The sequence below is a fragment of the Notamacropus eugenii genome, chromosome 5 (genome assembly GCF_028372415.1).
Source record: "Notamacropus eugenii isolate mMacEug1 chromosome 5, mMacEug1.pri_v2, whole genome shotgun sequence".
In the NCBI taxonomy this organism is placed as follows: domain Eukaryota; kingdom Metazoa; phylum Chordata; class Mammalia; order Diprotodontia; family Macropodidae; genus Notamacropus; species Notamacropus eugenii.
The window spans coordinates 354,864,909-354,933,675 of NC_092876.1; the positions used below are offsets into that span (position 1 = coordinate 354,864,909).

The 68,767-nt window shown below is 37.4% G+C and overlaps 1 protein-coding gene, 1 long non-coding RNA gene and 1 pseudogene across 2 annotated transcripts; 1 reads left to right on the plus strand and 2 right to left on the minus strand.

Annotated features, from left to right (window-relative positions):
- The first annotated feature begins 18,981 nt into the window (after positions 1–18,981).
- Positions 18,982–59,517, plus strand: CD200R1 (CD200 receptor 1). The gene is made up of 7 exons (XM_072613999.1): positions 18,982–19,276; positions 46,074–46,157; positions 46,894–47,211; positions 47,299–47,547; positions 56,382–56,487; positions 57,246–57,294; positions 58,490–59,517. The coding sequence occupies exons 1-7, from the start codon at positions 19,204–19,206 to the stop codon at positions 58,577–58,579; spliced, it is 969 nt and encodes a 322-aa protein (XP_072470100.1). The 5' UTR covers positions 18,982–19,203; the 3' UTR covers positions 58,580–59,517.
- Positions 31,819–34,103, minus strand: LOC140506636 (uncharacterized). The gene is made up of 3 exons (XR_011968020.1): positions 33,986–34,103; positions 33,354–33,406; positions 31,819–31,930 (listed from the first exon to the last, which is right to left on the minus strand). It is a non-coding gene; the product is annotated as an uncharacterized lncRNA (long non-coding RNA).
- Positions 51,309–51,848, minus strand: LOC140506638 (rho-related GTP-binding protein RhoC pseudogene; annotated as a pseudogene).
- Positions 59,518–68,767: the final 9,250 nt, after the last annotated feature.

Sequence of the window (68,767 nt, forward strand, 5' to 3'; positions counted from 1 at the left end):
GGGGATGAAAGAAGGGGCCTTCAGAGAATCAAGGTGTTATCAATTTCTTCTGCTTCCAGATAGAGGTTTTGGGATTATTGAGCATTTATTTAGTTAAAGGGCAATTAAGTGGCACGGTAGATTTAATGCAGGGCCTATTTAATGTAAGACTATTCAAATCTGGCCTCAGGCACTTAAGTTGTGTGCCTCTGTTGTGTGACTGAGCAAATCACTTAATCCTGTTTGGCTCAGTCTACTCATCTGTAAAATGAGATGGAGAAGGAAATGGCAAATCAGTTCAGTATCTTTGCCAAGAAAACCACAAAAGGGATGATGAAGAGTTGGATTCAGCTGAAAAATAACTGACCAACAACTTATTTGAAAGGATAAAAGAGTGAGAAGGAGAAATAGGGAGAGAATATGACTCAGTCTATGCCTGACTTTGGGCCTATTCTCATAGAATTAGGAATCTACTCTTCGTATCTTCGTAGTATTGACTGGACTTCTAAGAAACGCTTCCTTGATAGGTGATCATAGGCTCATACTAAGAAAGAAGTCACTAAAGTTAGTTCATGGCTTGAATTTCTGATTTAACTCTTAATTCTCCTGACTCTGGATTCTAGAGAAGTTCATTACTTGGGATCCATGGATAGATTTCAAGGGGTGTATGAATTTGAGTTGAAAAAAAAATAATTCATCTCTATTTTCACCAACTTCTGACATTAACTTTAAGTTAACATTTCCTTTTATTATGAATATAGGCAAGAAATATCATTCTGAGAAGAGGTTCATAGGTTTTACCAAACTATAAAGGGGTCTGCTTGTCCTTCATTCTGGAAGATGACCATGATATTAGGGAGGTGATGCCATGACATGCAAGTGAATTGGATTTAAGCGAAGAAAGGCCGTTTCACTCTCTCCTGTGGAGCCATCTGGGTCCATTGGGCCAGATGTAGATCAGAACAACTGGAGATGAACCTCACTGAAGGGGTCTATGACACTAACAATAGTCTGGGAACACTTGTTCTAGAGCAGGGGTAGGGAAGCTGTGGCCTCGAGGTCACATGTGTTCCTCTAGATCTTTAAGTGTGGCCCTATGACTGAATCCAAATTTCACAGAATAGTCAGTCAAAGTGGCTTTGAGGCCACAGGTTCCCCACTTCTGCTCTAGAGCATTCTGTAAGTATAGTGAATATGTTAACTTTACTCAGGTACCTTTTGTTCAGTACTTTGTATATTGGGGTGTCTTGCATCTATAAGCCAGGTCAACAGACAATTGCCCAGGGCTAGAAAAGGCTCTAATAAACATCTACTCTTACTCAGGACTCTTTTGCTTTGATGCCATTTTTCTATTCAAACTGCCTGGCTCTAATATACTTTTCTAGCTTTCACACTTCCCTCCTTCACATTCTCTGTGTTACATCCAGACTGGAACATTATAGCCCCGCCTTTACTAATATGTCTCCTGTGTTTGGGATATACTTCCCCATCTCTGTCTGTTGAAATGTAATTCTATGATTCTGTGAAGTCCTTCCCTTTTCAAGGCTCACTTCAAATGCAATATGTTCATGAAGGTTACCTTCTATCCTGACCTCCAAGCTGAAAGTTTTCCTCCTCTTTCAGATTTTTTCATAGCCCTTTGTCTGGACCTTTCTTTCGCATACATACCACTTTGCCTTGTGTATAGTTACTAGGGTTCATTTCATTGCTTCATTTCTTTCAATCACTCTTGAAGTGCTTGTGGCTGAGCCATTCCTTCCTCTGAGGTTGTACTTGTACCTCTGAGATTGCCTTTTGGAAATCTCTTACCTCATAGCATTTCATCATTATACTTTGCTTCTGCTTGCTCGTATCTCACCCTTAGGATTTGAATTGGGACTTTGTACAAGGGTGAGTCTCTGGCCCTTCCTACATTCTTATTTAGGGTGAACAAACCCTATTGGGTCCCGATCCTTTGTAATCTGAATGTTGCTGCTGCAGTTCTGGATGGGGTGGCTTGGACTATATCCCACCTTCTACTGCAATCCCTGACTTCCAATGCATTTCCTAGTGGTCCAAGCAGTGTGCTGACTATCTCTATCTCCTTCTCATTACCCTATCTCCAACCAGAAGTTGGTTTCATCCTCTCTTGAGTCCCTGAAATGCCCCAGTTGGATATTAGCAATCATGCTGAGCAGCTAGGTGACACAGCAGATAGAGCATTGGTCTGGGAATCAGGAAGTCTCATCCTCCTGAATTAAAATCCAGCCTTAGACACTTACCAGCTGTGTGACCCTAGGCCAGTCACTTAACTCTTTTTGCCTCAGTTTCTTCATCTGTAAAATGACCTGGAAAAGGAAATAGCAAACCAGTCTAGTATTTTTGCCAAAAAAGTCTCAAATGCGGTCACAAAGAGTCTCATATGACTGAAAACAACAAAACCAACAATAAACAATCATGCTAAATTCAAACTTCCTGCAAGGACCCCTGGCATGTGTACCCAATCATTGAGTTTTGACATTGTCCTGCCTTGTCATCTTCCTTTCCCCTCTCTCCTCACTGCTGCTCTTTTAGTCTAAGATCTTGATCCCATTAACTTCAGGACCCAATTCCTAGAGCTCACTCTAGCTTCTGTATCCTTGAGTGTTTCCTATACATTTCAAGTCCTGTGAGATCAGGCCAGGTTCCGATCCCCTCAGCATTTCCCTACACATAGTACTCAGAGGTTCCAGGCTTTCCACTGCAGCTCATTCTGACTTCCAGCCATCCCTTCTGCCTTTTTTTTTTTGCAGGACTGTACAGTATGCTTTTGCATACATACCACTTTACCTTGTGTGTAGTTGCTAGTGTTCATTTCATTGCTTCATTTCTTTCAGCCTCTCTTGAAATCCTTGTGACTGAGCCATTTCTTCCTCTGAGATTTTTATTGTACCTCTGAGGTTACCTTTTGGACATCTCTTACCTCATAGTATTTCTTCATCAAATTTTGCTTCTGCAAAGTTTCTCTTTGGTATTCTTGATTATTACATCATCATCTGGTGCTTGATTAGATCTTTGCCAGTATCTATGTGAGAGACATAGGATCCTTCATAACTTTCTGCATTGCCATTTTAACCAGAAGTCCCACAGAGTGGAATGTTAAGTTCCTTCAGAGCAGAATGTATGATATATATATATAAAAATATATATATTCTTAAATACAAATAGATGTTGATATGCAATCAAAATAGTACTGATATGAGTGGGATTACGGTATCATAAACTGAGAACTAGAGGAAATTTAAGCCCACCTAGTCCAACTCCATCAGTTTATTAATAAGGAAACTCAGAACTAGAGTGCTAAGTGACTTTTCCAAGTTCAAACATGTAGTAACTGGCAGAACCCAGATTAAATCCCAGGTTTGCCAACTCCAAATATAGAGTCTTTTCAAGTGGAACATGTTACCTGACTAGTCACTGACATGGTGTCTAGAATTTTGCTGAGCCCAATATAAAACATGCAACTTCAGATTACTGTTTTACCATGTAATGAGAGAAAGCACAAACCAAGAATGCTTGCCAGAGGTGTCAGCATTTAATCAAAGTTAAACATATATTTCACTCTCACATGTATATAGTGACATATAAATTACCTGGGACTAGCAGTAATTTTGATATGGGCTTATTTTGTGACAGGAAGCTAGGTTTCGTGGTGGATAGAGTGCCAAACTTGGAGCCAGGAAAATTCATCTTCCAGAGTTTAAATATGGCCTCAGATAATTGCTAGCTGTGTGATCTTGGGCAAGTCACTTAATCCCATTTGCCTTATTTTCCTCATCTGTAAAATGAGCTGGAGAAGAAAATGGCAAACCACTCCAAGAAAATGCCAAATGTCAAGAAACCTCAAATAAGGTCATAAAGAGTTGGATGTCACTGAGCAACAATAGTTTGTGACAGAAAGAGCTGGTAGTGTGTGTGTGTGTGTGTGTTTATATGAACGCTAGACTAACTTAGAACATCTGACCTGATAAGATGAAACTAGATTGAAAATTTTTCCCTACCTTAAGACAGTTGAGTACTGGATTTTATGCCATGCACATGTTTCCTTGCTTTTGTTTTTTTTTTTTTAATTCTGTGTTTTTTTTAAACAAATGTATATTACTCCAGTTAAACATGAAAAGGGTGTGGCTGCTAAAGAGTGTACTTCAGTGACTGCTGGTTTGTAAAATTCAAATGGTTCAAGGACTTTGCCAATTCATAATGAACAGTGATCAATGAAACCTAAGGGTTGATGAAAAAGTACAACAATGCCACGAACCGGCAAACTATTGTTGCCTAATGAGTCTTCAGATTAATCTTCAAATGAAGACCTTCAGAGGAATCTGGCAGCTGGAGGAATTGTTATTGGTTTCCTTACAGTGAGGCATACAGTTCTTGAAATTAGAACAACCGAAAGACCAGTAACGAAATAGCTGGTAACCATTGCTATGAAGAGGGGGAAAAAGGTTCTCAAGGGCAAAATGACAAAAAAGTTGGAATATTGAAGTTTGGAAAAAGATAGTCTTTAACTAATGAAACTCATTTTTTAAGAGGTTTTATCAAAATTGTTGTCAGAACAAGTCCGAGTGAGATCTGGGTATTTTTATCAGATTATAAAATATCAACCCTAAAACATTTTGTAGGCTTGGTTTTTGGTTTTTTTTTTTTGGCCTACACATCATCATTAAGAGAATGATGAACTCAGATATGCAGATATTCTGAGAATCATAATTTTTGTGCAATTACTGACCTCCTCAAGCAAAGAAGGAATATTGTAGTACAACCTTGCACCAGGCCATACTGCATAAAAGGTTAAGGAATGTCCCCAGTGATGGAGATAAAAAGTTGCTTTAGTAGTCTAAGAAGTCACCTGATTTGAACTCCATGGAAAACCTATTATTAAAAAGAAAGCTAGCTGGAAAAATGGATATTTCCTCAAAGATGAGCTGAATAACAAGTGTGATTTGGTTTAATGAAGAAGAATTAAAGAATATGTGACAAAATCTTGTGATTTTGCCAATGGCAAGTTATGTAAAATAAGTTATTGAAACAAAAAGAGGACATATTGCTGTTAAAAGTTCTTTAAGGAAGAAAAAATTGGAAGGTTTATTGTATGATAATAAATTTAATTAATTTACTTTGTCCCAGTTAATCTGCATACCAGTGTATTTAGAACTATTTTAAAAATCACTCATTGGTACAAATAAATCTTAAAATTAAATTACTGAATAATGAATAGCCCTTACTTGATATAAATGTTATGCCTTTCTAGGGAAGGTTGTTATGTATGCAAAATAATCTTAGCCAGACGAATGTTCACCGGAAGTGAGTCATTTTTCAGAGAAGATTCATGTGTACCAGTGCAATGAGATGATTTAGAGAACTGAAATCTTCTTAAATGTGTAAGCCTCTTGAAAATTTAGAGCCATCACACAGAAATCTTTCTGGGGGTTGATTTGAAAAAAGCTGAGGAGAGGAGAGAAGATGAATCACAGGATCGTGACCAGGAAGTAGAGACAAGGGGATGGAACCATTGTAGTGTCACCTTCCTGTTATCATATTCCCAATGAATGTTATATCCACTGGAGTTCAAATCTGATGACTTCTGTGTGTGTGTGTGTGTCTGTTAAGTAACTAGGCTCATGTAGTGTCACTGGTGAATTCAAGTTCCTAAACAATTGAAAGAATTGACTTGCTCCAGAGGAATGCAAGGACTCAACTTATTACTATGGGGAACTTTGAGTTTTCGACTGTTCTCTGCATTAGTGGGCATTTGCTATTCTGTTTCTGGGATAGGTGTCTCACAACAGCTTAGGTGAGAACAGGATGGTTTTGACTAGAAAGGACCAAAATTGGGAGAGGGAGTTAGCATATCACGTAAGTTGGATGGGCCAGAACTCAAGGATAAAAAGCAAGCTGGTCCAGATGTGCAAAGGGATGATTCCTTTCAATTCAGTTCAATAAATGTTGATCAAGTCCAAATAAGAAACTCTAAGCAAGATATACTTCCAGTACATTGAAATATCAAGTCCAAGATGAATCAAGGAAGGGAGGTGGGTATTGTAAGTCTAGGTAACTTCCCTAGAAAGGCATAGTATTTATACCAAATAAGGGCTAATTATTATTTAGCAATTTAATTTTAAGACTTATTTGTACCAATGAGTGATTTTTAAAATAGTTCTAAATACAACGGTATGCAATTAGCTGGGACAAAATAAATTAATTAAATTTACTATCATATAAAAAACCTTGCAATTTTTTCATCCTTAAAGAACTTTTAGCAGGTCCTCTTTCAGCTTGGGAACTCAGGTGAGCAGATTAAAGACCTGGGACATTGTCTCACCCCTCAGTTCATGTCTCATCATCTCTCCCTGGGGGTGTTGTAATAGCCTTCTAATTGTTCTCATATTCAACTACACTCTGTCCTACCCAGGGATGTCAAAATGATTTTCCTTTAGCAAATGATAATGTTACTCCTCTACTCAATAAAAATTTTCAATGGAACCTCATTGCGTCTAGCACAAAATATACATTTCTCTGTTTGGCATTGGAAGTCCTTCACTACTTAGGATGATTTCAGAAAAACCTAGAAAGACTTATATGACCAGATGCAAAGTGAAATGAGTAGAGTCAGGAGAATGTTGTATACCGTGACAGCAATGTTGTATGGTGAAATATTATGAATGACTTAGCTACTCTCATCAACAAATGATCCGAGACAATCCCAAAGGACTCATGATGAATTATCTTATCTGCCTCCAGAGAAAGAACTGCTACTGTCTGAAGGCAGACTGAAGCATGCTATTTTTTACTGTCTTTCATTCTTTTTTGTTTTATTTGAGTTATCTTGTACAAAATGACTAATATGGAAATGTTTTACATGATTGCACATGGATAAACTATATCAGATTGTTTACCATCTCAAAGAAAAGGGAAGGGAAGAAAAAATGAAAGGATAGAATTTGGAACTCTAAACTTAAAAAAGTGATAAAAATTGTTTTAACATGGGGGATAACTAAATATTATATATTAAAAAAGAAAGTCCATCACAAATAGACCCCAATCTACATTTCTTAGCCTCCATTATATATTATTCATCTCCTTATACCCTATGGTCCAGGCACAGTTCCCTTCTTTCACAAATTGCGCTGTAGTTTACTTACATTTCATCCCTCGTATCCAAGACTTTGCTCTGGTTGTCCCTCATGCCTGTAATGTATTATCTTTATTTCCATCTCTTAGAATCTCTTGCTCCTTCCAAGATTCAGCTCTATCTCTACCTTCTACAAGAAGCCTTTGGGAATCCCCTCAGCTAGGGGACTCTCTCTCCAAACTATCTTGCATTTATTCTGCATGTGTTCTGAATATGCTAATGTATATATCTATATATGTGTTCTAAATATACTAATGTATATATCTATTGCCTCCTTGGGAATAGAGACTGTTTTCCCTTTGCCTTTATACCCCTATTGTCTACTCAGGATTGTGCCTGGAACTTCATAGGCAATTAGTAAATACTTGTCAATTGACTGGGAAATCAGAATCTAGGTAGAGGGTCTTGGCAATAGGCACCAAGCCCCAGCACCAAGAATCAAGACTGAAATACTGAATCAGAGGCTTTGTGACCCAGAGGTAACTTCTATACTTCCTCATTAATTTTGGAATGTGAATGAGCCTGAGTATATATCTGATAGGAGTGGAGGAGTAAAGAGGCATTTTATGTTGGAATAATAATGATTTCACTCTGAAATGGGCTCTAGACAAAGAGTGAGACGTCTCCAAATTCAAGTCATTATTGTACTAGATATCTTGGATGTTCCATGCCTCCCTCTTCATTAGTATGGATAATCAAGCAAATTCCTATAAATAAATTCCATTCTGAGCTGTAATTAGCAATTTTGGTTACTGTGGCAAGCTTCACAAAACACACTTGAGGCAAACAGAATGAAACACAGCCTCCTATTAAGTGTTCAGACAAATTCAGTTGAAGTCAGAGAAACCCTGGGATATTATCCCATGGAGTGGAGAAAGAGAATTCAGGAGATTATGAGAGACCACTATTGGAAAGACTTTCAACTGGGTAGGGAAAACAGGGCTGAGTTGGGAAGGAGCTTACCTAGTGAGCAGCTGCCTGGAAGGAGAACTCAGTCAATCAACAAGTGTTTATTATGTGCTAACTATGTGCAAATACATACTCAGTGTTGTTGTAGGGGTGATACTCTCCTTACACACCACTGTAGATCTTAGACCTCCCACTGGTGTGATTTTCATTTATATCAAACCAGTCACTCATAAAAATGAGAATTTTAATTCTTAAACATAACAATTTATGGGTGGAGCCAAGATGGCAGAGTAGAAGCAGAGACTTACTAGAGCTCTTACCACAAGCCCAGCCAAATACCTGTAAAAAATGACTCTAAACAAACTCTGGAGCTGCAGAACCCATAGAATGATAGAGTGAAGCAAATCTCTAGCCCAAGACAGCCTGGAAGGTCCACAGAAGAGTCTATTGGGCTGTACTGGGAGCAGAGCACAGTCCAGCATGGGCCATGCCAGCACAGACCAGACCTGAACAGACCTCAGGGGAACTGAATCTCTGGCACCTGTGGTGATTTCCAGACTTCACAACCCCAAAATGCCAAAGATAAATTGAAAGATCAGTGGAAAAAAGCTGTTGGACCACTGCGAGAGAGGAGAGTGGTCTGACCTAGTCCCAGGGCAGCAGAGGGAGTGGAGGAGTCCACATCCAACAGAGGCAAAGGCAGTAGCTGTTTCTGGAGCTCTAGGCCCCACAGATTGTGGGGGGATCTAGTGACTAACAGTATACCCCTGCACCCTACTGGAAACAGAGAATTACCTTGACAAAGAGCTCAAAAGTCAAGTAAATGACTGGAGAAATGAGCAAAAACTGGAAAAAAGAATCAGACTATAGAATCTTACTTTGGTGACAAGGAAGACCAAAATATACAAACAGAAGACAACAAAGTCAAAGCCCCTACATCCAAAGCCTCCAAGAAAAATATGAATTGGTCTCAGGCCATGGAAGAGCTCAAAAAGGATTTTGAAAATCAAATAAGAGAAGTAGAGCAAAAATTGGGAAGAGAAATGAGAGTGATGCAAGAAAATCATGAAAAATGAGGCAACCGCTTGCTAAAGGAGACCCCCAAAAAATGCTGAAGAAAATAACACTTTAAAAAATAGACTAACTCAAATGGCAAAAGAGATCCAAAAAGCCAATGAGGAGAAGAATGTCTTAAAAAGCAGAATTGTCCAGATGGAAAAAGAAGTCCAAAAGCTCTGAAGAAAATAATTCCTTAAAGATTAGAATGGAGCAGATGGAAGCTAATGACTTTATAAAAAAAAACAAGAAATTATAAAACAAAAGCAAAGAAATGAAAAAATAGCAGACAATGTGAAATATCTCTCTGGAAAAACAACTGACCTGCAAAACAGATCCAGGAGAGACAATTTAAAAATTAGGGGACTACCTGAAAGCTATGATCAAAAAAAGAGCCTAGACATCATCTTTGATGAAATTATCAAGGAAAACTGCCCTGATAGTCTAGAATCAGAGGGCAAAATAAATATTGAAAGAATTCATCAATAGCCTCCTGAAAAAGACCTCAAAAGAAAAACTCCTAGGAATATTGTAGCCAAATTCTAGGGCTCCCAGATCAGGGAGAAAAGTTTGCAAGCAGCCAAAAAGAAGCAATTTGAGTATTGTGGAAACACAATCAGGATAACATAAAATTAGCAGCTTCTACGTTAAGGGATCAGAGGGCTTGGAATATGATATTCCAGAGTTCAAATGAGCTAGGATTAAAACAAAGAATCACCTACCCAGAAAAACTGAGTATAATCCTTCAAGGGAAAAAATGAAAATTCAATGAAATGGAAGACTTTCAAGCATTCTTGATAAAAAGACTAGAGCTGAATAGAAAATTTGACTTTCAAACACAAGAATCAAGAAAAGCATGAAAAGGTAAACAGGAAAGAGAAATCCTAAGGGACTTACTAAAGTTGAATTGTTTACATTCCTACATGGAAAGATCATATTTGTAACTCTTGAGACTTTTCTCAGTATTAGGGTAGTTGGAGGGGTTATTTACATGTAAACAGAGTTTACATGTGAGTTGAATATGAAGGGATGATATCTTAAAAAATAAAATTAAGGAGTGAGAGAGGAATATATTGGGAGGAGAAAGGGAGAAATAGAATGGGGTAAATTATCTCACATAAAAGAGGCAAGAAAAAGCTTTTTCAATGGAGGGGAAGAGGGAGTAGGTGAGAGGGAAAGAGTGAACCTTACTCTCATCACATTTGACTTAAGGAGGGAATAACATACACTCTATATGGTATGAAAATCTATCTTACACTCCAGGAAAGTAGGAGGGAAGGGGATAAGCAGGGACCTGAGTGGGGTGATAGAAGGAAGGGCAAGTGGGAGGAGAGGGTAATTAGAAGGAAATATTTTTGAGGAGGGACAAGGTCAAAAGAGAATAGAATCAACAGGGGGCAGGATAGGATGGAGGGAAATATAGTCTTTCACATCATGATTGTTATGGAAGTGTTTTCCATGACTGCACATGTATAACCGATATCAAATTGCATGCTTTCTCAATGGGGATGAGTGGGGAGGGAGGAAGTGAGAGAATTTGAAACTCAAATGTTAGAAATTATTTTTACATGCAACTGAGAAATAAGACACACAGGCACTAGGGTATAGTAATCTATCTTGCCTTACAAGAAAATAGAGAGAAAGGGGATGAGAAAAAGGAGAGGTGTGATAGAAGGGAGTGAAGAATAGAAGGTAATCAGAATGCATGGTATCTTGGGATGGGTAGAACAGAGATAACGGGAGGAAATTTGGAACTCAAAATCTTGTGGAAGTGAATGTTCAAAACTAAAAATAAATAAATAAATTAAAATAAAAAACCATTTACTTAACTTAATACATAAAAACAATAATAATCAACACATCACAGATACTTCATATACAGCAAATGCAAGAATAAGAAATGTCTCATAGACCACACATAAACCTGGGTCACACTTTCTCACCTTTAAACTCATTATCTGGGGGAGCAGTGGATATATGCTTAAAGATAAATGGCATGGAATTACATGAATGAAGGAAATCCATGTACTTGGGGTAACTCATAATTCTAGATTTTAGTCTTTGATGTCATTGAGCTATTTTAGAACATCTGCAACACATTAAGTCAGTTCTCTGCCAACTGTTCTCCTTTATGTTCTCACTGCTCTCCTACTGGCTTCTTCCTTTAAAATTTATTTTTTTAACATTCCTTTCTTTTTAAATTGATTTCCAAATTTTCTCCCTTCCTAGAACCCCTCCCATACCACTGATAAGGTAAGCAAAATATCTATTATATATGTGAAATCATACAAAACTTATTTCTACATTAGCCACATTGCAAAAAACTAACCCCAAAACAACCAAAAATAAAGAAAGTGAGAAAAATATACTTCCATTTGTACTCAGAGTTTGTCAGTCCTCTCTCTGGAGGTGGATAGCATTTTTTCATCATAAGTCCTTCAGAATTGTCTTGGAGCATTGTATTGATCAGAGTGACCAAGTCTTTCATAGTTAATCATCATTATAACTTAGCTATTTCTGTGCACAATGATCTCTCAGTTCTCACTTCACTTTGCTTCAGTTGATACAGGTTGTGTCATGTTTTTATTTTTTTCTGAAACTACCCCCATTATCATTTCCATTACAATTATATGCCACAAGTTGTTCAGCCATTCCCCAAGTGGCAAACATCCCCTGAAACTCTAGTTGTGGTATTGTTGGATCAAAGGGTATGCACAATTTTCATAACCTTTCAGATATAGTTCCAAATTGTTTTGCAGAATGGTCAGACCAATGTACAGTTCTACCAATAGTTTATTAGTGGACCTATTTTTCCTTATCCTCTCCAGCATTTGTCATGTCTGAGAGGTGTGAGGTGGTACCTCATAGTTGTTTTAATTTTCATTTCTCCAATCAATAGTGATTTAGAGCATTTTATCGTATGACTACAGATACTTTTGTTTCTTCTTCTGAAAACTGCCTGTTCATATCCTTTGACCATTTATCAATTGGAGAGTGGCTCTTTTCTAAAAAATAACTTTGACTCAGTTTCCTTTATATTTGAGAAATGAGGCCCTTAACAGAGAATCTTGCTGTATAAATTTTTGATATTACTTCATTGCCCATGACACCTTTTAACAAAATATAGTTTCCCTGACTCTTTTAATTAGGTCTATTTTTCTTTCACTTTGTCTAATATCATCATTGCTACCTCTATCTTTTCTATTTCAGTTGAATCATAATTGATTCTACTGCAGTCCTTTATTTTTAACTCTGTGTTTTTCCTTGTGCTGTAAACAATATATTGTTGGATTCTGGTTTCTAATTCATTCTGCTATCTGCTTCCATTTTATGGATGAGTCCTTCCCATTCATATTCACAGTTATGGTTACTGATTATATATTTCCTTTTATCCTATTTTTTTCTGTTCATCCTCTCTTTTTATCCTTTCTCTTCTCAGGTCTGTTTAGCTTCCAACTCCTGCCTCCTTTAATCTGCCTTCCCTTTTATCATCCTTCCCTCCTATCTTATTTTCCTTTTCCCTCTTCTTTCCCTATTGGGTAAGATAGATTTCTGATGGCTCAGGAGGAGAAAGTGAGGCTGGTGACCTTACACAGCCTTCCCTCACTCAAAAGTCAAGTGGAAGTCATGTCATCATTTCTTAATGTCATGGTCCTCTTTGAAAATGAAGGACCACCACAACATGTGAGTAGACTGAGTGCCTTGCCTTGCCTTGCCTTACCTTTCTTGCCCTTCCCAATTTTATCCTGCTCTTCCCTTCCCTATCCTTCCCTCCTATTCCCTATCCTTCCCTTCCCTATCCTTCCCTTCTCTTCCTTCTTTCTTTCTTGTCTCCTCTAAAGCCTTGACTCCATGCAACTATGAAGCCCATGGATTGAACAGTGAAGGTTCCCTGCCAACCTCCGCTCAGTGGATGGTTTTGGACCCTCCTGGTTTAGAGTGAATGTCAGCAGTAACAGTTTTTCTTCCAAACAACAACCCTGAGACTCCTGTCCCTCCCAGAGTGATTTACCTATTTATTTATTTCTTTTCTATTAAAGGGGCCATCCCCCTGACTAAATTTTAAAGAGGCCTATTCACTGAATGGGCATTACCTCATTTTAAGTGAGTACCTGAGAAGGTCTTAGCCTAAAAGGCCAAAGTCTCCCATTGTATCCTGGGCTACCTCCAGTCATCCTGATGAATATTTGGTCACTGGATCCAGGTGGCTCAGAAGGAGAAAGTGAGGCTGGTGACTTTGAACAGCCCTCCCTCCCTCAAAACAAAGTCAAGTACAAGTCATGTCATTATTTCTCTGATATCATGGTCCTCTTCGAAAATTAAAGATGAACATAAGATAAATTTCTATACCCAAGTAAGTGTATATATAATCTTCTCTCTTTGAACAAACTCCAATGAGAATGAAGTTCAAGCATTGCCTGCCACCCCTCCCATTTCCCCCTCCATTATAAAAGCTCTTTGTGTGCCTCTTTTATGTGAGAAAATTTTTCATCATTCTGCTTCTCCTTCCCCTCTTCTCCCAAGGCATCTCTCTTTCTCACACCTTCATTATTTTTGAGGTCATCCCAACATAATCAACACATGCCCGCATACTGCAACTATGTAAACTCCTACTAACTGCCCTAATAATGATAAAGTTCTTAGGAGTTACCTGTATTATCTTTCCCTATAGGCATGTAAAGCATTTAACTTTATTTAGTGTCTTATGATTGCTCTTTCATGTTTACCTTCTTATGCTTCTCTTAAGTCTTGTGTTTGAATGTCAAATTTTGTATTCAGTCTTTTCATTAGAAATGCTTGAAAGTCCTCTACTTTATTAAATGTTAATTTCCCTCCAAAGGATTATACTGAGAAAATCAAATATTGATTTAGTATCTTATATTTGATTCCATTCTGTAATTGATTCTGTTCAATAACTGCCTGAGTCATATTTCTTTGTCTGAGTTAAATCCAGAAGTTTATGAGTCTAGAAGTTCAGTTTTCTTCTCTGAGTTAAGTTTAAAAATTAAGCTTCCCTATAAATCACATTAATTGAAAGAGAACTGTTATCCCTGTGGCACTAGCTGCCCTTGTATAATTAGTAGAAATTTGTTATCATTGATGGATGCAGGTGAATGCCAGGGAGTCTGTTCTTATCTCTGCAACATTGGCTGTCCTTTAAGAAGGTCTGATCTATTATTGCTGTGACACTAACTAGACATTCAGGTGGACATTACCAATGACATTTCCATAGCAGCAAGATGGAAGGAGTTGTAGCTATCCCTGTATTTGCATCCAATCATATTGTTTTCCAAATGTAATACTTCCTGTCTTTTTTCTCTTATACTTCTTAAAGCTATATGAAAGCTAGTAAGCCCTACCTTATGGTCTTTTTAGCTTACTGAGGAGCTGAAAGAACCATTTTATGAGTAACTTCTAGCCTTACCAACAAATTGAACATGCTCAGAACTTTCCACCTCAGTTTACCTTAATTTCAATCATGACAATACTCAGTTTTGTTAAGTACATTATTCTTGGTTGTAATCTTAGCTCCTTTGCCTTCTGGAGTATCATATTTCAAGACTTCTTCTCCTTTAATGTAGAAGCTGTTAAATATTATGTGACCCTGACTGTAGTTTCAAAATTGAAGATTATTCTTTCTGACTGCTTGCAATATTTTCTCCTTTACCTGGGAATTTGGAATTTGGCTAAAATATTCCCAGAAGTTTTGGTTTGGAGATCTCTTTCAGGAGGTGATTGGTGGATTCTTTGAATTTCTGTTTTACCCTCTGGATCTAAGATATCATGGCAGTTTTCCTTGATAAGTTCTTGAAATATGATGTCTAGGCTTTTTACTTTATTGTGACTTTCAAGTAGTCCAATAATTCTTAAATTATCCCTCCTCAATCTATTTTCCAGGTCACTTATTTTTCCTGTGAAATATTTCACATTTTCTTTAATTCCTCATTCTTCTGACTTTAAATTTTTTTTTTTATTTTTGATGTGCAATGGAATCATTAGCTTCCACTTGCCCAGTTATAATTTACAAGGAATTATTTTCTTCATTGAGCTTTTTCACCTCTTTTTCCACTTGGTTAATTCTGCTTTTTAAGGATCTCTTTTTCTTTAGTGTATTTTTGTTCATCCTTTTCCATGTACCCTATTCTGCTTACTAAGTCTTTTCCTTCAGTAAATTTTTGTGCCTCTTTTACCATTAGGCCAATTTTGTTTTTTAAGGTGTTATTTTCTTCAGTATTTTTTTCTGCCTGTTTTTACCAAGTTGTTAATTCTCTTACTTCTTTTCCCAATTTTTTCTTTACCACTCTAATCTCATTCTTTAACTCTTCCAGGAATTCTTGTTGGGCATGCATCCAATTAACATATTTCTTTGAGGCTTTGCTTGTAGCTGTTTTTATATTGTTGTCTTTTTTCTGAGTTCATGTTATGGTCTTCCCCACCACCACATTAGCTTTTTATGGTCAAGTTCTTTGTTGTTGGCCATTTCTCCAGTCTATTTATTGTCTTTGAACTTTATGTTAAAGGGGGACTCTGCTTATCTTAGGGTGGTGAGGCAATATCCAAACCTTCAGGCTTTTTCATGTTGCTTTTTTCAGAACAAGTTCTGGGGCTGTCCAACTTTTTGGTGCTTCTAAGGTGCACCTTTTGATCAGGTGTGATCTGAGAAGATGTTTGGATACTACTTTCCTGATCTGGACCCTGGTCTTTACCTGGGAAGGGCCCCTGCTTCCTTGTCATTCCCAAATTTGAGGAGTTATTTTAAAGTTGTTTGGAAGGGAAGAGTTTGGGAGAGTTCAGCTGAGTTGCTGCTTCTAATCTGTAATCTTGGTTTTGCCCGCATCCCTTCTATTATTAAACTGATGAACATTGATAAACTCTTTAAACTTGCAATCACCTTGAAAAAAGTACTGAGAAAGTGTTAAATGTTTCTTGCAGTCCTCTTTAAGCTAGAGAACTGCAAAGTTCATCCAGCTGGCTCTTTTTCAGGCAATATAGATAAGCCCAATAATTTCTTCACTCACAGGAATCTATGATGTTCAATCAAGTGTTAGTTATTCAGTCAAACAGCAAATCAATTACAAAGCCTGTATTTTGCTCTTCTGCCTTTCTCTCTCATCCCAGAGAGGGTGGCAGATAGCAACTGAAAAGCTTTATCTTTTTTATATTGTAGATGGTGCATAAGCATAACTGAGATATTTTTCAATGAGAAGCAGCTTTTCTTAGTTAATCGGGAACTATCATTAGAAATTTTCTAATTAGATAATTCTCATTCTGCTACCTGGTTCTTCATACAATTCCTTTAAAGATAGTTTTTCCCTCTTCTTACTCTTTCCTGATTTCTCGACCAATTTCCCAAATCCTTCACCACTTTCAATGACTCAAATCAGTCCCCCTTTGTGCTCAATTACTTACATTTTCCTTATATTTTTTAAAAAAATCTCATGAACCCCCCTTTTCTGTTACTTATAAAACCAATAGACCTTCTGTAAGTTTTATCATCCCATAGTCTCCAAATGATTATGTAAAAGTCTATTTCCTCTTCCTTTTGGCAACAGAACTGCTCATACTGTATCTGAAAACTTCACGCATAGATTTGTAGCAGTTTTTGTTGAACATATTTTTCTCTGACCATTTCAGCCACTAAATTGTTTCCCTATAAAAAAGACATTATTTTATCCTTTTTTCCAAGCTAATTTATTTCTTCTTCTTAGTGCAAAAGTACTCTCTTTCAGCAGCTGAATTGCTCAAATCTTAAAGTACAAGGAAGTACCTTACAGTAGGAAGAGGTCATTTGAAAAGCTTTACATGTCACACAGAAGACTTCCTTTATATTTGATCCTGTGGGTAACAAGGAACCACCAGAGTTTACTGATCAGGGGAGCAGACCTACATTTTTGAAAAGTCACTTTGGTTGAATGAAATCTGTTGTAGAATAGGGTGAAACTTGAGGCAGAATGACCATTGTAATAATCTAGGCCAGAGGTAATGAAGACCTGAATAGGGTGGCGGCTGTATGAGTGGAGAGAAGAGGATGAAGGAACTGGGGTTCAGAGAGGATGTGACTCAAGATCACACAAGTTGTAAGTGATAGAACCCAGATTCAAACCCTCAGCTTCTGGCTCCAAATCCAGAAGGCACTTTGAGTTAGGAAGAATGTCATCAGAGACACATGACCAGAAAAAAGATAGGTTCTTTAGTCTTATACCTTTCTCCCCACCACATCCTCTTTGAGCCAATGATGCTGTCCTCCTTTGCGTTCTATGAACAAGACATCCCCACCCTCTCTCAACTCTGACTGTTTCCTATGCCGGGAATGCCCTCCTTCCTTATTTTCTTCTTCTGGTTTCCCTGACATTCTTCAAGTCACAACTAAAATCCAATATTCTACAGGAAGCTTTTCCCAATTCCTCTTAATTCTTGTGCCTTCCCTCTGTTAATTGTTTCTTCTGTATAGAGTTTGTACGTATTTGTTTCCATGTTGTCTCCCCCATTAAATTGTGAGCTCCTTGAGAGCAGGGACTATCTTTTGACTCTTTTAGTGAACCCAGCACTTAGTATACAACCTGGTGCTCCATAAATGTTTATTGACTGACTGACAAGATTGAAGGATGATCAAAAGATAGCCCTTAGGCTCTGCTGGCATCCATGTAAGATCAGGAGATCCAGGGAAACCCCTGCAGCACATTCTATTTCCTTGGAAGGATATAAGCAAGGACAAAGAGGGGCATAGAGGGATGGCTCATGCCAGTGATGGGGGGGCACACACCTCATTGAGATCACTGATCCATTGAGTTATCTAAGTATTTTTGCTTCATTGCTTCTGAATTCCAGGGTCAAACTGTAGCTATGATCCTGTGGATATAGAGATGAATGCATATCTCTTATACAATTGAAACCAGCATGTTAGATTTTTTTCTATTAACATTTCCTGCCTAATAATATTTGTATATCAGATACTTGGTGTTATACACCTATTGGAGAGGGGTCATGTTCTTTTTTTTCTTTGAAAAAATTATTTAACTTGGTATAAAATGTCTTTTTAGATATTTGTATAGACCTATCAGTTCTTGCTCCTGTCAAGCAGTTCACTTTCTCACTTACTATACATGAATATGTAGAGAGAAAGTATGATAAGGAGATGAGGAAGAAAATTAAAAAAAAGTTTAGAAAATAGAAAAACAGGATTGTAATCTCAAAAGCAAAAATGCAAATTTTTTTTGTTACCTTTCCTAAGAATAATTTTTTTCTTTGCCCTACTGGAGAGTTCTGTAGAGAGGTCAAAGATTTTCAGCATATAGAGGTCCATTACTTACCTTCTATATATGATCTCTCCTTTCAATGGGCAGAATTTAAATGGCCTGCCTTTATTGAATTTACCAGAAGGATGGTACTGTGACAAGTTGAGATTTTAGTGAAGAACTAAAATGAGATTTCTCCTTGTCATTTTCAGTTTTTAATTTAAAATTAATGATTGGCAAAGATAAAAGAGAATTATAAAAATGTCAGTCACATGTAAAAATCCCTACTGAGAAACTTATTCATTTTGCATAGAAAAACATTGAATTACCAGGTAAGAAAACCACTGTTTAGACTTTGTCATTAAGACATAACTTCGCCATGTCATCATGGGGCTTTTCAAACTTTAAAAAGCTTCTGGTAGTTACCATACAGGGATACTTCAATGACATCTGTTAGGTATAAATAAATATCCTTCCCTACTGTCTACTCTAAGTCAGAGAAATCCGGTTTGTCTTCATTTAAGTAAACCCTACTGAAAAGTTAATCTGTTCACAACAGAACTTAGTGGAGAACCAATAAGCATGCAGATCATCTTGTCAATCAGCCTCCTTGGTTTTTCGTCTCAGCATTTCTTACAGGAAATCTGTTGCTGTGTCAAGTTATAGAGAACAACTCTTGACCTAAGTTACTAATCAGTCAGAAACACATATTGCTGAAGGAAGAGGCTGGCTGGGGCTAGGGAGCAGGACGACTAACGAGCTGGGAGCTACCAGCAAGGAGAAGAGGGGGTCATGTTAGAGAAGGACTCACCATGTCCACAGTTCAGTTGCTAACTAACTGGCGAGGAAGTACAGAGTGAAGGAGCAAACACTATGGATGTGAACTCCATTTGGAAGGCTTTTGATTTGATGCTGCTGACTCTTTTGATTAGTTTCCTAGTAGCTGGTAAGTCTGAACTCTCTAAAAGGATACTTAGAGAAGGAGTAGTAAGCTTTGAGTTAAGGGCTGTTGAACTTTGCATTTGTTTGAAATCTGTGCGGATTTTGTAATGTATATTTGTGCAAACATATGCATATGTATGTATATGGGGGATGTCTTTCATCCTTTTTTTAAAGTTTTTAAATTATTTTCTAAAATAGTCTGAACACCTTTTGCCTCCTGGTTAATAGGAGTGGTAAGCAAATGACTATTTTCTGTTACGTGTGCGGGCTACAAGGTTGTTTTATATAACTGAACAGTTCTAACATCTTATCTGTGGTGGTGTGTAGTCATCATTGAAAACTGTGGGTTGGAGGAGATACTCTTCAACCTGTGGGTTTCTGTGGGAGTTCTGAGGGGCAAGAACTTGCTCTTTGGGAGTCCTGGTTTCACTGTCAAGGGCTGCTAGGAGTTGCTGTAGGAGGTGATTTTGAGGTTTCACTTTGAGTAGAAAGAAGTGGGTATAAGGGAACTACATGTGTTGGTATCATTTAATAATCAAATATGATTAAGATATATTTCCCCATGTTTCTTACCTGAAAGCTTGTCCAATTTCTAGACATACTTTTATGCTGTTTTTACTGATGAGATAATTTAGAAGCCTAAAGGTAGAAACTCCAAGTAGTCAATGTCAATAAAATGCATGCATATACCTGTACGTTAGTAAGCCTTTTGAACAGGGGGTTTTCCTCTACTTTATACTGTACTTTTATGTTTTTTTTCTAAAAAAAGAGTAGTACTATTCACAGTACCACTGTAACAATTCTTGAGGTTGAGTAATGCAGCAGTTTAAACTTATATTTGACATCAGGTTGAATATTTTTAAAGTTATTCCTCTGATAGAGAATATTTTATAATGTTTCATTAACATTTGTTCTATGAAAGCCTCAGATTGGAGGGGAATAAGAGCGGGTTAGTGGGTACAGATAGAGATGCAAAAAAAGAAAGGAAAAGGCATCAATAAAAATACATAGAAGAAAACAAGGAGTTAAAAGGAGATGCAAATGGGGTAATTTTATAACTACTCTGTAAAATATAGTATGCACTTTAAAAATCCAAACCATATGTAATAGAAGCTCATGGTTTCATATTCAATCCTCTTTTTTATTGAAATATTTTTGATGATAACATTCATAATAAAAATCATATAAAAAAGAAAACCATATTTCAAAAAGTGTTTCCATAGCACTTTCAGGCTTACAAAATGCATTTGTCACAATAGTCCTGTGAAAGACTGCAAGTATTATTATCCCTGTTTTATAGATGAGCAAACTGAGACTCAGAGAGATGAAATGATTTGCCCAATGTCCTACATCCAAGAAGTTTCAGAAGCAACACTGAGTAGGGAAAGGAAGTACATTATAAGTAAGAGATTGTCCCATCAATTTTTCCCCACAAATTTTAGATTAAGGGTAAAAAATCCAATAAGATTTAGAAAAATTCAAGGTTAGCATTAGAATCGGAGACCTGATAGAATCGGAATGGATTTAGAATCGGATTTTAGGGTTAGAATCCGATCCTTTATCTACAGTACATAATTTGAGTGTATCTATAATGTAATCAACAGAATATTTTCTGGATTCTAAGTAATTACATCTTCTTCTCAAATATTCTGGGATCCGGTGACAGTGACCTCCTCATTTTTGCTTGCACAAGGCATTTTATTTTCCTGTTCTATAAGTTTCTCATGTCTGGAATGCTCTCCCTGCTCATGTCTGTCTCCTGACTTCCTGAGCTTCCTTCAAGTATCAGTAACAGCAACAAAATCTCACCTGCAAGAAGCCTATAAGATTGTCTTTAATTCTAATGTTTACCTTCTCTTCATTATTTCCAATTTATCTTGTTAATAGCTTGTCTGTACATGGTTGTTTGCATGTTGTCTCTCCCTTTAGACTGTGAGTTCCTTGAGAACAGGGACTGTCTTTTGCCTTTTTCTTCCTGTAAGCACAGTACTTTTGCACCATGTCTGACACACAGGAGGTGCTTAATGACCTTGACTCTTATTATTAGGGAAAGGAATTATATCTGTGATTCCACTAATTAGGAAACTCCCTCTATTAATGTAGGTCAGCACTTTCTCTTTAACTCAGTAGATTAAGAGAGTTGCCAAGAGCACTGAGAGGAAAAGTGACTTGCCTAGGATCACAAAGCCAGTATGTTCCATCAAAGATGGAACTCGAACTCAGGTCTTCCAGGCTTTGAAGTCATCTACCTATGCTAGCTTTCTCTAATTATTTTTAATAATCAATTCAAATTTTTGTAGTTACTTAATATGATAGATTCCGGGATACGTTTAAGTATGTGATAGACCTTTCAAAAACTTGACATAATTTTTAGAAAAAATGTAGACTGTAGGACAGTTTGAGCTGCTGTTTAGTGCTCAGAGTAAATTTGGGGCTGTCTTACTAATGTACATTTATTGGGATAAGTGTTTTGTTTTTTAAGTCCCTGACACCAATATCCTTGGTGGTTAAGAATACATGGTACTATGGTAGAGTTTTGTAAGAACGAGTGAATGAAATGTGAAATAAATAACTTACTGTGGAGTTAGATTGTTTCAGGAATTCCATCACAGTGCTGATGTCTATGAAATATGTATCATGTTAGTTGCTTATGACCTGGGTTAGTGGGAGAAATTTTGTTAATTCAAGCAATATGGCAGGTAATAGAGTTGTGTTTTCAACAGGGTTTCTTGAAAGAAAATAGACCTAAACAGTTTATTATATCTCTCATTTTTTTAACATTTTAATTTATCTAGCTTTGAACATTCATGTTTGTAGACATGACCATGGAGTTATTCATAAATTATATTAGCGAATTTCCCCCTAGTATTAAGGCTAAAATTCTGTGTTTCAATTAAATTCATTATTGCCATTTATGAGCAGTAGTTTTGAGGAGGGCTTATCTAGGGTGTGGGTAATTCTAGGAGACCCTGTTACTTTTTTCCCTCTCTTTTTTTTTTTGTCTGTCTACTTTTCAACTTCCACTAGAGGTCAGGCAAGTAGCAAGAAATGAAGGTGAAATGCAACCATATTGGCTGTACCACTAAAGTCCTCCAATGCCTCTCAGTCCGTGATAGTTGACCCTGGCTTTTTGAAGGCTATGCTAATAAAGGGCAAGCTTGGAATGTAGGAAGCTGGCGGGATTGGGAGGATGAATCTAACAGTGGTTTATCCTTTGTCTGAGGACAAGATTAAGAATCAGTTTATACAGGTGTACCCCTTCATTGGCTGTAGGCTAATGAATATTTGGTTATAGTTACTCCTGAAGATTATTTGCTGGGCTTTAGAGTAGAATTTATTAACCTGGGATCCCCAGGATCTGTGAATTTGGATAGAAAAACATTATATATATATTTCAATATAGTTACTTTCCTTTGTAATACTATGAATTTTATTTTTTTACATTTAAAATCATTACTCTGAGAAAGACTCCACAGGCTTCACCTATTAAGAATCAGTGACAGAAGAGCTGAAGAAGCCCCACTTTAGAAGAACTGCATGAATGGAAGTGGGGGTGGAAATGGGGTGGGATGGGGGGGTCAGTGTCTGAGGAAATAATAGACTCTTGAAATAGTAGAGTAAAAAAAGCAGCTGTCATCAAAGTTGAGATTCAAAAAATGTTGAAATTGATTTTTGAAAATGAGGTGTTCATGTCATCACAGTCTCTGTTTCTATGGATAACAGAAATGAGCTTTATTGTAATTCCTGTCCTTTGTAATGATCCACATCTTTTGGTCTTCTTGTCACTTTTTATTGGTGCTACGTTAGGTTAGTGGTTCCCGTTATTCGTAAAGTCAATAAACATTTGTTGAGCACCTCCTGTATGCCAGACATTGTGCCAAACACTGAGAATTTAACACAAGGCAAAAGACAGCTCCTGACCTCAACAAACTCACAGTCTAATGAGGAAAACAACAGGCAAACGTAGTTACGATCAAATAAACTACATACAGGATATATACAAAGTACATGGGAGATAGTCAACAGAATGAGGATACTAGAATTAAGGGGAATCAGGAGAGGACCAAGTAAGATGACATATGTAAAATGCATAAAAATCTAAAAGCCCTCTATAAATGTCAGTTACTGTCATTAATATTATTAGAATATTTTTTAAAAAATCAGAAATTTCCCCAGGTCTCTGTATGATACTAATTGCGCTGCTATCTCTCTGCTTGCTGATTAAGAAAATACATAAGGGTAAAAAAGCTTTTACGTGAATTGTTTAGTCATTTTCAGTTGTGTTCTACTTTTTGTGACCCCCTTCCTTTGGGTTTTCTTGGCAAAGATACTAGAGTGGTTTGCCATTTCCTTTTCCAGCTCAATTTACAGATGAGGAACTAAGGAAAACAGGGTTAAGTGACCTGGTTACACAGCTAACAAGTGTCTGACCCTGGATATGAACATGAATTTTCCTGATTCCAAGACCAATGCTCAATCTGCTGCACCTCCCAGCTGTTCCATAACTATTTACAATTAGTAGAATATACACTATGAATTGTTGTTCAAAAAATATCTATTTTAATACAGAGGGTAGCAAAGGCCTTTCTGTGATATTTTCCTGACAGGATTTTAACTTCTTGTTAATCAGGGTCAGGTCTTTGCTCTGACATTAATCATAGGATCAAAGAACTAGAACTGGAAGGAATTTGAAAGATCATCTTATCTAACACCCTCATATGCATAGTAAAATGGAAAATCCAGGATTCAAACTCAGATCGTGTGATGACAGGTGCTGTGTTCTTTCTACTCATTCTATCGATAGCTCCTTATCAAAGTGAGCCCTGAGTATCCCCTGGTCATCCCCTGGAAATATTAGAGATATAATGGTAGAACATCCAAGTGGAATTGTTCTATCAATAATAGTGAATACAAACCCACAAATCAAGTAAAACCATATGTTAGGGCTGGACTTAGAGATCTATGAATAATCTCCAAAGAGGGAGGTGATAATTAGAATTATGAGAGTAACTGTAACAAGTAAATATAGGGAGAAGAAAAGATATGATCACCATGGAGGTATACTCACAGTGCAGAAGAAGACCCAAGAATCAGTGCTCCAAAAGGCAGAAAGAAAAACAGGTAGTATAAAAGAAATTCTATTTAGGGGCAGCTAGGAGGTGGAGTGGATAGGATGCTTGGCCTGATGTCAGGAAGATTCATCTTCTTAAGTTCAAATCTCACCTCAGCTACTTACAAATATGTCACTTAACCCCGTTTGTCTCAGTTTCCTCATCTGTAACATGAGCTGGAGAAGGAAATAGCAAACCACTCTAGTATCTTTGCCAAGAAAACTACAAATGGTGCCACTAAAATGACTGAACAAGAACAACATAATGGAAGCTGAAAAGTTTCAAGAAATAGGGTTGTTGAAATGCATTAGAATTCTTAGAGAACTTGAGATAAAAGACCATTTTATGGAGTAGTCTGGGTAGGAGCATTATATAAGATTAACACAGTACCTGACACACAGGAAGTACTTAATAAATGCTTTTTCATTCATTGAGAAGGTAATAGGTGTTGGGAAGTGAGGAAGCAGTTAAAGACCACATGGTTTAATACTTTGACTGTGGAAGGAAGGAGAGATGGGATAGAAGATAGAGTAGGATCGAAGAAAGGTGTCCTGATGAACTTGTTTGAAAAAAGAAGAGAAAGAACCTAAGAAGAGGGAGAGATTGCAGGTACTGGAGGGGGATGAGAAAATTGTGAGGGATAAAAGAAGCAGAAAGGATTGAGCCAGGATGAAAGTGGGGTTCTTTTACTTTAGAGAAGATAAACATTCTCCCCCGACCCTCACCATATACAGGGGAAGGATAAAAGAGTAGGTCTTGGGGCAATGATATGTGTGTAGTGAAATGCTAGAAAATGGTGTGGCTTAGATTTGGGGTCAGAAGGTCTAGGTGTGAATCTCAGCTTGGTCATGTATAGTCTGGGTGACCACTTAACTTTTATGAGGTTTAGTTTCCACATCTATAAAAGAGAAATAACAGAATTTACATGTAGCTTATAGGGAGACACTTGGTAAATCTTATAGGCTTATATAAATCCGATGTATGAAGGTAAAAATGAGGAAACATGATGGAACTCACAATGGATTAATTTATTGATTTGGGGACAAAACTTACTTCCCATTGTGCCTTAAAGGGTATTTGATTCAATTAATTTTGGCAACTTAATTAAATGAATCATCTTTCCACATTCTGGCATCACTCTAAAAATCAATCTGAGTAGTGATGAGCTACATTAAGTCTAATCATCGTTCCCTCTTGTGACCAACAAATGTTAACGCACATTTACAATCTGTCTGGCCCTAGTTAGGCTTGCAGTTGATAGTAATGAAACTAAAAATTTTGTCTATGGGGCTCCACTAGCTATGCCAAATGGCATTCAGGTTCATAACTAACTATGGCTTAATTGGTTAGCCCCATTCAAAACTGACTGAGTTACTGACCTTTTTACTATCATAGTATCTTGGATACCCCACTACAATTTATTTAGGTTACATTTTACACGAACATTCAGAATTTTGCGTCTCCTCAAGAAAGCATCATTGTTGCTTTTCAATATTGATTAAGAAATAGATACACAAATGACATATTATGTTAGTTCTTTCAGCCTCATCTTTTTTTTTAAACTTCTTGCTTTTTAAAACCTAATCACTAGAATCCTCATTGGCTGATGCCACTAATACTGTAGGTTCAAACATTCCCTGAACAAGAGTCCTTTGAGATATTCCTTTTTGCCAGGCTCTGGGCTCAGATTCAAGGGCAGATCCTAGTTATATTTTCTTTTTTTAAAAGATCTGTCATTAATTTTTTGGGGGCATATATCCCTCCACTCATGCATGTTAAAATCACTCCACACCTCTGGTATAGTCCATTTCTATTTCTGTCTTGTGTTTTATTTTTTTAAAGTCATATTTCCTTAATGGTTAATCCATCCATCACAACATACAAAGACGGTAGCCTATGTCTGCCAGATATTTTGAAACATTAAGGATTTTGAAGGAAATAAAATCAAGTTTTAGATTGGTAGGTTTCACCAAGTGAAATTAAGGTATGCCTATCTTTTACAAATATACAATATTTGGATAAGGACACATTTCTGAATTTTTGACCTGAATGTCCTTGTGGCCTATCAAAAAGAAACAAATATAATTGCATCTAAGTCTAATGGCTTAACTTTCCTCTGTTGTGGCTTTCACTGGCAAAATGATGCTTTAATAAACCTGAATTAACAGGATGGACAAAAAGAAAAGAGATAAAAATAAATAACCACACTCACCCACAACAGCTCTTATTTTAGATGAATAGTTCTTATATCTCTTTTGGATTACTTTGTAACTACTTAGCCTTATCCTAAACTTTCTTTTTTCCTAAGGATAATCCTTTCTGCCACCTTTGAATAAATTCTACTTAGAAATAACTACTAAGTGTGACTTAAAATAGGAAACTGTACACTTTGTAGTTAAACTTCCTTCCTTTTTGGAAGTAAGCACTTAGAACTAAACCATTCAGTCAGTGAAGGTTTGGCCACAAGACATGCCTATGAGAAGGTTTAGTTTTAATGTTTCCTTCATTTGAAAAATTTCTCTGTATCCTGTCTCTAAAAGTACAAATTTTTATTTATTTAATTTTTTTTGCATAGTAACTTAAAAGTTTACTGCAGTACCAAAGCCACCCATAATGGACCAAAATAAATAAGTAAAATTTGAAATTCTTAGGGTAGAGAGGCTTAATTGTAGAGACAGGGGCTGAATGGCGTAGGCTAGGTATGTTGAATTGAGTAGGATAATTTAGATGAGAATATGTAGTGGATCAATGGGATCTGAATTTCCTTTTATCTTTGTTGTCTGATCATTTACTTTCTTAAAACCATAGGCTTAGAGTAAGATAATGTGTTCAACTTCCTACCTGGGAATCCCTTCTAAAATAGGATTCTGTTCTACGGTAGTCTTCCAGGATGTGTGTTCATGCTCTGCTTGTACACCTTCAAGGCTGAGAAGCCAAAATCTTTTTTACTCATGCATTCAGAAGGTGATAGGACCTTAGAGATCATCTAACTCAAACCACTTTACTTTTTAGCTGATGAGGAAACAGGCCTCAAGTGGTTAAATGACTTGTCCAAGGTTATTGGAAAACAAGTTCAAGAGAACTTCGAATGTGAGGTTTAGTAACAAAGCTGAGACTAAAATTTAGGTCTTCTGATTTTTTTTATCTGTTGTTCTTTCTGCCACAGTACATTGCCTTTCTGCAAAAATTAGTTATAGACTGCAAGCGTTAAAGAGAACCTTTTTCAGTGGTTATCAAGCTTTCATAATCCGTGGATTGATTCAGCAAGGAAAAAGACCATCATGGACCAATTACCTACCTCCAAACAGCAGAATTATTAAGAATGGATTTACTTTTAATGATTAGCAATAAAGAGATCTCTAATAATGAATTTCAAATCTATTTCAAAGACAAAAGAATAAGCCATTGCCCTTTCATATAAGGGAGGTAGCATTTGGGGTAGTATTTAGGGAGACTGAACTGGGTTACTCGATAATCCAGGGAGAATCTTAGCCATTGTCAGGTCTGCATAACTGGAGGTCTAATAAAATAACTAAACTGAAAGAAAAATAAATTTATTAATATGCTAAGGAAGACTGCTTGCTGGGGTCAGCTTCAGTTCCCTAGGGCATAGATTTGACTTATATAGCTTTTTTAGGTCTTCTTCCAGTACACAATCAGTCTGAGGCATTTGATTAGATCAATGGTATACTGTCTATCCCTATAGGAAAACTGGTCTGCACTGCAGGGTTTTGTGTATTCAGCTTCTGCAGGATGGGGGTAGTTGTCAGGTTTTGTTATAGCTGAAAGGAGAAAGGGGAAGGCAATTCATTCAGGTTCTGTCACGTAGTCAGCAACTGAGTCAGCAACTCAGCAACACTGAGGTGGAGAGGTTATAGTTCATTCAGGATAATGAGATTTTTTTCCTCTGCCATAGTAACTATAGTAATGAATGAATGAAAAAGCATTTATTAAATACTTACTATATGCAGCCATTGTGCTAATCACTGAAGATACAAATACAAACAAGCTAGTCAGACCCCTCTTTTCAAGGGACCTAGTCTCCTAATAGAAGATAACCCATATGGGAATGGAAGCCAGGGAGGAATGTTTTGAAAAGGGAAGTCAAAAGGAATCATAGGGAATGATTGACATGTCCTTTCCAGGAATGATCATGTTGATTTGATTGCTATTCTCAAGCAGACAGACAGATATAGATAAATAAATAGATAGAAAGATAGCTAGAAAGATAGAAAGCTGGAGTAATTATTAAGTGCTTACTACATGCCAGAAATTATTCTCAAAGCTGGAAAAGGAGATGGGGGAAGGAGGAAAGAGATAGAAAACCAAGGTCACCACGTTGACCCTGCCTTTGGAGAATTGCTAAATAAAGTTCCAGAATAATCTTGTTTTCTAGTTGCTAGGGGGTAAGTGGGAGAGTTGAAAGGAATTTATTCAACACAACCCAAACATCACTGGACCTGGAAACAAAGTCAGTCAAAAAGACAGAACTGACGTAAAGCACTTGATAGCTGCGCTAGCTCCATCTGACTGTCAGTGTAACTTACAAAAAAAGTAATAATAGACTTGAGACTACAGGCTAATATACAAAAGAGTTGTAGACACTTGCTGTGAGGAAGAGATTACTTAATAGCTACAATTCAGTGAAGAAGCAGCAGATGTCAGCTAAGAAGATAAAGTAGCCCAATACATGAGCAAATAGCCTCCTTGGTAGAGAAGTATTCCAACTGAGTCACAACCCTAGGAACACGAATTGTCCAGGCTGTGGGTCTCTTCTTCCACCAATAGTATGGTGGCAGTCTGTGGGGAAGTATGCCCATTGTGTTTGTGTGTGTATTTTTCTTTGTTATTTGCTCTGATGTTTTGTTTAATTAAGTATTGTTGCCAATTAACATGCTTCCTGTTTGCTCTCATGAAAGGGAAACTTGGAGGCGATATATGAGCTAAAATGTATCTTGAACCTAGGCATGCATCCATTGATGAGGCCATGGGCTAATTGCTAAGTACTAATACCATACTGATAGTTTTCATGTATTAGTTCATGGATAACCTGGGAATCCCTTATTAAACACTAAGTCTCCAGATAAGATTTTCATACTGTGTTTTAGATACCTAGTTTGCTACTTTGAACTTAGATAAAAGCAGGTAAGTCAATCATTTAATTATTTTAATGAACTCTAAGAAAGGAGTCCTAACAATGATGGCCCTCTGTATTCTATCTCAGAATCTAAAAATGGTACCAGGAAGTTCTTCTCTATGTTCCCTCCATCTTCTAGTTTAGAGATTTAGGGAACATAAATGTTAAGAGGAACTTTAAAATGTTTGGTGAAAAATTTCCTTAATTTACCTCATTTGGTTATTTATGGAATTAATCTTATTGTTTTTATGCCACAGTCATTTCTAGATATGGGAATTCCCCCCCGCTCCATCCCTACTCAAAATTGAACCTTTCCTTATAATGAAGAGTATAGTTAAGCAAAAACAATAGATAACAGTGACTGTATCTGACAACGTATACAACATTTTGCCCTCATAATTCCATTTTGGGCTCTCTTCTCTTCTCCCTCTACCTTATTTCACTTGATAATCTCATTGGCTCTCATGGATTCAATGATGATCTCTCTGCTGATGATTCTCAAATCAGTCCTGTCTATAGAGCTCCAACTGCCTATTGGACCTCTCCAACGGGATGTCCTGTAGACATCTGATAATCAGCATATTCAAAATGAATTTATTATCTTTTCCTCTAAACCTTCCACCCTTTTAAACTTCTCTATTATTGTCCAGGAGAACACTATCCTCTCAGTCACCCAGGCTCAAAGCCTACTTGTCATCCTTGACTCTTTGCTCTCTCTCATTCCCTATTTCCAGTCTGCTACTTGTTGAATTTATCTTTGTAACATCTCTCACATCCTCCCCCTTCTCTCCTCTGACACTAACTGCCACTGACACTTTGGTGCAAGAACACAGTCCCTCACTCTTGAAACATTGCAATCGCCTGCTGATGGATCTTCCTGCCACAAGTTTCCTGTCACTCCAGTTCATACTTTTCTCAGCTGTCAAAGTGATCTTCCTAAAGCACAGGCCAGATCATGTCACTCTCTTTCTTAATAAACTCCACTGGCTCCCCATATTTGATTACATTCAGTTTTCTATTACATGTAAGTATAATAATACTTGTTGTTTGATTCATATACCATAGAAGTTTTAGGCATTCTCTGCTTGATAGACACCCATTTGGTTTCTTTTTCTTTTCATTTATTCTTTTTATTTTTGCTACCACAGGGAGCAAAAGAGTATTTTGTATATATTGAAATTTTGTTTCTGACTTTGATCTCCATTGGTTACACACAAAGGAATCTGAGCCTAAGATGCTGAATCACTTTTCTTGAGAAATTTCAAATTATAATCCACATCGTTGGACCAATTCACAGTTCTTCCGACAGTATATTAGTTTATCTTTCTTCTCATAGTACCTGCAACATTAATGGTTTCTATTTTTTGAGTTACTTTTTGCAACTTTGAAGGCTGTGAGGTAAAACTTCAACATTGTTTAAATTTGTATTTCTTTTTATTAGTGATTTGGAGCATGGTTACCATATAGTTGTGGATAACTTATACTTTTCTGGAAAACAGTTTATTTACAATTTTCATTAGGCCTTTGGGAAATTTTGAGGTTGATATTTCCAACACCCAAATGCCAGGAAATTTAGAATATAACTTCTCTAGCCACCACACTTGAGTCAGAGTACATGTTTGCATTGAAAAATTTTGAGAATATCCAGAAGATGTCACTGGTATATTGTCACAAAAGCAAGTTTGCTCTAGTACAGCTTCAGTTTCCTGGATTTTGTGATACTGATTAAGATCTCAACCAAAATGTACTAGTAATTTGAGATAAGATCTTAGAGCTCAGAGACCTCAGAAAAAAAGGTATGCCGTGCAAATTCATGGCATTATTAGTTTTTGTATAATGCTTTGAAAAGCACTATATAATCACATCCATAACAATCCCTCATTGCATATGTGCAGGTTGTTAAGCACTATTTTTCATTTAAAAAATGAGGACGCTATTACACATAACTTAATTGAATTCTATAAATTCAATTTCATATATGATGAGCAGAACTAAGACAAGAGAATGTGTCTTTCCCTTCTTTTCCTTCACTTACCCTTTAATCCATAGTGTTTTATTGCTACATTCCAAATACTTCTAATTATTTGCTAAAAATCATTAAATATGGAATTTACATTTAAAAGAAGCAGATGTTGTTAATTGTGATGGATTTGGGAAAAAATAAGGAGTCATTCAGCTAGGAGGTGCAGTGGTTAGAGTGCTGGGCATGAAGTCAGGAAGACTTCTCTTTGTGAGTTCAAATTTGGCCTCAGACACTTAATACTAGGGTGACTGGGCAAGTCACTTAACTGTGTTTGCCTCAGCTTCCTCACCTGTAAAATGAACTGGAGAAGGAGATGGCAAACTATTCCAGTATCTTGGCCAAGAAAACCCCCATGGGGTCATGAAGAATTGGACGTGGATGAAGTGACTGAACAAGAAAAGGAAGAGTAGTAGTTAGAAAAATCAATGAGGAGAAAAAACAATAATCAGGAGTCTATGACCTTGGCTCGCCAACTTTAAAATGTCTTGATGAAAACTGAAAAATATATTCATCCATTCAGGTATTTGTTTTTCATGAAGACAGAAATCAGTCAATAAGCATTTGTTAAGCACCTACTATGTGCAACACACTGTGTGCTAAGTGTTGGGTATACAAAAAGAAGAAAAAGACAATCCCTGACCTCTAGGTTTTCACAACGTGGAAATTGTCATAATTTATCTGGATCTTTCAGAACTCACTTGATGTTTTTAGTTCCTGTTTTTCTGCATCAAAAAAGCAGTTAAATATTTAAATTGAAGAGGAAGGATTATGCATAATTCAGTTTTCTATGGTTACCAGAACATGGGCAAAGTGATTCTTAGATATTTCTGTAGATACTTGACTCCATCAATGTGGGTACCTATACTCTGCTGTTATGGGTACCAGTGTTAGTGTGGCAAACTCCCAGAAAGCAGCTGAAATATTTTGATCCAGAATGTAAATCTATAGATGTAGTTCCTCAAATGATTACAGCATGTAAAAGAAAAGAGCATTCAAAAAAAGCTAACCTCTGAGTAAATAAGAGAACAGAGAATTAATGGTAACAGAGAACAGAAATCTACATATGTTACATCCATAAATGTTCCCATTGTGGTCCCATGAAAGGAGAAGTCATTGCAGGGTGAATGCTGGGGATTTTTCACTGAGAGGTGACCTGAAGGCTTAGAATTTGTTTATGCTATTTTATAAATCCAATGTATTGTCTTCACCATCAAACAATAAACTCCACAATATTAAGTAATTATAAGTGCTAGATTATGCAATGCTTACTTCTTGGTCAAATTCTACAATAGAATTATAAAGCTCTTGATACTAAAAAAGACCTCTAAAATCACCAGGTTCAGTCTTCTGCCTTCAAACAGGTAAAGTACTATATTTCCCTTTTACGAATGAAGCAACTGAGACCAAAAGAGGTTAAGCACTTTGCCCAAAGTCACATAGTTAGTAAATATCGATTCCTCTGTATCACACTTGGCATCAAATTATAGGGAAGTCTTTAGAACAACGTGTTGCAAGTAAGCTAATCCTTAGGAATTCAAATTAAAATGCTAATCATAAATATTATTTTTCTTTGCCAAGAATACAAGAAGAATGGATAATAGCTGAATTATTATCACTTGCTTTAAGGAGAATGAAAGATGGTAGATGTAATGAAAACCACTTCATTATTTAAAGGCATTTTAAGTTGTAAGGATCAAAAATAAGGGCCTTGCTCTAATCCAAAGGAAGAGAGAAATTTTGAGTGGGACAATAAAAACATTCTGGATACATAATGTTATTATGTTATTCTAGTTCTTAAAATCCAACTCACCTGGAAACAAAATAGATGTCCATCACTTAGGGGATATCTGGAAAATCTGTGATCTAGGAATATATTAGAGTATTATTGAGCCATAAGAAATGACAAATATGAGAAATTCAGAGATGGGAGGAGTCATGTGAGTTCTTGTAGAATAAATTAAGTAGACCCCAAAGTGTCTAAAGCCACTACAATAATGTAAAGGAAAAGAATTCTCAATCTCTGAGTAAATTAAAAAATCACTAATGGTGCCGGAGAATAGAAAATGAAGTCTCTTCCTTCTTTCATCACAGAGGAAGGGGGCTACCAGAGCTGAATCATACACTGTCACTGTGTTGAGCATTTTGTTTTGTTTTTATTAATTATTTTTCTTTTTATAAAAGAGAATTCAATCTGGGCTAGAGAAGACTTGTTTTCCCACTCCTCCATATATTTGTGATGCAACAAATAAAAATAGTTGTTTAAAAAGGCAATTCAAACTTCTAGAAAGGGAAAGCAATTAGGTTGATAAGTTTAAAGACAGAGGAGACCTTAGAGGTTATTCAGTTCAATCATCTTATTTTATAAATGAAGAAACTGAAAACTGAAAGCTAAAAGGGTTGTGACTTATCTGAGGTAACACAGGTAACTAGCAAACAGCAAACCTTAGACTTGAACTCAGGTCCTTTCACTCTTAAGTCAATGGTTTTTCTGCTGAATCAGATTCTGAGTTATGGGATCACTGAGCTGAGGAGAAATAAAAATAGATGATCAGTCTTAGACCTTACTATAAGTGTAACTTACCCTAAAATATACTAAGGATTATTTGAGGGTAATTGTTACCATCTTGAATAGATGGATAATAATTTATTCATACTGATAATTATTCAAAATGAATGATAAGTAATTCAGAAAGCTGTGAATCACATAATTTAATGCCTATCTATAATAAAGCTACAGAACAGAGAGCTAAAGTGGGAAATGGGAAGTAGCAGTAAAAATGGAGTTGGGGAGATCACAAGCAGGAGAAAAATAACAAACCAATGTTAGAAAAAAACAACAACCTGATATTAGTGACATAGTACACAAATTTGTGTGGTGCAGTGGACAGAGAGCCAGGATTGGAATCTAGAAGACCTGAGTTTAAATCTGGCCTCAGACACTTACTAGCTTTGTGACCCTCTGCAAGTCACTTAACCTTGTTTGCCTTAGTTTCTTCATCTGTAAAATGATCTGGAGAAGAAAATAGCAAACCACTCCAGCATCTTTGCCAAGAAAACCCCAAATAGAGTCACAGAGAGTCAGATACGATCGAAACAAATGAGCAACAGTACACAAAACTTACACTTATGAAGCTTAAGTTTCCTTTAAAATTTGTATATTTCATAGATTATAAGTTGAAAATGATTTAATTTTTGTTAATTTATAAAAATGGAGGCATCTATATCAAAAGTAAGTCTAATTGCTCTGTCTGCCACAATTTAATGAGGTATAAAGCATCACTGGTACCAGTAACCAGTGTACAAGACAAAGAACTTAGGATGATTTCTAAGTCTCTCTAGGACTCAGCCTGAGGTTTTAACTTCCTTTAAGTGATGTAGATGTCAGGAAAGCAATAATAGTAAACATCATGGTAGCTGAACCAAAAGAGGAGGTATCTTAGGTTTATACCAGAGCAATGTAATTTTATTGTTGATGATTGGCAAATAATTGGAAATAGTGAACTTTATCAGAATGCCACAGAGGAGTAGAGTAGTTCAACTTGACTGAAATGGATGTGGCTCTTTTACTATGGACTGAAGGATAAGAAGGAGGGTAATGGTGGGGTTGAGGGTAATAGGTGATAGTGATACCAACAAAGGGAAGAGAGGAAAGAACATCATTGAAACATTTAAAAAACACAGAGCAGAGAGTGGAAGGGTCTCAGACAAGCAGAACAGAGTTTGAAGTCTGTCCTAAATTTAAGTTTATATTTAAAATTTTCAAGTTACACATTGTAGAGATTATCACATGTGATTTTCTCAGTCTGTTCTTTATATATGAAAATGTTCATATTTGTTGATAATTGCCAAATTCATGATCATCAATTTTTAAAAGGCAATCAATCATACTTGGGCAAATTGAAATCTAAGGAAGCTTAGTGACTTATATGGATATGTGAAAGGACCTGTGCCAGAAGAATTTTGATTTCTCATGTACTATGCTACATTCTCCAGATGAATATGTTTTAGGAAGGAGTTGGAACCATTGTTGTAATTATTAAAATTAAAAGAAGAAAATAAAGCATGTTAGGACCTCAAATTTTGAGAATTTCCTATCATAAATCAAGTATTTAGAGAATATTTGTGTAGCATCTGGAGTACTTCCTCTTTATACAACAGGCCCCCTAGAATAGATGTTGTTATTCAGTTGTTTCAATAGTGTCTGACTCTTCATGATCCCATTTGGGGTTTTCTTGGCAAGGATACTGGAGTGGTTTACCATTTCCTTCTCCAGCTCGTTTTATGAATGAAGAACTAAGGCAAACACGGTTAAGTGACTTGCCCAGGGTCACAAAGCTAGTAAGTGTTTGAGGCCAGATTTGAACTCAGGAAGATGAGTCTTGTTGACTTCACGCTTAGTACTTTATCCACGGTGTCACCTAGCTGTCCCCTCTGTCCAGCAGAGAGATCTGAAGTTTAAGGTACTCTGTGGATCTGCATCTACTCAAAACTATAGCTCATAAGCCCTTCAAGGATGGAGTTTATTTTTTTCTTTAGTCAGTTAGAGGACATAAATAGTTCCAAGCAAAGTCATTTAATGAAATAATATCGTAAGAAAAATCACAACAGAATGAAACCCACTATTCCATAAACAGAGAGACCTTGGCTCCCCAGGGTCACCCATCCTGCCAGGGTCTTGGTATAGTTGCTAGAATCTCTTCCTAAAATACAGGTAGACTGCTCCTTAACCAGTCATCCCACCCAGCTAATAGAAGTCAGACCAACCAAGCCTCCAGACAAGGTTTAAATCTTTGCTTTTCTTGTCTAAAATGTAGGGACAAAATGAGGCATTCTGGATAGTCAAAACTCTCATCTTACTTCATAATAACCTAGTCAGGAGTGAGGAACCTGTGGCCTTGAGGCCACATGTGGCCTTCTAGGTCCTTGGTGCAGTCTTTTGACTGAGTCCATGTTTTACAGAACAAATCCTTTCATTAAGGAGATTTATTCTGTGAAGTTTGGATTCAGTGAAAGTGCTGCACTTGAGGACCTAGAGGGCCACATGTGGTCTCAAGGCCACAAGTTCCCCACCCCTGATAGGTGGTCTCCCCCTTACTGTTTCCCTATAAAGCTCTTTCTGTAAACATCTGTGAGTTAATCAAAAAGCTGTAAGGGTGATGTATCATAGGTAGTAGCCTTGTGAAGCAGTTTAGTCTAGCTCCCACTTACGCTTCCCAGCAAATAGAAGAAAAACCCTAAGTAATAAAACTCTAGGCACATAATGATAATTCAGAATAATCCATGCTGTAATTTTAATTAGCACCACTTACTTGCATTGGGGATTGGTATTGAGAAAATATTGAAAGTGGGGTTTTCTGGAGCTTTCTAGTTAGTAATGTTAAATAAGATAATGCAACTTTTATTGTATTTAGAAGAATTAACCAGTGACTCATAAGGAAGCGATGTGTTATTTCTGATAATCGTTTTTCCGTGATGTGAAGCACCCCAATTATGGAAGTCTCTGCAGTGTCAGGTTTTGCAGAGTCATGCCAGTTCAAGGGCTAGAATGTGGGTGGCATACTCTCATCTAGGTATATGATAATGAAAACTTTGGAAAGGAAAATTTTAGTGTTCAGAGTGAGTAAGAGGTTTCAGTAATACTAAAATAAGAAAGTGATTATGCTTCTTACTATGACTTTGTCCTAGATAAAGAGACTACACATGTTTTTGAAAAATTACAGTTTTTGGTGTTGTGGTTTTGCTTTTTGACATCATAATTCTGAGGGGCTAATATTTCTGATATGTATTTTTACCTACAAGGGTTTTATGTAATTTTCAAAGCAATGATTAGAAGAAAGTTCTAAGGGATTAGTGACATTATTCATATATTAATGACATAACATATAATACAATATTGATATATAATATAATATATGACCTGATATGATATGTAGTATAAAATGTTATATGTTATATTTTACATAATATATTAATGACAAATTGAGAGACAAGATGGATCATACCTTTAGAATTTGAAAGGACTAGATCTTGCTCAACTCTTTCATTTTATAACAAAGGAATCAAAATCTAGAGAATTTAAATAATTTGCCCAGTCACACAATAAGTAATAAAACTAGAATTGAGCCTAATCCTCTGGCTCCAAATTTTCTTACTGAACAGCTTCCATGGCTAATAACAGCTTCCATAGTTACATGGCCAAAAGAATGGTTAAGCTTAAGTTAAAAGGAACTCACAAGTTAGAGTGGAAAGAAAAGTAGACCAAAAGTCGTGAAACTTATTTTCTTGTTCCAGTTCTGCAATTGAAGTGATGCAATTTGGGGCAACTCATTCAATCTCTCTGGGATACTTTCTGCATGTGCAAAGCAATGAGACCATATTATCTCAAAAGTCTCTTTCAGTTCTAACAATCTATCATTCTAAGTAAAGCCCAAGGTAAAAAAAATGGTGTACAATATGTAGAGGAGCAAAGAAAGATGCTGACAAATAGAGGTATAGAATTTCTTCAACATTACATAAGTTAATAACTGTAATACCCTCTAACACTCTCTATAGTGTGAGGAGGCCAGACCCACGGGGTTAACCCCAGAATTAATGGTAGCAGGTTGAGGCATTCCTCCAGCACAAATTTAGACTTTAATAGTAGCGAGGTACATATGTAAGGAACATTTGACAAATACAATTCTTAACTCCAGAAAGTCCATCCTTTTCTTTCTTTCCTTATTCAGTCCTTTCTGTGGCTCAACTCTCAATCACCAGGACTAGTCCTCCCTTGAGTCCATAGCTGACTTTCTTCACCTTCCCTGGAGTGATCGTTTCTCTGTATCTGTTTAAAGAGCTTGTCTCTGTATTCCTTCTGGATGTGATATTTCCTACTGCTCAGTTAGCTCCCTTTCAAAGTAACACAGTTGATGGTGAGGGAGTAAAAAATTCTTTCCTTCTCCCTCTCACATTATGGGTTCTTCCACTACATGCTCCCATTTTGAAACTCTGACCAATTTTTTAGGGCTCCAGGAGCATGGCTAATTTTTTTTATTTCCTTCCTTCCTTCCTTCCTTCCTTCCTTCCTTCCTTCCTTCCTTCCTTCCTTCCTTCCTTCCTTCCTTCCTTCCTTCCTTCCTTTCTTCCTTCCTTCCTTCCTTCCTTCCTTCCTTCCTTCCTTCCTTCCTTCCTTCCTTCCTTCCTTCCTTCCTTCCTTCCTTCCTTCTTTCCTTCCTTTCTTCTTTGTTTTCTCTGAAGTAAGAGAGAAGGGGTGTATTCTTGTACAGAGGAAAGTGCCTGTGTATACAATTGGCTTCAGCCCCCAGAGCACATAGATCATGAGATTGACTGTAAATTGGGTCAAGCTAATTGGTTTTCACAACCAATTGTGTCATTCCCTTTGCTCGGAGAGGTGTTCACAATATATGAGTTTAATATCTCATGAACACGTTGTGATTACATTTTGAGTTGGGGTAGGAGGAGTTACATATCATTACTGGTATTATTCTGCAGGACACTATTTTAAAGTCATTCTCTTAGATATACAATATCATAAACTCATAGAGAAACTGTCTTGGCTAGCATCCTAATACATGAGATGAAAAAATAGATACACATAATGTTGGTGATTTGCCAAGACCAAAACAGCTAACAATGCTTTCAATTTTCCACATTTGTCCATTACTTTCTTAATTGATCTTTCCTCCTTTTATGATAATGCTCAAAGTACAAAAATGGGATCTGTAGGTTTAAAATGATATTTTGGAAACCTCATGTGTTGCCATATTGTTTCTAGAAAGATTCTCTCAATTTACAATTCTACCAGCTCTCTAAGAGTATATCTCTTTCCCTAGTAAGTTAGTCAACAAGCATTTGTTAAATTTTGGTCACTGGGGGGTGAAGAAGGGATACAAAGAAAGGCAAAAGCAGTCCCTCCTCTCCAAGAACTTTCTAATGAGAGAGATTCCATATAAATATCTGGGGGAATACAAGAGATATACAGAATAGATGAGAGGTAATCTCAAGGAGGACAGTCTTAGCATCTGAGGGAAAAAGAGAAGCCTCATACAGAAGGTAGGATTTGAATGGAATCTTGAAGGAAGTCAGAACAACTATGAGGCAGAGGTGAGGGAACAGAGCATTCCAGAAATGAAGGACAGCCAGTGACAGACCTTTGCTTTAGAAAAATCGCTTTGGCAGACAAGTGGAAGATGGATTAGAAAGGAGAGAGACTTGAGGGAGAGAGTTGTTTGTCCTTTGTTCTCAAAGAGGATCATGACATCAGGAAGGTGATGCCATGGCTTGATGGGATTTAAGTGAGGGAGGGCTGTGCAAAATCACCAGCCTCATGTTCTCCTTAGGAACCACCTGGGTCCAGTGGTCAAATATAGATCAGGGTGACGGGAGATGCTCCCTGAGTGAGAGAGACCAATTAGAAGGCTATGGCAACAGTCCAGGTAGGAAATGATGAGGACTTAAACTAGGGTGGTGGATATGTGAGTAGAGAGGCGACATACTAGAGACTTGAAGATAAAAAAGTGACAAGATTCTTAATGGATTGGATATGTAAAGGGGTGTGTGGGAGTGCAGAAGCAAGAATGACAATGTGTCTGAGAGGGTGGTGGTACACTTGACAGTAACAGGAAAGTTTGGAAGCAGGGAACATTTAGTTAGAAGAGATAATAAGTTCAACTTTGAATATGCTGAGTTTGAGATGCCTCTGGGAAATGCAATTGGAGATGACTGACTGTTATTAATGATTTGGGACTGTAGCTCCGGAGAGACTAAGGACAGACATCTGCATTTAGATAATACTGAACCCATAGGAGCTGATGGGATCACCAAGCTAAGTAACACTGAACAAAAAGAGAGGAGGGCCCAGGATATACCGACAATTAGTTGGTGTGACATGGATGAAGAACCAGTAAAGGAGGAGAGGAGAGGGAGACTAAAGAGGGGAGGTTAAACAGATAGGAGATACAGAAAAGGTCCATAGACCTAGAGAAGAAAGAATATCCAGGAAGAGAAGGTGATCCACAAGAAGGCTAGGACTGGGAATAAGCTATTAGACTTGTCAATAAGAAATTATCGATAAGATCAAGTGAGGTTTTTTTTTTTTTTTAATAAACATATATGAGTGTTTGTAGGCAGAACAGACAGAGAGATTGAAAATAAGATAGAGATCGTAGCAGGGTCAATCTTCTGGGGAAGATTGGAGGGGATGAGAACAAGAGCACAAGTCTAGAGGCTTGTTTTGGCAAAGATAAGGGTCACCTTTTCATCTGAGAGCAGAACAAAGGAAAAGATTGTGGGAGAAAATATTTGAATGATTTGAGATAAAGAGAAGTGGAGAAGAGGGAGTTTTTGGTGATGGCCTCAGTTTTTGGGTGAAGTATGAAGCAAGGTACTTAACTGAGGGTATTCATTTATCTCATTCATTTATTCATGCATTCATTTACTAAGTCGGAATATCCAGACAGCATGTGTAGAAAAGAAATAGAAACAAAACAGATGAGTCATCATTTCTGTGGCAATCTGTCCTCATCATTGATTATAATGGAACCATCACATTTACGTCTTTTATATAAATAAAGAAGAATACCACTTAAGAATATGTTGGGAAAAACTGTTCAACTTGGCCAAACAATACTGTGGTGAAGACAAGACAACTTTAGATGCACACAGGGATTGATTTTCAAGATTTCTTAAATTCCGAAAGAATGAAAACTGTTGTATGTGATATTACAAAAAAAATTACTGAGAAAAAAATCACCAATTGTTGATTGATGACTACCATTATGCATCCCCACCTTCACTTCGACCACTCAGCATGGCATGCCCACATCAAAGAAAGTGTTGTGCTGTACGAACAAAGAAGAATTGAAATAGCTCAAAAGAAATGCAAAATGTGCAAATTCAGAGAATCCACCCCAAATGCTCGCACGGATTTTTTGTGCCTGATCTGTGGTAGAGCATTTTGAGTTTCTATTGTTCTGATCAACCACAATTGGACACACTGAAACTTGACTCTAGCATAGTGATGTCATTTTGGTCCTCTTTGAGAGCAAAGGACAACAACCAACCAATCTTGGGAACCTTAAGGTTTAGCTAAAATGCAACTTTTTTTTTTTAAAGGTCTCTGATTATTGACAATCTATATATTTGTATATATCTTTATTTCTGTCTATCATTTATATAGAGGCAGCTAGGTGGTGAAGTGGATAGAACACTGGATTCAAAAAGACGCATCTTCCTTTATTGAAATCTGGCGTTAGATACTTGTGACCCTGGGCAAGTCACTTAACCCTGTTTGCCTCGTTTTCCTCATCTGTACAATGATCTGGAGAAGGAAATGGCCAAACACTCCAGTATCTCTGCCAAGAAAACCCCAAATGGGGTCATGAAGAATCAGACACAACTGAAAAATGACCAAACAGCTATAGCAAATGCAATCATACTTATCTTTCCTGTTTTCATCTGTGAATGTGTTTTTATGTAATAGAATATGGGTTTCCTGAGGGCGAGGACTATCTCATTTTGGTATCTCCCTAGGACCCTAGCATAGATCTGGGTACATGCTTGATTGGTGGATCTATATGTCTACTTCTTCTTGTTGTTATTTTTGTTTGCCCTTTGTTCTCGAAAAGAACCATGACATCAGGGAGGTGATACCATGACTTGCAGGTGAATTGGATTTAAGTGAAGGAGGGCTGTACAGTCATCAGACTCACTTTCTCTGCTGGAGCCATAAAATCTTCAGGAAACTGGTCTATGTATAATTCAGGGTATCCTTGAAAAAAAATATGAGAAAACAACAGACAGATTTTTATAGACCATTTTCTGCAGAAGACCCCATCTTCATACAACCACCTGAGAGGAATAAGATCCCTCTGTACCTTTTGTTTGTTGATTATTAAAAAGAAACATAAAAAATGGAGCAAATATTTAGCTTGGTAAAACAAAATGCAGCTTTATTTATTTCAATTCAGTTTACATTTGAGTCAATTAAATTTGTTTAGAATGAAGGATCATTTAAAAATTATTTTCAGTTTCAAATTCTCTTCCTCTTTCCATCCCCTCTCTGACCCATTGAGAAGGCAACAAATATGATGCCCGTTATACAGATGAAATCATGAAAAAATGTATTTCCATGTTAGCCATATTGTAGGTAAAGAAACAACCAAGAAAAATAAAGTGAAATAATATGTTTCCATCTATATTTAGACTTAATCAATTTTCTCTCTGGAGGTAGATAGCATTTTCATCAGAAGTCCTCTAGAATTGTTGCAAATCATTGTATTGATCAGAGTAGCTAAGTCCTTCATAGTTGATTATTGGTACAACATTGTTGTACAATAGTATTCCATTGCCTTCATATACCAGAATTTGATTAAACATTTTACAATAGATAACCACTCACTTTCTATTTTTTTTTTTTTTTTTGGCTTTCACAATACCTAAATGCAACTTAGCCCATTCTCCTTCCTCTTCATTTTTGGGCCCATCTGCACAATGGACTATCCATTCACTCTGTGTCACAGTCTGGACAATGGTCATCTTTCCTTTTGATTTATCCTGCATGAAATGTGAGGCTAATATGTTTTGTGTCATGGTGAATCTTATTTCATAACACAGCATTCATTTACAGATGTAATCTTTGAGATAACTTTGTTTAATAGGTTTCTGATTACACATCATTGCACTATTGGTAGTATTGCAAACTGATTCAGTCTCTTTTGGAGAGCAATATGGCATTACACAAAAAAGAACTAACTACAAAACTGTTGATAACTTTGATCCTAGTGATCCCACTACTAAGACTATAGCCTATACATTCTGTCTTATTGACAGCTAATAAAGAGACCTATTTTTACAAAAAAAAATTTAGCAGCAGTGTTCATAATGGGAAAAAAAACCCAAACCCAATCCATGTGTCAAATGATAAAGGAATAACTGAACAAATTGTGGCATATATGGATAATGGACTATTATCATGTTATGAGAAATTACAAATATGGAGAACAAAACAACATGAAGCTTATATTAAATGGTGCAGTCTGAATAATGGTAACTGACATTTGTTATCCAGTTTCTTCATCTGCAAAATGATGTGATTGGTCGATGAGGTTCTTTCCATCTTTGATATAGGATTCTAGAACCATCAGTATTCTTTCCTTATAGGTTACTGACTGCTATATTTGTTCTTTATTTATCAATAATTAAAAAATGTAAACATCTCAGTAATTTCATATCCTTTAAATCTAAAGAATAGCTGTTGGATATATGGAAAATTTTCATTGAAATTAAGCTATTTTTATAACAGGACCATAGGGCAGGTAGGTGGTGCAGGCCCTGGAGTCAAGAAAATCTGAGTTCAAATCTGGCCTGGGACACATTCTAGCTGTGTGACCCTGGACAAGTCACTTAATCCTATTGGCTTCAGTTTCCTCTTGTGTAAAATAAACCAGAGAAGGAAATGGCAAACCACTCTAGTATCTTAGTTAAGAGCACCCCAAATGGGATCATGAAGAGTCATACACAACTGAAGTGATTGAACAACAAATATCAGAATCCTATGCCTGGTTTGGACAGTCAAACTTTATTTTACTTGTGCAATGAAACATTCATCAAGAATTTAATATTCACCTACTATATGCCAGGCACTGTTCTAGACATTAGAGATAGAAAGATAAGTTGAAAAGTTGTCCCTGTATTGAAGGACTTTAATTCTACTAAAATAATAGGAAAGTTTATGTAAGAGAAACCTAAATAAGCCAACAATAAATAAATAAATAAATGGATGGGTTTAATTAGTTGATTTCTAAGGGTTCTTCCATGTCTAACATTATACTATATTATTCCATAATTTTATGAAATTGATATGCTTTGGGAGAGTTTTCCTGTACTCAGAGAAATTATTATGAGGCATTGATACTGGTCAGAGTCACTTGTCTCAGGTCTCCTAGACTTGTTTCAAGACTTTTGTAACTACAACTGTCCCAAAAAGAGGGAAATACCAGGTTATACTATATCATCAGTTGGGGGCAGCTAGGTGGTACAATGGACAGAGCACCAACTTGATGTCAGGAAGGCTCATCTTCCTAGGTTCAAATCTGGCCTCATACTTACTAGCTGTGTGGCCCTGGGCAAGTCACTTAACCCTGTTTACCTTAGTTTCTTCATCCGTAAAGGGATCTGGAGAAGGAAATGGCACACTTTGTCAAGCAAACCCCAAATGGGGTCATGAAGTGTCAGACACAGCACAACAGCAACAGCACCAGTGCATGTACCCACTAAGGATGGAGAAAAAGAAATAACCTAGAAATATTCATCAAAGCTAGATTAATGACTAGCAAGCTCACTGTCACAAAGGCAGCTAGATGTCCCACTAGAAATACAGTAGAGGATTTGGAGTCTGGAGGACCTGAGTTCAAATAGCTCCTCAGACACTTACTAGTTGTGGGATGTGGGCTGGGTCTCAGTCTCCTGATAGGTAAAATGGATTAATAATAGCACCTACTTCAGAATTAAGTGAGGCAACATACATTAATGTATTATCTAAAGATTAGCTATCATTATTATGAAGATTTTCAATGGGTGTGGACAGTGATACCTAAATAGCCGTCTTCAGTGGTATGGAAAAAAAAAGGTGGATAACAACACAAAGGATTAAAATTAGTATTAATTCTATTAATTAACTGATTGGTATCAGTGCTCTATCAGTTATGATTTTATAGATACCAAAAAAGACTTCTAGGCATCCCCTACTCAAATAATTCCCCTACCTGTGAAGTGATAACTAAAAATGTCTTCAACAGAGAAAAAAGCCTCTATTCTGTAATATGAATAGGGCTTAAAATACTTTGACTGCTAGGTAAGATAAGCTTATTAATTTTGATTTACTTGGAGGCATATACAACTGAAAGGAGGCCCTATCCTAATATCAAATGTATATTAGTAGAAGGGATAGAAGAAGCACTAATTGGAAGGGAATTTATCTTATACTGTGGTTGGAAAAAAGATACTCCATAGTCTAGCTTCAGTCTATCTTTCATTTTTATTTCATATTTTTATTTTTTACACATTCTTCATTTTATTCAAATTGAATTGTTAGCTGTTCTCTGAACTTTTCATTCTATCTCTCACCCTGGTGCATTTGCCCAAGTCCAATGATGTAAACGTCCTTCTTTCTCATCTGTGCCTCTCAGAATTTTTTTCCTGATTCAAGGTTCAGTTGACTCTGACAATTTTTCTTTGGTATCTTCAGAAGTGTGTGTTCCATTTATATTTACTTTTCTGTGAGTGTTTTATACTTTTTGGAAATTTGTTTTGGTCACTGTAATTTTTTAATACATTTATTGAAATGAATTGAATTTAAAAGCAAAAGGGATAATTGAGGGCATATTTTGTGGATGTGAGATGTTTCTTAGGGCTGTATGTCATTTCCATTACCTCATTGATGGCTACATTCCAAAAATAGTCTGAAGATAATGAAATAAAAGTGTTTTTTAAATTTAAGAAGATATGTCAATGTATATTTCCCCCCTTTCAGAATATAAAAGCACACAAGCAGTGACTCAAGTTCCACCAAGCAACATGTCAATGGGACAGGTGTCACATCAAAGCCTCAACAATGGTAATGTTCTTCCCTCAGTAGTTATGGTTGTGAGGTGTACACATGGGGAGTGCAGGCCTCCAACACTGCAGGGCCCTGTGTCCTTTCTCTTTTCAAGGAGTCTGCATGCTGCTGCTCTCCTGGGCCCAGTGTCTCTGTTGGAGGACGGGGCACTCACTTTGTCTTCCTGAGTCTATTCATCTTCACAGCTCAACTCTCAGCTACCTGGGCCACTTTTCCTTGAAGGTGCTTCCTGCCCTTCTTTTCCTTGCCTGTGTCTACTAGATATGGTGTCTCCTATTGGACAGTTAGCTCTGATGTAAGACTCCATGGCCTGGGAGGTTGGATTGGGAGGGGAAATTTCTCTCTGCTCCAATTCCTTCCTCCTTCTTCTACCCTCTTCTTTCCCCTGGCATGGCCAATCTTCATCTAGCTAATGGACAACTGCCTTTCTCACTCTATCAGGGAGAACTTCTAAAGGAAGGTTAATAGTACCTGGACATGTCTTTGCACTTCCTTTAATGCCTGCACACCTCATCACCTGATTCATCAACTATGCTGGGGGGAAAATCATTTTGTAGGGTCCCAACTCCTCCCTCTCCACAACTCACTGTGGGAATTTTAAGTGTTCATTCTATGAATTGTATAAGTTCACAGAGCTGGGAGTCAGGTCAGGAGCAAGCACCTCCTCAAATGGGATGCTGTGGGAGGAGCTGCTCCAGAAAAGTCTTTATGAATCTCTTGTTTTTATGTCCAGCTTCCAACTCAGTGTCTGTTCAGGTGAATACCGAGATTACCCTCTCCTGCTTTCCTCACCCAGTAAAGGATCTTATAATGACAACATGGAAAATACTCCTCAGAGACAAAGCTCCCTGTATCATAGCTTACAGAGAAGACAAGAAGGAAACCAAGGAAACAAACTGCTCTGGTGAAGGAGTAAAATGGGAATCTAGACCTGAGTGGAATCACATGCTTCAGATAAGCCCAGTGACTATTGATAACGATGGATACTATACGTGTACTTTTGTAACACCTTCTGGGAATTTCCAAACTGCCCATCACCTCACTGTGTTAGGTAAGGAACTGCTTCTATCAGGCTATTATGGGTAACCAGATCCAGTACTGGATAATAACTTTCTCTCTCTCTCTCCATCTTCTGTAGTGCCTCCTGTAGTAACCCTGTCTGAGGAGGAACTTGGGACTGTTATATGCAAAGCTGTTGCTGGGAAGCCAGCTGCCCAGATCTCCTGGGACCCAAAGGGAGACTGCTTCACTGTGAATGACACTCATGATGATGGGACAGTGACTGTGGAAAGCACTTGTAAGTGGAATGTTTCCAATGAGTCTGCCACCTGCTTCATTTCCCATTTGACTGGGAACAAGAGTCTGTCCATAGAACATCAATCCCAGAGTAAGTAGCATTTCTCTCTTATACTGTGTTTGATTCACTATTCACTCTTCCAGAGAAGTCATATTATGAGAGAAAAGTGGTATTCTAAGAGGTATAAGAATTTTACATTTACAGTTGTTTCAAAATCAAAGAAGAAATGACTGACCACAGAACAAAGATAGTGTTGTACATATTTTGGAATGGATCTTTTCTTCTTTTTTTTCATTCCTCTGCCAATGATGGTTGGTTTTATCCTGTATTCATCCTCCTTTGACAGGTAATTTGAAAGAAACTCATTTAAACAGGATGAGGGAAAACTATATCTGTTTGATTTGACTAAGGAAGTATTGAATTGAAAATTGAAGGTGACATGTAGCCCATTTAAAATTACTAGACCACGTAGAGTAAGGTGTGACAAGGAGAATAGCAGAGGAGATGCTGAATAACTCACAGGAGACAATAACCAGAGAAATGGGCAAAAACATATTCATGCCAGTGTCTTGGATAGTGTAATCAATAGAGACCTCAATTAAAACAGGTAAATAAGAACTTATGGTGTTGCTAAAATGTTATGAGTTGTGACTCATGAATGAATTAGGTAAATGGAAGGATATACATATATTTAAAAAGAAATCATCAAATAATCATGTATTATGTGTCTACTATATGCCAGACACTGTGCTAGAAATGTGAGATATAAAGACAAAAGTGAAACTATCCCTGCCCTCAAAGAGCTTACATTTTAATGGGAGAATCAACATGTATATATATGAGTACATAAAAAACCTATACAGAACATACATCAGAGCAGGGGAGAATTGTAGCAACTGGAGCATTAACAGCTAAGGGGAGGAAAAGGAAACACCATGAGAGGCCTCTCATGGAAGGCAGAGCTTGAGCAGAGTCTTGAATGAAGTCATGGACTCCAAGGGGCAGAAGTAAAGAGGGAGAACACTCTAGCTATGGGGTAAAGCCAGTGCAAAGGTGTCAAGAGGGGAGATGAAGTCTCATGGATAAGGAGCAGCAACGAGTGACTAAATATGACTGGACTATGAGTGATTGGAGGGGAGTAATATATAAGAAAGCTGAATGGATAGGATGGGACTAGGTTGTAAAAGCTTTTAAAGATTACACTTAATCCTAGAGGTAATAGGGAATCACCAGATTTTATTGGAGGGGGTAACATGGTCAGATCTTCACTTTAGGAAAATAATTTTGGCAGTGATCAACTGGAGTAGAGAGAGACTTGAGTGAGACACTTAAGAGGACTATTTCAATTATCCAGGTGAGAGTTTATGATGGTCTGAACCAGGGCTATAGCTGTGTGAGTGAAGAGAAGGATAAGAAATATTGTGCAAATAAAATAAAGATTTGGCAATAGAGTAGCTATGTGGAATGAATGAGAATAAGGAGTTGAGGATAGTAGATTAGAAGGAAGACACAGAAAAGCTGTATTCTCAAACAAGAAGATGGAAATCTGTATGGAAATCTGGAGAAATAATTGGAAAAAGCATGGTAAAAAGTATTTGGTGAAGATCAACAAGGAAGAAACAGTAAAATCATTATCATGGAAGGAGTATACTCCACAGACTACCTAGTCAGATACAGGAAATAGATGATCAGTTCCTTTTATAGGTCACCATCATAGAGAGACAATGTGATGGCAAAATGGAAGTCTTCAATCTATATAGTCCTCTTATGGTAGTCTTTCCCCTGGTAAGAGCAAATCAGCCAGTATATACTTAAATTATTCTGCTGACAATTTTATCTTTCCAAAGATAGAGAGAGCAAGAAAGAGAATAATTATTTAGTTCAACCCAATATAGAAGAAGCATTTGATACAATAAAAATGCCAGAAACCATGGGAGGAATTAACCATGTCACTTTATAATGTGTGATACATTATATTAGAATTTGTAAGAGATAAAAAAATGCGTGAGATAATTTGAGACACAGTATGATATGCTGGAAAGCAATCTGGACTAAATATCTAGAGACCTTGGTTTGAATCTTATGTAAGGTACTTACTAGCTGCAAATCATTTTATCTTTTGGAACTCAAATTTCCTCAATTTTGAATAATAATATTTCCTTGGTCTGTTTCACGGTATTGTTGTGAGGAAAGCATCTTGCAAATCTTAAAAGTGCTATATAAATTTGAGCTATCATTATTTTTTTGTACTTTAGGAGAAAATATTTTTAAAAATTTTGAGAAAAGATAGATAGATTCTCATGACCTCAGTCCCAGAAAGGGAAGTTAGGTCAAGAAATAAGGAAGATCTCAGGGGAAAAAAATGACCATGGAAATAAGATTATTGTGATAAAGAAAGAAGGGTGCTGAAGGAAAGCAATGTCTTTGTATGGCTTATTTTTTAATAAATTCAGCAAAAAAACAACATTTGTACAAAAGATGGAAGCAAGTGTAGGTCAATGAAGATGGTTACTAAAATAGTGTCTTGAAAATGACCTTATTAAATGACTTGTGAAAAAATGATAACATGAATGACTTTTTATAAGACCAAGGAAGAGACATAAAGAACACTTTAAGGGAGCAGGATGTTAACTAATGTTAACTCTTTTGTTTTTGTTTTATCTAGCAAGGAAAGTGATCTTCAGATTATTAAGGACAGATTGAAAAACAGTTAAGAGGGGATTGAAACTCCAGATAGTTCATGGGATCAGGAGAATCAGAGTGCCTCCCTAAACTTTAATGAGTTCCATTACCTGTTCCTGATGAATGGCATGCTAGGATAGGGAGAGAACTCAGAAATCACAGTCAATAACCTCTTGGAGGAATAGTGAAGAACTCAGTTAATGATACAGGATTGAAAGTGGACAATATTTGTTTGGTTGTTGTATTGGTGACTTCTACAAAATGTAGACTGTTGAGCTAAGCTTTGATTCCTGGGAAAAGTCTAGACTGCATCATTAAGGGATAGTTTATGAGGAATTAGAAAGGGAAGTGGGTGTTACTATAACTCAGCATAAGCTCATTAAAATGTTATATCAGACAAACCTCATTTCTTTGGTTAAATCTTTTTTTTTTCCAAGCTCCCATAGACTTTTATTGAGTGACTTCCACCAGGAACAATAATAGGAAATAATTCTCAGTCATACTTAAAGTGTGAGGGGAGGGGAATAGGTGGAGGAAGTCCTACTCGCTGGGAGACACTGAAAAAGACTCCAGAACTAGTTATGTAAAAAAAAACCAAGCAAGCACTGGTGGGGGATGCTTTATTGTTGTTGTTGAACTGTTCAGTCTTATCAGATTCTTTGTGACCTCCATGGACCATAGCATGTCATGCTTTCTGTAGAGTTTTCTTGAAAAAATACTGGAGTGGTTTACCATTTCTTTCTCCAGTGGATCACCTTTTGTCAGAACTCTCCACTATGACCTATCCATCTTGGGTTTTATTAAACAAGCCCCTCCACCATCACAAGACAGTGATCCAGGACCAGAATCTAGGGTGTCCCCTTAGGGCAAAATAAACAATAAAGACCACTTCCTCTTACTCCCTACCCCTGGTTTTTGAACATGGAAAGTACAGTCCTATTTCAGATAAGAGCAAGGGCTAAACTCTGACTCTCATGAGGATAAGAGAATGGTCCCTTTCCCCCTAAAGGATCTCCCCTACTCTCAAGATTAGGAGGGCATGATTAGAACATATGCAGCCTTGGGCAAGAAGGGACCAAGAACTAGCAACATGGAGTCCCACAGGGTATAGGTATGGGATGGCGCTGGTCTGGAGCTCAGAGGAGAGGGCAATTCTGCTGCTGCTGTTCTTTCAGACCCACAGGCCAGCCTGTGTGGTCATCTCAAACATTTCTTGGATTCTTTTTTTGGTCTTGGCAGAGTATGCAAGGTAGTGAAAGGCAGTGTTTCTATTGGCCACATCTGGCCCTCATGTAATCTCACAGGTTCCAACTTCATCTTGGCCAACTTTCTCTGGGGATGCTCATCCTGTCTCAAGTCTTTTTTATTCCCCATGAAGATGATGGACACATTGAGACAGAAGGGCTTCACTCCTAATATTCACTTTTTACGAGGTTATCAAGGCTGTTTGGGTCATCAATGGAGCAGCACATGAGGATGTCATCAGTGTTGGGGTAAGAGAATGGTCAGAGTGCAGTCTTCCAGACCAGCTGTGTCCCACAGTGCCAGCTTCACCTGCTTGCTTTCCACTTCAATGTCAGCAATATGTCCTCAAAGATGGGAGGGACATAAACCTCAGGGAATTTGTCCATTTTGAAGACAACGAATAGGCAAGTTTTCCCATAGGCACCATTCCCCACAGTTGCCAACTTCTTCTAAATTACAGCCATGGTTGGAACTCAGGCTCTACTTTTTGCTGCACAGTCATTGTAGCACGCAAAGAGACTGATCCCTCTTTTCCTTTTTTGAGGAAATGAGCTAGGTGACACAATGAATAGAGCACTGGGCCTGGAGTCAGGAAGATTTGAGTGCAAATCTGACCTCTGACACTAGCTGTGACCCTGGGCAAGTCACTTAACCCTGTTGGACTCAGTTTCCTCAACTGTAAAATGAGCTGGAGAAGGAAATAGCAAACCACTCCAGTATCTTTGCCAAGAAAACCCTAAATGGGGACACAAACGAGTCAAACACAACTGAACGACAACAACAACGAGTTTATCATATTGATAGGTTAGAGGATTGCTGTGGATTTAAGTGGATTTCAGAAAAGCATTTGAATATCTGGGCTGGATGGTAGTACAGTTAGAACCAATTAATAGAATAAGTACAAGGTGGAAGATCTGCAGTGGAGTGTTGTATGGTTCTGTCCTTGTTCTTATTCTGTTCAATATTAATGACTTGGATGAAGGTATATTTATCAATTGTGCAAATACCATAAAATTTATAGGCATAATAAATACATTTGATATTTGAACTGAGTTCCACAAAGGTTGGGACAGTGGACCATATTTAATAAGATATAATTTAATAAGAATAACTGTAAAGTATTGGGCTAAACACAAACACAGAAACAAAATCAAGTTATATAAATACAGTGAAGATGTGTATAGCTAGCATTTCTTCTGAAAACATCCATGGGATTTTGGTAGATTGAAAATTCATTATTAGTCAAAAATGGTCTTAGTGTTTCTAGCCTCATTGAATTTTTCAAGCCAGACTAGCCTTATTCATGATGCTTCATCTCCCATCTCCATGCATTTGCACTGGCTATATCCTGTGCCTGAAATGTACTCCTCACCTCTACAACATAAAATCCCCTTCTTCCTTCAGGATGTAGCTTAAACCCCATGAAACTCCTTCAACATGAAGCCTTTCCTGATCAGTTGCTAACACATTTCTTCAGTCTTCAATCAATCAATAAACACTTAATAAGCACCTGTTAAATGCTGAGCAGGGTGATAAGCAGTTCACATACCTTTTAATTACCTATTTCATACTTATTTGCATTTATTCTCTTTATTTTAGAACTCTTGTCTTCCCCATTAAAATGTAAGCTCCCAATGAGTAAAGATTGCTTCATTCTTTGTATTTGTGTCCTCAGAACCTAGAACAGTGCCTCAAACAGAATAGGTGGTTAGTATATGCATGATGATTGATTGGCTCATCATCTTCCTTCCCCAGGCACTGCTAAATACATTCACTAGATCAAGATCAAGGCCACAACTCTGAAGCAAGCCACTAGATGGCCTCCTTGGGACTGATAAGGGCAATCTCTCTTCTAGATCTAGACCCTCCAGGCTGACAATAGTGCATTAATCAACAGACTCACAGAAACTCAGAGAAAAAAAAAATCTTTAGCCATCTAATAGAGCCTGAACCCTGAGAAGGATCTCTGTCTACATGTCTGATGAGTGGTCATCCAGCCTTTGCTTGAAGACCAGATAGGGGTATTGGAAGTGGCATTGCGACCAAGACCCTGTTAGTTCAGTATCAGTAGATAAAACAAAATCACCATGAATTTGGTGATGAAATGAGATAGTCATGAGTCATCAGACAGTTAACAAAAGGTGATTTACTTTGCCCTAATATGGAAAGAATATGCCACAAGGTTTTAGAGGTATGTAGCTTCTATTGATGCGGCCTCCATAAGTCAGCAAACTTATTATATTGTGAGAACAGAGGAGTCCTGTGAAGGTAACATACCTGATTTTAGAAAGGCATTTGAATATGAGCAGGGTAGGGTATGGTGATTTGCATGATATTTATTCACCAAGTAGGATGGACCAGTTCTGCCTGAGCACCCTTAGGTGACCAGGAAGTTGTAAAGGAAACCATGGAAGTCAGAAGGCTTTGAACCCTTTGAAACCCACTTCAAAAGTCTAGGATACATGCTTAATTATTACATGCATTAATTATGACACAGAAATACAAAGCACACAGTTTATGAGCTGCTACCTGCCTTAGGTGTTCTCTTTTCCCATGCAGAAATAACCAGAGGAGAGAGCTATGTTGTTCATCTCTGCCAGGCCTTTCTTATTCACATTGCCCCAGCACCAGAATTGCTCTATATAGATGAGTACAGGAATACACAAGCCTCAGTTTTGCCAGCTAGATACAAACTAGGAGAACCTTCTTCCTTGCACTGCCTTAATTCCAATAATTGCATGTTCCTTAATGGAAATCTACTCAATGAGGCATCCCAAGACCTCTGGGGATCTGGACCTGAAGCCCCTTCCCCAATACATCTACCAATTTTCCAAGGATACATACCTAAAAACACATCATGGATTTCACACACTGATTTACATTTCTTCAGCTTCTGTATGAAATACTAATTCTCTCTCTTAAGACACAGTTATTCTGACCACTTGTTAACTTTCTACCCTCCACAAATTCAAACAGCATCAGAAACACTCAGGGAGAAAATTTTTTACTCCACCAACTACTAGCACCAGGAAAGTATCCTGACACTCTCTTATAGATTGGGGATTATTCACAGTTGTAGGCTACCTCTTCACAGTGTATCTGTCAGGCCTTTTTCCTGTCATGGACTCCTTTGAAGTCTATGGACTCCTTCAAATACTGTTTTTAAAAACTTAAGATGTGATTACAAAAGAAATTAATTATTTTGAGATTTTATCAAAATATTTTTTTTCAAAAGTTGATGGATCTCAAGTTAAGAACCCCTAACTTGGGCGATTATGAATTCTTAAAATCATATGATCATTTTCTCCTGTGGTTCTTATTGCTTCCATCATTCGTGAAATGGGTATGAATTTGACAGTGCTGTTGGAGGAAAGCACTTTTTAAAAATCTTTTTTTTAAATTTTATTTTAGACTCAAGGGCCAGAACACAAACACAGAATAGAAGAAAAATATCATACACTTAAATATTAGAACTTAAATACAAAGTAAGAAATAAAAGCATGCTGCATTCATAGCAGAACATAAGAGAGGGTTCAAAATATGCGATAATAAATTTTCATTTCAAGAAAGCCTGTGGAAAGCACTTTTTAAACAATGAAGTATTATAACTGTGAGATGATGGTACTGACCTGCATTTGTAGAGTAATTTATGGCCTTTCCAATCATGATGAAATTCAGCCTCCTGTGCAATACTTCCTTCTTCACTCTAGCTGAGAGAAGGTCACCCAGACTCTCCTTGAACATTTCCAGAGATACAGAATTATACACATAAGGAAGCAGTTCATTTTATTTTATTTGACTGTAATTGTAAGATAGGTTCTCCCCCACCCCTTTTTTGAGCTTTATATTGTTTCTAATATGAGGGATCATGGCATCACAGAAGAGTACTGGACTTAGAGTCTGAAAGTCCTGGGTTCCAATCATACCTTTGACAGTAGCCTTGTGACCCTAGGCAAGTCATTTACCTTCTTCATGCTTCAGGGAGCTCTGTGAGTCTTATGTGGTAAGTTGTTCAGGGTACTTCCACCCTGAGAGTTCCCATGCTGGATGATGATTACAGTTCTCAGGATTTTTTCTTTCCAATTATTTTGTATATCCCTTTTATTTCTGAATCTTAGTAAGTAGTACCTGGTTAATTTTGAGTAAGTTATTAGTGTTATTAGTTAACTAATAGCTAATTATGAGTTAACATAGCTATTAGTATTCCTCAAAGCTCTCTAGTTGATAATTTTGGGTAGATTTTTAGTGTTATCAATTAAATAAGTTAATTATTAGTTAACATAGTTATTAGTGGAGTAACTGGAAGCTCATTAGTTGTTTCATTTTCAGCATCAGTAATTCTCCATTCAGTCAATCCATCTAGAAAATGCTGAGTGGCTCTGCATGTTTTCATGAGAAAATGGTAAAACTAGAATCAATCATCATGCATGTATTAAAAACCTATTCTGTGTCAGGCACTGTTCTAGGTTCTGAGGATACAAATACAAAGAATGAAGCAATCTTTACTCACTAGGAGCTTACGTTCTAATGAGGAAGACAAGAGTTCTAAAATAAAGAGAATAAATGCAAATAAGTATGAAATAGGTAATTAAAAGGTACTTGAACTGCTTAGCACCATGCCCAGCATATAACAGGTGCTTGTTAAATGTTTATTGATTGAAGATTGAAGAAATGTGTTAGCAACTGATCAGAAAAGGCGTCATGTAGAAGATGGGGTTTAAGCTACATCCTGAAGGAAGAAGGGGATTTTATGTTGTAGAGGTGAGGAGGGAGTACCTTTCAAGCACAGGAAATAGCCAGTGCAAATGCATGGAGATGGAAGATGAAACATCATGAATAAGGAAGGCTAGTCTGACTTGAAAAATCCAATGAGGCTTGAGACACTAGGGTCATTTTGGTAAGTCAATTTCAAAATGAGATTCCCTAGAACTCTTAGGCTGGAAATGTAGCAAAAAAATTCTCAACATTATTAAAATATTATCTGTCTTTATTTAAAGGTTCCCGATCTGCTTTAAAATACCTATATGTGACCCTTCCTGTTGTTTCCTTGGTCATTCTGGCCATCGTGGGATTGTTTATTTGTAAGAAATCCAATGGCTGCAGGTATTGATTTAAATGTACATTTTAAATTTTTCTAGAGAAAAGACAGGGAGGTAGGATTTGGTTAGTGTGAATTACTTTAGGGAGGGCAACCCACTTTGTTTCATTTAGTTAGGAAAGGTTTCATGGAAAAGGTAGATTTGGGGGGTGAATGTCAAATGAAGGAAGGACTTTTATTAGCTGATGGAGCAACCAGAGGATATTCCAGGAATAAAGAATGTATTAGGAAATTGGGTAAAAGCATGGTGAATTCGGACTTGCAGGTCTTTGGGACTTGGAAGAGAGGGTGTCTACTAATAAATTATGCTGGGAAATTAATTATAGCAATGCCTCCCATGTACCAAGAAGAGACACCTTTAAGTATAATCTCCATCTAGTTCAAATATCTGTCTACCTTCCCTTCCTATTTGGAAATAAAGCACATGAAAAAGGCCCATTTCCCATCTTACCCTCCCACATCCTTAGTGTGAGTATTCTGAATTTCCTGCATGTGCTCAGCTCTTCCTGAGCTGAGATCAATGCATGTTCCCAGGAGTAGCATTTAGGGAGTGCTCGTAGCAGAGGAATATGTATTAGTTTCTTATTCATTATGGTTTTTTTGTCTTAGAAAATCTCTAAACTGCTTATTCCTATCAGGGCAAGCAAAGGAGAATAGAATGATATGGCCAGGAATTTAGTATTTCTTTTCATCCTGAAACCTAAGTAGAGATTTTCTGCAGTCATTCTTGTTTACTTTTGTTTTTATTTGCTTATTTTTACAGGACTTGTAAATCCTCAAAACCAGAAGCTGCTACTCCAGGGATTAGAGAGGTGAGATAAAGAGGGAAATTTCTGTGAATCTTTTTTTTTTTTAAATCATTCAGTCTGTCTTATGTCAAGGTTGGTGTTTTGTACAAAACCAAAACATTTTGTTTTTATCCCTTAGGGCTGGTCAAATTTGTTGTGGTCAACCTTTAGGAAGACCTTCCCAATCCAAGCTGAACTGAAATCTACTTTATTTCATATTCAAGCATATAACACTTGAGATTTTTCCAAATTTTCAAAACCATTGGAGAAAGCGAACTCATTCTCTCTACCCATTCCCATTTCCAGATTCCATTTTAGTTCGTTGTACCACCTTTCTTCAAGTCACCAAGGCCTAAAACCTGAGAATTTATTCCTTGGCCATAGTCACCAAATTTTGATTATTGTTTTTCTTTTAAAATGTCTCTTATCCATTGTTTCCTCTTCATTCACACTTTATTCATTCATCATTGTCTCAGTTTGTAATATTATAACAACCTCCTTTAAACAGTGTCAAGTAACCATAATTCTCTGTCTATGATAGATAGGTGTTCAGTAATTTCACACTGATTTATTGGTTAATTAATCTTCTTATTTCAATCTCTTCTGCCTAACCACTCTTTTCATCATGTCAGTACATGTTATGAATCTTAATCTCCCCATTGCCTACAGGATAAAATCCAAACTCCTCACCTGACTTTCAAGCCTCTTCTACAATCTGACTCCATCTATATGCATCCAGTTTTATCTGCCACTAACTCCAAATACATCTTTAGTATAGCTAGGCTGTTTTTGTTAGAACATATTTCTCATAAGCCTTTGCTGAGGGTCAAATAAACAAATACTTATGAAACACTGTGTATGTCTTTCTCCTTCTTCTCTATCTATTCAGATCTTACCCATCATTCCAGACCAAATCCTACTCTGAGGCCGTCTCTAACCACGCTAAGATACACAGATAGTGTCCTTCCTTAGAGTTCTATAGCACTCATGTACCATGTAGATTGTAGATACTCAAGAAATGCTTGTCCAATGTATGAAGCAACTCTTTGATTTATACCTAGTGTTTACTTACCTATGAGACTGATCACTTGCATCATGTATGGACTTGAGGGTAGTATCTGTAAGAAGTTTGGTCTTAATAGAATAACAGAGCAAGTTTCTGCAATGATTTTTGGTTTCTGAATTTGGAGTTTTAACTTTGGTTTCTGTATGAAATTAGGATGAATTGGAGCCGTATGCCAGCTACACAGAGAAAAGCAATCCACTCTATGATGCTAGGACAGAGGTGAAGATTTCTACAGCTTCATAAAGTGAAGACTTGGAGTTGGAGTTCCAGGCAGGAATCACCAGTTAGGACAGGTTAATCCAGGTGCAATAGAAACTGACTGCTGCTTATCATGTCCTGGGACTTCTGAGGAATAGAAGACCCTCTTCTGAAACTTTGCAACGTCAGAGACTATAAATAAGAGACATATTTCCTAATCGTCATCCTAAGTGAGATTTTTGGAAAACTTAGCAGCTACCAGCTGGTACTCTTATGAGCTGATGAATTACAGAGACATTCCAGCACTTGTCACTTACTAAGCCTTCTTCACTTGACTAATCAAATTCATATTCTTAGCTAATATAATAAAATATTGAACCATTTATTTAATCATTATTTATTTAGTTATTAATGTAGTCATTCTCGGATTGTTACCTTTTTAAATAGGTATAAAGTATATGTGTATACACATCTATAAATATATATGTGTATGTATGTGTACATACACATATGTGTGAGTATATGTATATATGTGTCTATATATACACATATTGGAATTATGAGACCACTATGATCTTCACTACCATTAGAAACATGATTTGATTTAAAGACATGGTAATTTGGAAATAAGACCATTTTGCCACCCTGAGTCATGTGGTAAAAATATAGTTTATTAATTATTGTGAAAATCAACAAATATTTCTAAAATACCTTCATTATTCTCAGCAGTAATCTAGGTGCTGTGGGAAATAAAAAAGAAGTATATGGTTCTTGCTTTTAAGGAATTTATAGTTTAACTGAGGATAGAAAGCTAACATCCATGAAACAATAGTAAATAATACAGGACAATTTATAATTATTTATAATTAAATGCCAAATTGCATGATACAGGCTAGGAATACTCTAGGGACTTAGATTCGAGTTGTACAGATAATTGAGTATAATCCCTTCATTTTCCAAATGAGTCAAATAAAGAAATGACTTGCTCAAGGTTACAAGTAACTGGAAATTGTAGTCATTGTGTAGTCAGGTCTGACTGTGACCTCATATGGGGTTTTCTTGGCAAAGATATTGGAGCACTTTGCTCTTTTTACTGATGAGGAACTGAAGCCAACACGATTTACCCAAGATTTGACCTCAGGAAGATGAGTCTACCTGACTCCAGGCTGAGTGCTGTATCCACTGTGCCACCTAGCTGCCTAGTAATTGGCAATGTTTGGATTCAAACTCAGGTTTTCTGACTCCAAGTCCAGAACTCTTGTCACTTCATCATGAAAATCAAGGAGGGCTAGAATGATCAGGGAAAGCTTTATAGAGGAGATGACAAGTGAGTACATGTTGAAAGATAAGCAGAATTTAGGTCAGTGAAGGGGAGAAAGGCAACTATTCCCAGCAAGAGGAACTCAATGTGTGTTCATCCTTCATTGCCAAAGAAGACCATGCAATCAGAGAAATAATGACATGACTTGCACTTGACTGTTTTGAGTGAGGGAGGGCTGTGCAGGTCACCAGCCTCACTTCTCCTCCAGAGCCATCTGAATCCAGTGACCAGATATTCATCAGAATGACTGGAGATGACCCAGAATGAGGTAATTGGGGTTAAAGGTCACACAGAGCTAGTGAGTGTCAAGTGTATGAGGTGAGATTTGAACTCAGGTCCTCTTGACTCCTGCACTGGTGCTCTATCCGCTGCCTCACTTAGCTGCCCCTCCCAGCAAAAAGAACAATATAAAGGAATGAACATGGGCAAGAATGAGCATGATATGTTCTTGAGGTGCTGAGAAACTGACTCTTGAAGTAGAAATTTTGTTTGGAGGAGTAATAAGGAATGAATTTAAACAGGGATCATGTAGATCCTTTTATTTTTCCCCCTACTCCCACTAGCAGGATACTCCAGACCTTAACTGGGTTAACCTTGTGGTCCTCAGGTAGAACTGGCACCGAGAATGTTCCAGCTTTCCTCTCCTCTTACTCTGGAGCCCAGCTCCAGCTTTCCTGCTAATGTCACTTCCCCTTTTTTCCTCCTTGTTAGACAATGGATGCCCTCCCCAAATCCTCATCTTCTCCCCTTCCCCATCATCCCCACCTTTGCTGAAAGGAACCCAGGATCCTCTCTTTATTCTGACTCATAGGCTCAATTTCCCCTTCTCAATGGTGGCAGTTCACTCTTACACAGATACACTGATGAACTGTAAGGACTCCTGAGGTTTCTACATTCCCTGTTCAGGGTGTGCTGAAGCTAGCTCCAATAGGCTTTGGAGTGCCTATTGTTAAATATTCAATGCAAGCATTTACGTCTTGGAAATCAGCAAACACTACAAATCATGGCTTGGCATATTGTTTTGTTGATTGTTCAGACGTAAAAAAGTGATGGAGAAAATGTTAACAATGCAAATTAAAGAGGTAGAGCCAATATGTCAGAGAAAAGGCAGCCACTCACCTGAGCTATTCCCCAGAATTCTCCAAATACCTGCAAATAATGCCATAAAACAATTTCTGATGTGACAGAACCCACCAAAGGACATGGTGAAATAATTTTCCAACTAAAGACAATTTAGAAAGGCAGGCACTAGGAAAGGTCTTTTGCATCTGGGTGAGAGTGAAACATAGTCCAGCACAGGCTGTACCCCAGGAAGCCAGGAGTAGGCTTTGGGAACCACTGAACCATCATCATCAGCAGCTGTTCTTGGAGTTCTCAGCCCACAGATGGTAAGGGAGTTGAACATCTGATCAGAAGGAGACTCTTTGTTGGCACTGGGGTCAGGACTCTGGTGCTTTGCTCATACAGAGATCTAGGGTGCAGTCCTGGGTGTCAGTCCTAGGGTGAGGAGGAGCACTAGCTCACCTGAGTTTGTAGCTGCAGTGGAGCAGAGCCCCCTATCACAGTTCCAAGGCAGAAAAGAATGCTTGTGGTAACTCATAGACCACAGGAAGGCCAGGAGAGTAGTAAATGCACCTTATCTTAGGTCATACCACCTTAGAAGAAGTGAAAATTAATAGGTCCCTAAAAGTATCTTTGAAAACAGCCGCACAAAACCCCTGAAGATTGTGACAGAGTGTCCTCCAGCGTAGAAGCAGAGCCCCACTTTAACAAAGAGATAAAAGTCAAGAAATAGACTGGAAAAATGAGCAAACAACAGAAAAATAATTTTGACCACAGAAAGTTACTATGGTGACAGGGAAGATGAAACCACACACTCAGAAGAAGATAATAAAGTCAAAGTTCCAATATCCAAAGCCTACAAGAAAATGTGAATTGGTCTCAGGCCATAGAAGAACTCAAAAAGAATTTTGAAAATCAAGTAAGAAGCACAGACCACGCTATATCAAAGCTAAGCAGGAAATACTAGGGCAGACTGACGCAGAAACAGCAGTGTGGATTCTCAAACATATCAGCCCAGGATGGGAATTCAGCAGAATTGAGCACAGTTGTCCCAGTAACAGCAGCAGCTACTCCTGAGACTATCAGCCCACAGATCAAATGTTTGTAAGTCACCTCCTTGAACTTCCAGGAGCTAAGATGGCAGAGTGATCTGTAAGTGCTCTCCCCCTCCCCTTGTTGACCTTGAAAAATCCAGAGAATATTTCCCCAGGAAAAATCCTGGAACAGTGGGATCAGCCAAAGGGGTAAACAGTCTCTTTGTCTGTGAGGCTAGGAAAACCTCAAAAGGGGGTGCAGGGGATCCTTCTTGCTGTGGCTGTAAGAGGAAAAAGGAAAAAAGGGAAGAGATTAAAAGGGAGGGAAGAAATAGTAAGGGAAAAGGGGAATAAAAGGGAGGGGGGTTAATACAAGTGAGGGAAGACTGAGGGAGGAGGTGATCAAAAATTAAAACTGTTGTGAAGGGGAAAGGAGAAGGGAGAACTAAAAGCATAAATGGGGGGAAATAGAATGGAGAGAAAGACAAGGATGGTAATCATAACAGTGAATGTGAATGGGATGAAATCTCCCATAAAACAGAGGAGGATAGCAGAATGGATTAAAAATCATAATCCAACAAAATGTTGTTTACAAGAAACACATTTGAAATGGGGGCACACTCACAGGGTAAAGGTAAAAGGTTGGAGCAGAATATAATATGCTTCAGCTGATGTAAAAAAAAAAAAAGCAGGGATAGCAATCCTAATCTCAGACAAATCTCAGAAATAGATCTAATCAAAAGAGATAAAGAAGGAAGCTATATCCTGCTAAATGGCATCATAGACAATGAAGCAGTATCATTACTAAACATATATGCACCAAGTGGTATAGCATCTAAATTCTTAGAGGCGAAGTTAAAGGAGTTACAGGAAGAAATATATAGCAAAACTGTACTAGTGGTGGACCTCAACCTCCCCCTCTCTGAATTTGATAAATCTAACCTCAAAATAAATGAGAAAGAAATTAATGAGGTGAATAGAACTCTGGATAAGGTAGATATGATAGATCTCTGGAGAAAAATGAATGGGGATACAAAGGAATATACCTTTTTCTCAACAATACATGGCAAATATACAAAAACTGACCACATACTAGGTCATAAAAACCTCACAATCCAGTGCAGAAAGGCAGAGATAGTCAATGTATTCTTCTCAGATCATAATGCAATAAAAATTATATGTAACAAAAGGCTATGAAAAGATAGACCAAAAATTAATTGGAAACTAAATAATCTTATACTAAAAAATGAGTGGGTTAAACAACAAATCATAGAAACAATCAAGATCTTCATTCAAGAGAATGACAATAATGAGACAACCTACAAAGTCTTATGGGATACTTCAAAAGCGGTTCTTAGAGGAAGTTTTTTATCATTGAATGCCTAGATGAATAAAATAGAGAAAGAGAAGATCAATGAACTGGGCATGCAGTTGAAAAATCTAGAAAAAGAACAAATTGAAAATCCTAAAGTAAATACCAAATTAGAAATACTGAAAACCAAAGGAGAGATTAACAAAATTGAAATTAAGTAAACTATTGAGCTAATAAATAAATCCAAGAGTTTGTTTTATGAAAAAAACCAATAAAATGGATAAACCTTTGATTAATTTGATTAAAAAAAAGAAAGAAGAAAACTGAATCACCAATATAAAAAACGAAAAAGGTGACCTCACCTCCAATGAGGAGAAAATTTTATTTTTCATTATTTATTTATTTATTTAACATTTAACATTCATTTTCACAAAATTTTGGGTTCCACATTTTCTCCCCTTTTGTCCCCTCCCTCCACCCCAAAACACCAAGCATTCTAATTGCCCCTATCACCAATCTGCTCTCTCTTCTATCATCACTCTCTGCCCTTGTCTCCATCTTCTCTTTTGTCCTGTAGGGCCAAATAACTTTCTGTACCACTTTACCTGTATTTCTTATTTCCTAGTGGCAAGAACAGTACTCGACAGTTGTTCCTAAAACTTTGAGTTCCAACTTCTTTTCCTCCCTCCCTCCCCACACCTTCCTTTTGGAAGGCAAGCAATTCAATATAGGCCAAATCTGTGTAGTTTTGCAAATGACTTCCATAATAGTCGTGTTGTATAAGACTAACTATATTTCCCTCCATTCTATCCTGCCCCTCATTACTTCTATTCTCTCTTTTGATCCTGTCCCTCCCCATGAGTGTCAACCTCAAATTGCTCCCTCCTCCCCATGCCCTCCCTTCCACCATCCCCCCCACCCTGCTTATCCCCTTATCCCCCACTTTCCTGTATTGTAAGATAGGTTTTCATACCAAAATGAGTGTGCATTTTCTTCCTTCTTTTAGTGGAATGTGATGAGAGTAAACTTCATGTTTTTCTCTCCCCTCCCCTCTTTATCCCTCCACTAATAAGTCTTTTGCTTGCCTCTTTTATGAGAGATAATTTGCCCCACTCCATTTCTCCCTTTCTCCTCCCAATACATTTCTCTCTCACTGCTTGATTTCATTTTTTTAAGATGTGATCCCATCCTCTTCAATTCACTCTGTGCACTCTGTCTCTATGTGTGTGCGTGTGCATGTGCATGTGTGTGTGTGTAATCCCACACAGTACCCAGATATTGAATAGTTTCAAGAGTTACAAATATTGTCTTTCCATGTAGGAATGCAAACAGTTCAACTTTTATAAGTCCCTTATGACTTCTCTTTGCTGTTTACCTTTTCATGCTTCTCTTCATTCTTGTGTTTGAAAGTCAGATTTTCTTTTCAGCTCTGGTCTTTTCATCAAGAATGCTTGAAAGTCCTCTATTTCATTGAAAGACCAATTTTTCCCCTGAAGTATTATACTCAGTTTTGCTGGGTAGGTGATTCTTGGTTTTAGTCCTAGTTCCTTTGACTTCTGGAATATCCTATTCCATGGCCTTTGATCCCTTAATGTCGAAGCTGCTAGATCTTTTGTTATCCTGATTGTATTTCCACAATACTTGAATTGTTTCTTTCTAGCTGCTTGCAATATTTTCTCCTTGACCTGGGAACTCTGGAATTTGGCCACAATGTTCCTAGGAGTTTCTCTTTTTGGATCTCTTTCAGGTGGTGAAAGGTGGGTTCCTTGAATACTTATTTTGCCCTCTGGTTCTAGAATCTCAGGGCAGTTTTCCTTGATAATTTCATGAAAGATGATGTCTAGGCTCTTTTTTTGATCGTGGCTTTCAGGTAGGCCCATAATTTTTAAATTGTTTCTCCTGGATCTATTTTCCAGGTCAGTTGTTTTTCCAATGAGATATTTCACATTATCTTCCATTTTTTCATTTTTTTGGTTTTGTTTTGTGATTTCTTTGCTTCTCATAAAGTCATTAGCCTCCATCTGTTCCATTCTAATTTTGAAAGAACGATTTTCTTCAGTGAGCTTTTGAACCTCCTTTTCCATTTGGCTAATTCTGCTTTTGAAAGCATTCTTCTCCTCATTGGCTTTTTGAACCTCTTTTGCCAGTTGAGTTAGCCTATTTTTCAAGGTGTTATTTTCTTCAGCATTTTTTTGGGCCTCCTTTAGCAGGGTGTTTACTTGTTTTCCATGCTTTGCTTGCATGTCTCTCATTTCTTTTCCCAGTTTTTCCTCCACCTCTCTAACTTGATTTTCAAAATCCTTTTTGAGCTCTCCCATGGCCTGAGCGCATTGAGTGGGCTGGGATACAGAAGCCTTGATTTCTGTGTCTTTCCCTGATGGTAAGCATTGTTCTTCCTCATCAGAAGGGAAGGGAAGAAATACCTGTTCACCAAGAAAGTAACCTTCTATAGTCTTATTTTTTTTCCCTTTTCTGGGCATTTTCCCAGCCAGTGACTTGACTTCTGAATATTCTCTTCACACCCACTTAGCCTCCAGATCCTCCCAGCCAGTGCTTGGGGTCTGAGATTCAAATACTGCTTCCCAGCCTCAGGGCTTTGGGTGGGGGCAGGGCTGCTATTCAGTGTGAGATTAAGTTTAGGTGCTCAGGTGGGGGCAGGGCTGCCTCACAGGCTCAGTTCCCTCAGGGGGTTTATGCAGAGACCTTCAACAATGGATCCAGGCTCCTGCCTGCTTGGGGAGCCCCTTCTCTGCTGCCGACTCCGCTGCGGCCTCCAGAGGGGGCCTGAGTTATGGGGGCACCCCATTCCCCTCTTGACCTGCCAAAGGGACCCTCTCACCAACCCTTGTCACCTGTGGTTGGAGGGACCTGCACGGCCACTGGAGATCCCGTCCCTGAAGCCTGCTCGTATCCGCTCCTCTCAGTGCTGTGCGGCCAAGGCAGGGCTGGGCTTGGCTCCAGGTCCGCAGCGCGAAGGACTTTTTGCGAGAGGTTTTCAGGCTCTCTGGAACAGAAATCTCCTCCACTCCGTTGTTCTGTGGCTTCTGCTGCTCCAGAATTTGTTGGGAGTTCTTTTTTACAGATATTTTATGGGCTGTGGGAACTAGCATATGTGTGTCTTTCTGCTCCGCCATCTTCAGCTCATGACTTTTTGAGAAATCAAGAAACAATTAAGCAAAACTCAATGAAAAGAATAATAGAAGACAATATGAAACATCTCATTGGAAAAACAACTGTCCTGGAACATAGATCCAGGAGAGATAATTTAAAATTCATTAGACTACCTGAAAGCCATGATCAAAAAAGAGTACAGACATAATCTTTCAAAAGCTTTTCATGGAAAACTGCCCTAGATCCAGAAAGTAAAGTAGAAATTGAAAGAATCTACTGACCACATTCTGAAAGAATCCCAAAATGAAAACCCTGAGGAATATTATAGCCAAATTCTAGAGCTCGTTGGTAAAAGTGAGAATACTGCAAGCAACCAGATAGAAACAATTCAAATATTGTGGAACTACAGTCAGAATAACACAAGATTTAGCAACTTCATTAAAAGATTAGAGGGCTTAAAATATGATATTTTGGAGGGCAAAGGAGTTAGAATTACAACTAATAATCACCTACTCAGCAAAACTGAGCATAATCCTTTAAGGGGGAAAATGGATATTTAATGAAATAGAGGACTTTCAAGCATTCTTCATGAAAAGACCAGAGCTGAACAGAAAATTTGACTTTCAAATTCAAGACTCAAGAGAAGCATAAAAAGACAAACAAGAAGTGGAAATCATAAGGGATTTAATAAGGTTAAACTGTTTACATCCCTACATAGGAAGATAATACTTGTGACTCATAAAAACTGCTTCATTATTAGGGCAGTAGGAGTATTTATAGACAGAAGGCACAGGTGTGAGTTGAATAGGAAGGGATGATATTTAAAAAAATAAAATTAGGAGATGAGAAAGAGGAATACACTGATAGAAAGGGAAAGGGAGGGGGTACAATGGGGGTAAATTATCCCACATAAAAAGAGGTAAGAAAAAGATTTTACAGTGGAGAAGAAGATGGGGGAGGTGAAAGGGGTGAGTGAACCTTACTCTTATCAGAACTGGCTCAAAGAAGGAATAACAGAAATGCTCAATTGGATAGAAAAGTCTATCTTACCCTTCAGGAAAGCAGAAGTGTAAGGGGATAAAAGAAGGTGAGGGAAAGGTTGATGGAAGAGTGGACAGACTGAGGGAGGCAGTTGTCAGAAGTGAAACATTTTTGAGGAGGGACGGGGTGAAAGGACAGAGAGAATAGAATAAATAGGGGTGGGAAATATAGGATGGAAGATAATATACTTAGCAATCATAACTGTGAAAAAACTTTGAAGCAAGTTACACTGATAAAGGCTTCATTTCTGAACTACTGAGAACTGAGTCAAATTCATAAAAAATTATAAATGATCAATACATAGGAACAGTTTTCAGATGAAGTAATCAAAACTATCTATAGCCATACAAAAAGGTGCTCTAAATTACTATTGACTGGAGGAATATAAACTGAAGCAGTTCTGAGGTACTCCATCCTACCTATTAGACTGGCTAATGTGACAGAAAAAGAGAATGACAAATGTTGGAAAGGATGTGAGAAAAATGGTACATTAATGTGCTGTTAGTGGAGTTGTGAACTGATTCAACCATTCTTTAGTGCAATTTGGAACTACACGCAAAGGGCTATAAAACCTTGCATACCCTTTGACCTAGCAGTGCCACTCCTAGATCTGTATCCAAAAAGAAATAAAAACCAAAAGGAAAATGACCTACATGTGCAGAAATATTTTTAGGAGCTGTTTTCTGATGAAAGGGAGTCGAAAATTAGGAGGATGCCCATCAATTGGGGAAAGGTCGAACGAATTGTGCTACATGATTTCAATGGAATACTATCGTGCAATAAGAAATGATGAACAGGATGTGCTCAGAAAAACCTGCAAAGACTTAGATGAACTTACACAAAATGAAATGTATGTGTAGAAAGTAACAGCAATATTGTAAGATAATCAACTGTGAATGAGTTCACTATTCTCAGCAATACAATGATCCAAGACAACTCTGAAGAACTTGTGATGAAAAATGTCATCCATCCCCAGAGAAAGAACTGATGGTGTCTGAAGACAGATTGAAGCATACTATTTTTACTATATTTTTCTTAAAACATTTTTTTTGGTCTCTTTTCTTTTGCAACATGATTAATATGGAAATATGTTTTGCATGACTAAACATGTACAATCTATATAGAGTAGCTTGCCATCTCAATGAGGTTGGTGGGGAGGGAAGAAAGGGGAGAATTTGGTATTCAAGGTTTTAAAATGAATGTTAAAAATTGCTTTTACATGTAATTGGGGAAAATACTAAAATTTTTAAAAAAGAAAAAAGGAAAAAAAATGTGTCCAAGTTATTTTTTTCCTTCTCCCTCCTCTAGTGAGTTGGTTGTTAAGCATTTACCAGCATAGCCCTGCTTGTAGC

Coding starts and splice junctions, on each gene's coding strand:
- CD200R1 (XM_072613999.1), top strand. CDS start 19,204: ATGGATGTGAACTCCATTTGGAAGGCTTTTGATTTGATGCTGCTGACT. Junction 19,277..46,073: donor GATTAGTTTCCTAGTAGCTG/GTAAGTCTGAAC, acceptor CCCCCCTTTCAG/AATATAAAAGCACACAAGCA. Junction 56,488..57,245: donor AAGAAATCCAATGGCTGCAG/GTATTGATTTAA, acceptor TTATTTTTACAG/GACTTGTAAATCCTCAAAAC.